At 35.4% G+C, this 70421-nt stretch overlaps 6 protein-coding genes and 1 long non-coding RNA gene across 13 annotated transcripts; 4 read left to right on the top strand and 3 right to left on the bottom strand.

Moving 5' to 3' along the window:
* Positions 1–14459: 14459 nt before the first annotated feature.
* LOC113782905 (autophagy-related protein 8C) lies at positions 14460–17656 on the top strand. Of its 6 annotated transcripts, none has more exons than XM_027328859.1 (7): positions 14460–14639; positions 14757–14839; positions 15036–15104; positions 15937–15992; positions 16096–16148; positions 17134–17252; positions 17333–17656. In XM_027328859.1, exons 3-7 carry the CDS (start codon positions 15068–15070, stop codon positions 17434–17436), a joined length of 369 nt encoding a protein of 122 aa, XP_027184660.1. In that variant the 5' UTR covers positions 14460–14639; positions 14757–14839; positions 15036–15067; the 3' UTR covers positions 17437–17656. The 6 variants fall into 6 exon arrangements, with proteins under 6 accessions (XP_027184660.1, XP_027184659.1, XP_027184662.1 ...); XM_027328858.1 differs by having other exon boundaries at positions 14460–14643; XM_027328861.1 differs by having other exon boundaries at positions 14460–14643; positions 14757–14864.
* Positions 17657–20091: 2435 nt separating this feature from the next.
* On the bottom strand, positions 20092–23016 carry LOC113783489 (ankyrin repeat domain-containing protein 13C). The gene is made up of 2 exons (XM_027329638.1): positions 21531–23016; positions 20092–20845 (listed from the first exon to the last, which is right to left on the bottom strand). Exons 1-2 carry the CDS (start codon positions 22953–22955, stop codon positions 20456–20458), a joined length of 1815 nt encoding a protein of 604 aa, XP_027185439.1. The 5' UTR covers positions 22956–23016; the 3' UTR covers positions 20092–20455.
* Positions 23017–37157: 14141 nt separating this feature from the next.
* Positions 37158–39118, top strand: LOC113781929. The gene is made up of 6 exons (XR_003469777.1): positions 37158–37242; positions 37332–37437; positions 38171–38251; positions 38412–38480; positions 38635–38721; positions 38824–39118. It is a non-coding gene; the product is annotated as an uncharacterized LOC113781929 (long non-coding RNA).
* Positions 39119–39938: 820 nt separating this feature from the next.
* On the bottom strand, positions 39939–40842 carry LOC113782006 (ras-related protein RABE1c-like). Its single transcript, XM_027327920.1, has 4 exons — positions 40729–40842; positions 40492–40554; positions 40323–40415; positions 39939–40244 (listed from the first exon to the last, which is right to left on the bottom strand). Exons 1-4 carry the CDS (start codon positions 40840–40842, stop codon positions 40161–40163), a joined length of 354 nt encoding a protein of 117 aa, XP_027183721.1. The 3' UTR covers positions 39939–40160.
* A 9495-nt stretch (positions 40843–50337) lies between these two features.
* Positions 50338–56958, top strand: LOC113783614 (arogenate dehydratase/prephenate dehydratase 1, chloroplastic). Of its 2 annotated transcripts, XM_027329800.1 has the most exons (12): positions 50338–51131; positions 52075–52142; positions 52215–52307; positions 52393–52406; positions 52491–52593; positions 53005–53085; positions 53153–53248; positions 54650–54727; positions 54803–54892; positions 54979–55046; positions 55868–55949; positions 56398–56958. In XM_027329800.1, the coding sequence occupies exons 1-12, from the start codon at positions 50837–50839 to the stop codon at positions 56452–56454; spliced, it is 1125 nt and encodes a 374-aa protein (XP_027185601.1). In that variant the 5' UTR covers positions 50338–50836; the 3' UTR covers positions 56455–56958. The 2 variants fall into 2 exon arrangements, with proteins under 2 accessions (XP_027185601.1, XP_027185599.1); XM_027329798.1 differs by having other exon boundaries at positions 50339–51131; positions 52393–52593.
* A 171-nt stretch (positions 56959–57129) lies between these two features.
* On the bottom strand, positions 57130–60436 carry LOC113783615 (lactoylglutathione lyase GLX1). Its single transcript, XM_027329801.1, has 9 exons — positions 60293–60436; positions 59528–59652; positions 59290–59414; positions 58801–58865; positions 58505–58717; positions 58314–58361; positions 58112–58219; positions 57870–58022; positions 57130–57435 (listed from the first exon to the last, which is right to left on the bottom strand). The coding sequence occupies exons 2-9, from the start codon at positions 59644–59646 to the stop codon at positions 57385–57387; spliced, it is 882 nt and encodes a 293-aa protein (XP_027185602.1). The 5' UTR covers positions 59647–59652; positions 60293–60436; the 3' UTR covers positions 57130–57384.
* Positions 60437–66453: 6017 nt separating this feature from the next.
* On the top strand, positions 66454–69256 carry LOC113783873 (5'-adenylylsulfate reductase 3, chloroplastic-like). The gene is made up of 5 exons (XM_027330115.1): positions 66454–66660; positions 66753–66917; positions 67029–67155; positions 67736–68540; positions 68638–69256. The coding sequence occupies exons 1-5, from the start codon at positions 66591–66593 to the stop codon at positions 68866–68868; spliced, it is 1398 nt and encodes a 465-aa protein (XP_027185916.1). The 5' UTR covers positions 66454–66590; the 3' UTR covers positions 68869–69256.
* The last annotated feature ends 1165 nt before the right edge of the window (positions 69257–70421 follow it).

The raw sequence follows: 70421 nt of genomic DNA, 5'->3' as shown, positions 1-70421 counted from the left end.
GAGGTTTTTGAAATTATTCTTTACTATAATACTATTCACTTTTTTCTACCTCGTGATTATTGATTTCCACATTTTGCACTTGAAATGCAAATGTAGAAAGCAAAATTCAAGGATGAAAAAAAAAAAAAACCGAGGCAATAAACATAGGAAAAAACTCTAATTTGATTAACGCTTAATTATTATAAAATGATTATAGCATTTTCATTTTTTATGAGTAACACTTTTTTTTAAAAAAAAAAGTTTGGTAGTGGAATGATGGGACTTAAGAAGCGACAAGAGTATAGGGAGATCAAAAGTCAGGATCTCTAATTCTTGGAAGTAACATGATAATATTATTTCCAAAAAACCCAATATCGAATCCTATTGGCTTAATATAAAGGAACTTGAATGGTTGAAGAGTTTAAAATATAAAATACTTCTTAATTATAATATCTTATCTGTTAATCAAATGTGGAATCTTATGTTTGTTGCCCTTTTTTTTGCTTTGGACTTGGTTTTTTGGCATTTGAATTTTGAGTACGAACTAAGTAAGATTACAGCAATGAGAATGTTCATTTAAGTGAGACCTTCCTGCATTTAAAATGGGAGCTTACGTGGCATAAAAAAGATAAAAATGGTAATAATTTACAAAAGAACATCATGCTGGGAATGTTTTTTCTAAAAAGGATTACTTCAGAAATAAACTCCCTATTTATAGACTAAAAAGTCATGGACTAAAAAGGATACAAAAACATAAGAAAAAACCTTAAATGAACTAAACTTGCGCCTAACCATCGTGGAAGCTCAAACAATGTCCAACTTAGGGCTGCAAACGAACCGAGCTGCTCGCGAGTGGTTTGAGTCGAGTTGATTAATATCGAGTTCGAACTGGCTCGAGTCAAATTCGAGTTCGAACTCGAGGTCAAAATATTAAACTCGTTAGCTCGCGAGTCGGCTCGCGAGTTCGAGTCAATATATATATATATTTTATTTTTTATTTTAATAGTAAAATTACATATATATCCTTAATATTTTATTATTTATTAAAAAAATATTATTTTATCTATTTTTAAAAAAAATAAAATAATTATTTTTTATTTTTTCGAGCTCGAACTTTAAATTGTCAGCTCATCAAGCTCGAGCTCGAGTTCGAGTCGAGTTCAATAAAAATAAGTTAAGACTCGACTCGATTAGACCAAAACTCGACTTGGATCGGCTCATTTGTAACCCTAGTCCAACTCAAAATTCGACTTGAAGTCCGGCACTGGACTTCATCGGAACCAACCTTAGGACCGGAGCCGCAGACAGATCCACGAGACCTCACTAAGGGATCCGTCTTAGTAAACAGCCATCGGAACATTTTTCCTTTGCCAGCACGTCAAGCGCTCCAATTACAACCAACAATAATAATAAAATTATCAATTAAAATAGACAAAACTACGTATAAAAATATAAAATTTACCCTACATAATTTCTCGAGATACAGACGTAGGATCCTTGAACTTAGGGGTTCTCGTTCTGTATCAGTTAAGGGTTTAAATCCTTGCACTCGTGACTCGTCCTTAAATTCAAAAGGTATGCAGTACTGCACTCGTTTAGTCTATAGGTGGGTTTCTTTCCCCCTGAAATCTTATGCTGGCATACACCTTGCCATTCACTTTAGCGTCTCTCCCACTATTAATTAATTGTTATCGAGTTTTTGAAGCCCAAAAAGTACGACCAGTCACACAGGTGTCTCGGTAAAATGTTAAAGACTGGGTTAGGATGATTGCCTCACAAAGGTCTAACACTTTCATGGGTTAGTTATTGTTTGGCACTTGGGCTTATAGGATAATCTTGAATCCTAGATAACTCAAATATCCTCCTGCAATAATTTAGTAGTTTACTCTTTTTTTTTTATTATTAAACCTCCCACCCTTCTCTACAACCTTTCCATCCCATTCAAACTTTCAATCTCATAGCAAGAAAAACTCTAATAGTGCATTTGGGAGGAGAGATTTGATCAGAAAAGAAAAGAAAGTAACCGAGGGAATTGATTTTCCACTCTTTGGGAGGTTTTTTATGTCAGAAAAGAAAAGAAACGGACTGATTTGATCAGATTCATTTTGAAGCTATAGTAGAGAAAAGCTTTCCGCCCATTTTGCCCCGATTTGGACAGAAATTGGAAAGTGGCTACAAATTTTTTTCAAAATGCCAATTATGTCCTTAAATGGTTATTGAATAAATTTTTAATGACATGTATATCCAAAATCTTTCCACTTCTTTCTTTAAACTCCCAAACAACATCAAAATCTTTTCTTTTCTTTTCTCATCCTTTCTTTTCTTTCATAACTTAAGGTTTCTTTTCTTTTCTTTTCTATCCTAAACTCCCAAACTAGCTATAAGTCTAGTAGTTTACTGCTTCTTACAGGAAACTAGGCGTATCTTATTCCTTTTTCTTTTAATGAAAGATATGGTTGTGTTATTTATCTCAGCAATTGATATTGGCATTCCTAAGTTCGTTAATAACATATCCTTTATTTTTTTTAAGCATGTTCTCACCATAAGCAAGTAGTAATTTTTGCCCCCCACTGCAATTAATACCGCTCCATATTCTTAATTAGCATGCAATTTCAATGAAGGATTACGGTATTTTTTACTTTTTACATCGAAACAAAAACTCGAGTATGATGTCGATAACAAATTTTCGGTGTGCCAACATGAATTTCAATCTCGTTCATATTTGCAATCATTCCATTTTTTTTTAAAGGGTAAAGTTGCTAACTGAAGTAAATGACAATGTAAAAAGAAGTTTACACGGTTTGATTGTGCATAGAAATGAAGATGCAGCGAAACGAAGTGTGGAGCTGAAAGATTAGGAAGCACACATATAAATTGTGGTTGAGATACAAAGAAATATGTTACTGGTACTTGTCTATGTTGCCTAATCTTAAACGAATGGATTCTCCTGAAGTTTTCCTTATCTCAAGTTTTCTGCAGAGAAATCTTAGAAACACTATCTAATAAGTACTAGTATTAGTTACAGGTATCAAACCTAAACCTGAGGACAGAAGAAGTGAAATGAGCTGTATACACTTTTCCATATCTAGCACTTCCTTAGCTGATTATTTCAGTGTTTCTGGTCTTGTGCCCATGGTTCAAAGTAGTGGTAGCGGTTGCGGTCGTGGTTTCGGCGAGACGCAAATTTTTGAAATATTAATATTCTAAAAATTATAAAAAAAATAATTAAAAAAATTAGCAAAAATAATAAAAATTTGAGCTGACTCGGGATGACTCGGCCGTTTCTATCCGTCTTGAAGACGTCTCAGCCTAGTTCTCGGCGATTCATTATCTCGGACTCATCTCGTCCCGATATCGGATCGAAAAGCCCCGTTCCAATGACGACTCGGCCGAATCTTTGAAGCATGCTTGTGATAGAGTGCTGCAACTTGATCCATTGGTCTCCTATCTTTCAAAGAAGAGATTATTTTACTGAAACAAGAAAATAGGATATGATCATGATGTCTAGGCTCTGTAGCTAATGGTGATAATGGACATATCACGGGAATTGATCTCTCTCTTACCATGATTTAAACTTTAAATTTGTAAAAGATTTCCCTATTGGCATCTACATGATCTTGTGAACTTGTACATTCCATACTTTGAATGTATATCATGTCTCCGACTCTCCTTAAAAAGATTCTTATGCAGGGTAATTCCATCTGCAACCAAGTGAATGTAGGATAGATTGTAAAGCTGACACAGGTACGCAGCGAACTCCAAGCTCCATGTTTCACGTTTTGTTCTGATTATAAGAAAACAAAATTCCTGTTTGCCATAGAAACGTATTACTAAACTACTTAACACGTAAAACCGGAAATGACTTTTCAACACCTGGTAGGATCTTAGCTTATAAGGGACAATATGAAAATTCTACTTAGAATAATGTCAATTGAGCTTTCATGATCACAGAAACTTAATTATTTGCTGTTGTAATAACACTCTTTCTTTATCACATAATGAAATCTTAGTTCTTTAAAAGGAAGTCAAATTTTGTATGGTAGACACATTTATTTTGTCCAACTGAGGCCATCAAATTACAATATATTGCACCAACATACAAAATGATGCATATGGCTATATCTAACAGAGCTGCAGCTTGAGGAGAAGTTCTGTGTCAAATTCAATGAAGAAACTAATTTGCTAGATTGTAATGGGGTGGAACTATCTGATGCACCACACCTGCAGCTACATTTGACTAGAGATGCGGTAGAATTTCCACGTCTCCTTGGAGAATCAGAGAGATTCAGAGGCACTGAAGAAAAAAAAAAAAATCACTCCATGGTATTAAATTTTAAGTAGGCAAGAACAATGTGCTGTTCTCTTCCAAGATAATAATACTAGTTTCTGGTATCGTTGAGGCTGTTCAAGCTGCCTGTAATATATAGCCCCTGCCGCCAAGACACAGAAAAACTATTTGTAGAAGACTTCAGTATTTGGAGGTCTGTAAACTATTACTAGTATAATTCTTTCTTAATGTGAAGATCAAGCTTAGGTCTAAATGACACTAATTTCTTGGGAATGCATGCTTTCAGAAAGCTGTAATTAATGGTTATGGATCTCTTCAAACACAAGCTATACTCATTCTGACTTCCATACTGGTTACCTTGTAGCATCTCTGAAAATCCTCTCTACCACAGGTAATCGTAATTTTTCTTTTGTATCTTCTAAGGTAGTAGATATGGTTTTTAATTGAAGTTGTTTTAAATGTTATTGTCTTTGCCCTTATTTTCCTTACATGCGGCTTAAACATATGATTGATATTCAAGCATGGTTGATACAAAGTCAAAAACGGATACAAGAAACAGATGACATGACCATGTTGGTGAAGATTCAAGATTTGAACAGAATATATAGTGTTGAAGAAAAATAAATAAATTTTTTTGAATTGCTAGACTTCTCAATGGGGATCAACCTGGCTTTTGCGTTATATCTGCTGTACATTTACATTAATGGTAGTAATATAAAAGGAAAATTTTAAGCTAGAAAAATGAAAAGATGAAAACTGAATCCCTTGCAGTGATTTAACTTCAAAATGAAATTTTATTGCTATATTGACTGACAAAATTTCAAGGAAATTTCAAGTCTAAAAATCACTTAAAGCTTAGATAAAGAATCAGTTGCAGTTTACGCCAAAGTTGAGGACCCCTATAGGGTACGAACAGCAAGAATTATGTTAAGATGGGCCATGGGACAGGCTAAATGGTAAAAATGGCAATAAGACCTAAAACTAGAGCATTTGAATTATTATTTTCTGGAGCTTTTGTAAAAAAAATGTGTTTGTAACGATTTAATATATGTGAGATAAAAAAGTGATTATGAAATTGTGTCCGCAAAGAATGTAAATATTTTTTGAGAAAAAATGGTAATCCAAACAAGGATAGAACTGTACTATTGTATCGGTGATCACCTCGTTTATTTATTTCCAAAATAAAATTGAAGATTATTGTCAATAAACTCACAAATATTTTAGATAACATCACTGAGAATGACAGAATTAGGCGCTGTTCCTTCATTCAGTGCAACTGTGCAAGTACATTGCAGAAACATATATAATGTTCCAAATTTCCATTGTCTCCTTTCGTCCATTGTGGGGTCAATGCTCAATATAAGTGCAGGCCCTAGTTTTGTTCAGGAATCACTCAGCAGTTTACCTTCTGAGAATTCGAGATGTCGTAAATTAGTTAACAGCATAATGGGGAGCTGTACCTTTTATAATTCTGTGTACCTTTTTCCTCCCACGTTTTTTCATGAAGAAGGTGTCCATCACTTCTTGACTGATTCCTGTGCTGTTTCAAGGGATGGAGCCCCAAATGCTTTATGCAACATGATGCTGTGTAGTAAAATTGCCCTTGCATTGTGGGTGCTGTGTTTTTTTCATTGTCTTTCTATTGTCAGCATCATAATTAGGCATCACGCATGCTTGAGAATACATTTCGAAACAAGCAAATGATCTCCATGATCACTAGTCATAATCGATGGATCACTGGCCTTTTCACACACACACACACATATATGTATACATATATCTATTTTTTGTTTGGTTTGAACTACACATCTGATTTACAGGCTTATAATATATGTCACCTTAATCATGACTTCTAAAATGTCATGGATATTCGCATTGAAGATGAGGACTGCCATGTTAGTGCTGAACAGTTGAGACTGAATCAATATGGGGAGAGTTTAATTCCCATCAAACTGCATGCACGCGTGCAGATGAATCTCACACAACATGCAACTGTGACTCCAATGTCGCTGCAATATTGTAAACGACAAAACTTGTGCTCAGAAGCTAAACACAGTGAATAGATAAAGATGGTCATTATTATCTTGGACTTGCATTATAGATATTGCATATGGTTCACTTTTGCAAACTTTTTCCCCTTAAGTTAGCTATAATAATGAGAATTAAAAAACAGAAACAAACAGAATCTTCCACCTGCCACACCACTTTCTAAGAAAAAAAAAAAAAAGTGGACAACCCTTATGGGGTAAGCAAATTAATGCAACGCCAAAGCATTGTCAATTCCAGCTTCAATTCCACCAACTACATGACAATACCCTTTCTCATAATGGGAAATCGTGGTTAACTCTCTTCACGGCTTGAATAAAGTCATGATCAATAATTCTTAATATTTTAGTAAAAGAAAGACCAGTAGAAACTAAAAGAAAGTTGAAAGATGGTACATGTTTCCATTGCCAAGAGCTACTTGTGGGTCAGATGCATACTCAATTGACAATTGCTGCTCAACTGCATAAGTAAGCAAGGAGCTTCTCTGATACGCTTCTAGGTTCTCTTGCATTCAACTGATGATTCCCAGTCCTGAGGAGTGACAAAATACATCATGGTTGATTGATTTAAAGTTTTTGCCATAAGATTACGCCTGATGTTCCAGCTTAAGCACCCCGAATATTGCCTGCTGCTCCCACTTTCTGCTATATTGCTACGAGATTATACTCCTCCTGTGTTCGTTGCCTGGAAGCAGATAGAGAAGGAAGAACAAAGAAACCTCTTTTGCAACTTGGTAAGTAAGTAAGCTGGTTGATGCAAGTTTTGAAGGCCTATATGGAGTAGTACTATGCTAGTATAGAGATACATTTGATGAATTCAATACCTGATGAGAGATTCCATGTACAGCTAGCTCAAGATTTTGTAACAAGCAGAGAAATGTTGTTGTGATAATTAGCAGTAGAAGCCATACGTGATATTGGCACGGCTCAATCAAATAACGGGGCTCTATGCACAAGAGAGCACGGTTTTCTAATTGAACCGCACCAATATCCCGTATTATTGATATGCTAACTATCACTAAACCCGCCTTCTGTTTTAGTTGGACGTTCCTGCAAACAACGCAAGTAACAACTGATTCAATTTCAATGTGAAGGAACATGACAGCCTTCTTCATATTATAACTGATGTAGGGGTGAACAAAGAGGGACTACACACAATCCTTGTGACCACAGATAAGCCAACATACGCTGAGAAGACCTGATCAAATTTTGTGATAGTAGTAAACAATATAATGGCTTGTGACCCTCTTCTAGGAACTTTGTGTCTGGGAAGGAATTAGTACATGTCCACGAAAAGTCAAGAGAAATACAGGAGGAGAAGGAGGAGGGGGACAATATGAGAAGAAAGGAGCAAATTATTTGGGATGAGATATAAGAGAAGCTGGGCATTGAATTTGCCAACAACCCAACAGCAAAAAGGAGGTTGGGGATATTTACTCAAAAGCTAAGAAACGATGAAAAAGCTCACTGAAACAAATCTGGAGCTTTCAATTATGCATTTATGAGGTCGGAAAAAGGCATATTGATTGCCATGACGCCTGCATTTGAATTTCAAACCCATCAAAGGTTCTTTGGTCGGTATATTTACTCACCTATACTGCTGCTCACTAAACTGTTTAATTCCTGGGACGGTTTCTATCAGCCTTCAATTGCATCCCAGCAATCTACGAATTGAAAACCAAGCTTGATAGCTACCGGGCTTCTTTCTTTAGCTTTGCTAACAAAACATAATAATAGTGTTCTTAGAAGTGATGTTAGAGTCCAAGGGATGATTTTTATCCAAATTGCTTGTCGCTAACAAAATGTCTACTGGTCCGCATACTACTGTCTTACTGTTGGAAGACTTGTTGCCTTTCCACACACAGCAACATTTCATTATAGTTTTCACTAGTTGCACGCATCATGAAGTGCAAGAACCCCATCCCACCCCCATAGACACAGATACAATAAATCAGCATCTTGATGTTACGAAAAGAGTTAGAAATATGTTAAGTGTTTATCACTCTATACCAGTGGCAGTAATAACGAATAAATACACTAGTCCTCTATAGTGCAACTATTTACCTTATAAAAATTAAGGATTGTATGGATGAATAATTTGTAAGTACCATGTAAGTGACCTAAGGTTCTTAAAACCTATTCTGAACTGTGGTGATAATCGAAGTCAAAATTATCTAAATTTTTTCCTTTAAATAAAAAACTACGTGTTCTTACCAGTGGCAGTAACTAATAAAAACAAAGTGGTTCTCCATCGAGTAACAATTTTTTGATTGAAATTAATATTTGTTAGAAACAAAATTCAGTGCTAAGAGTTGGAAAATCAAATGAGGAATGTTGTACCTTTTTTTTTTTCATTGTCTGAAGTACTACTGATCAGATTTGCGTGGGAGAAGTATTGAAGTGGTCAAACAAATAAGCTACGTACATTTTTATTACTTGTCTTGTATCTGAATTAGCTGCGAATTAATAATATGACAGGCGATGGCCCCCTTAAGAAGGTGGAATACTAGAAGAGACCCAAAAAAGAGCAAAAAGGAGTTTCTGAAACAGGCATAGTTATCGATGAGATGAATTAAATTCTACAGAGTACGGTATACTACTTTTGAAGAAGCTCCAAGGGTCTGGTATTTATTTCGATTAGGTCCTCCACAGAAAGCAAACAGATTAGATCCAGAATGGACCAGCGGCAGGAGCGGTTGCAGGTTATATACATCTTGCAATCGTTCCTCAAGGTTATATGCATTTTGCACACGACATAACTCTTTTTGTACATGGTGTAACTTACTTTCAACAACCTGTAATTTTAGAATAAAATTTTGTGAGTCCCACACGTATTGTTAAAAATAAAGTACAAAATAAGATCTGAACCGTACCATTTTTTTTGATCAAATCTTGACTGTAAACTACTCAGAGACGGTCTGCCTGATGACCGTACCTGCCACAAATCCATCCAGAATGCCGTAACAGTGAGCCATGATAGAAATAGAGAAAAATGCAGTTTTATTCCCTTATAAGGTTTTAGTCCTTAGAGTTTTGGCAAAAGTAAATCTAGTTGTTCGTGTTTAGCACATGTGCAGTTTTAGTCCCTAAGGTTTTCGCAAGAGTAAATTTGGTCTCCAATTTAAAGCAGATTTTGGACATTTAAAGAATTTTTTCCAATTTACAACAGAATTTAGTCACGTCTAGTCATGTGTCTGTTAAATTAAATTTCAAAATAAAGAAGCAAACTAGTAGCTAAATTTAAACAACAAAATTAAGAACTAATAACTCACGTGCTAACTAACAAATTAGTAAAAAACGAAGAAAATTTTTAAACTAAAAAACTAAAACTAGTCAGAATACCCTGTTCATCCATCAAGAACTCCTCTTCACTTTCTATCCCCACTGCCCCCAAGCAAAAAATCGCAAGACCTTGTTTGGATTGCTTGTTTCCGTCGGAAAATATTGTCGTTTTTCGTGATCACATTTTCCTATCACCTTTTTCCCTCACATATATCAAATCGTTATTCCATGAAAAATGACGGAAAATGCAATCCAAACACAATTTCTCATATAGATTAACAAATTTCTTTTTTTTTTGTTTCTTAATTAATTAACTACTTATGTGCCATCAAGTGAGTTATTCTTATTCTTATTGTTTAGATTACCTGCTATATTGCTTCTTCTTTAAGATGTTTAATTCAACAAACATGTGATAACACGTGATTGATTCCATTAACATTTGAGAAAATCAATCAATTGCCCTAAATCTACTTCAAATTGGTAACATTAGGAACCAAATTTATTTTTGCCGAAACTTTTAAGGACTCAAACTACACCAGATAACAAACATTAATGATTAGATTTATTTTTACCAAAACCTTAGCGACCAAAATTGCACAAGTGCTAAATATTGAAGATCAAAATTGCATTTCTCCTAATAGAAACATCCCAAACCAGCTAGAATCCTGCACAAGTTCACACATCTTCTTGTTTAATTCCTGGATCTATGAGAATGACAAAATGATAACCAAACCATAAATTGGGACTTTCTGAGTGTGAACACTGCCTTGACCAGCTTGAGAGACGTATTTAAGTCTTTCTGTGAACGAAATTTGACATGTGAAAATACAGAATTTGGGCTACATCATCATCAGCAGTTAACTTTTGTTGTCATGTTTGCATTGGAAATCCCTGGTGGAGTAAAATACTTTCGGTGCGGTATGTCTTGTTGTGACCTTAAACTCTTCAATTATTTCATTTGTCCTACAGCATTATTTCGCACAGCCAAAAAAGAAAAAGAAAATGATGATCTCAACAATCGTCAGTTTTAATTATCAGTTCCAAATGTGAAACCAGAGATGAGATGAGGTGAGAATCTTGACACATCTCCTTACCATTTTATGGAACTTTTGGATTATTATGTCCTTACCATCTACTGATAAGCTTTAAAGGAAAGTGTATAAACAATCAAATATCTGTCCCTTGAAAATTTTCCTTGTACTCTAATCCAAAATTATTTTTTTCTAATTTGCTTATGCGTATCAAACATCAGTACTACATCATTTGCTGAGTTGTGAGAGTAGAGCAATTAGATGGCATCCAAGTTAGAGATTAAAGCAATGGTTGTTTGTTAGTTTGTTTTTTTTTTTTTTTTTTTTTAAGGGCAAGTTACATCCACCATTGACAGGGAAATGGTCTTCCTCTTCCTTCATTGAACCAGTACAGTCCTATTATATCTCATCGTCATAAAAGTTTACAAAAAAAAATCAAAATCAAAATCAAAATCAGGATCAGGATCAAGATTAAAGAAACAAACACCAGCTGCTTATGCTCATGAGCAGTGACCTTATCCATCCAATAAAAGCCCCACAGAGTTGTCCCTCTCTTGATGTGGGTTCGTGTTGACATCTCCAAGTAGCATCTTTACACGGCACAACATCTAATGAATGATTATTTCCCCTTTAATACCATGAGACCATATCAAGTTCTTGCTGATATCTGGCATCCTTGGTGGTACTTAACTGCGGTTTTTGTAACTTAGAAAGTAAAACGAAATTTAGCCCCTGATCCCTCAAATCTTATTGTAAAAGAAGTGAATCAAGAAACCTGGAAAGAAATAGGTATAGAAAACAAAGAGAAGTACTGTTATTATATATTTGTTACAGATCTTGGACAAGTAATCAATCAAAATACATCATACTTATCCCAACGCACTAACATGGTGATGCATTTCCTAATTATGTAAAACTTTGTTCTCTGCTCCTTTGCAAAAGCAAGGCACCTTTTTCTCAAGCTTGACGATTCTTCCACCTGAGGCTGTTGTCTCCCGTCTTCTTCTGATGGTCTAGAAGACCAATGGCCCATTCTTCTAGTAAACTATTTTTTCACACTGAAACTTTACTGTCCCAAGCTTACATGTTGAGAAGTAATCAAAGTATATGATACTTAAAGGAGGCCACGGAGGAGGTTCAGGAACGGCCATTAATAACGCATATAAATTTTACAGTTGAAACTAGTACCATAAATAGTTTGAAATTGTGATTTGGATTATGGTAATCTGCAGGGAGTTTTATTAAAAGTGGGTGCTTAGCTGGATTTCCTAAGTAATTTGAACCGCTTCAATATCCATCACTGAGGTACAGGCATGAGAGTACCAAGAATTTTTGTTTTGGGCAGATAAACGTGTGGATGGGTTCAATTCCAATTACTACTACAGGTCATGGGATGCTTCCGGTATCATTAGGTCACTTATGGGGTTATCACGGATCGTCAACCAACACAGCACTAGTAAGTAGTAACGGTAATGAGATTCGAACATACGAACAAACTTTCGAGAGGAAGTGGTACGTTTTTACCAATTTAACCAATTTTTTTTTTTTGAGAAAGTGACGCGTTCTTACCAATTAAACAAATTTGTGTTGTCACCAAGAATTCTTTATTACGAGGGATACAAAGTATAAGCTGATTAATTTACACAAATGTATCCTAATCTCATTTTATGACCGTGGACTGTCAGTTACGTTTGTTTTCCTCCTAATCCCATTTTGACTTGACACATTTGTCTTTGACAAAAAAAATTATTAACGAAGAATACGCAGATCATACTTGTACTATGTTTGAACAATTTCTTGCTCCTCACCGTGAGTGAAATGGTTGAGCTTTTGATCTGTGGTCCAACCGTTTGGTTCATTTCATATTTCAATTATTTTATTCATTTTAGTAGTAAATATTTTGGATGCCACTGAATACAAAAAAAAAAAAAAGAAGAAACTAATTGAGAAAAGCAAAAACAGTTCGTTGGTTTAATTTTTACCGGTTTAACCAGTTTTTGACCGAATTTGCCAAATTCTTTTATTTTACAGGTTAATATGGAACTGAATTGATGCCATTGCCACTTCGCGATTGACCAGTTGGTCTGGTCCGATTTTTCAAAACTTTGAATTATTTGTATAAATCTCGTAAATTCAAATACTACTACTTTCTCATGTTCAACTTTTCTTGGGGAACGAGAATACCTGCAATACTACTACGAGAGTTCTACTAAAACAATGAAAACAAGCACACTCTTTAAGGAAAAATTTTTTACGTTTTTTATGAATATAATTTTTAATTATTTTTTATTTACATATATAAAATTGCTACAATATATTTTTCTACAAAAGCTCTAAAAATAGCAATTCAAACAGCCCTTGTACGTTTAATAACAACTTAAATGAAATTAAATATAAACGGGGAGAATAAATTATTGGTATTAATAGAAAGCAACATATATTTCATTGGGAGGGGCTTGTTTAATGTGCTTTGCTAAAAATACTAATGTTAAATTTATGACTTCGCCTGAAAAAATCATTTTCGTCTTTGTCGATGCAAACTTTTAAATCATAACAGGCTCAACAAATTTGTGATAATCCTTCAACAATTTTTAACTGAAGACTTGTAATTATCGGGTAGATATATTTAAGAATGTGATTTTTGAAGGTCTGTTATTTCCTCTCTTCCACAATATATTTTTTCTTCTTGAATTAATTATTTCATGGTCATCTAATAAAAACATTCTTTTTGAAACTATGGGCAAAATTTTATTAACCTAATTTCTGAAAACACAAATGGTTGGATGGTTTCTTATTTCGAAGGAACCTGGCTTCTCCCTTAGACCTTCGCTTCGTCTTGCATTCTGTTTTTTCTCATGTTTTTTTATTAGCTTAAGAAAAAAGAACAAGATTCATAGAACCAAAGAGTTTAGAGAAAAAATAACAATAAATACTTTTGGACAGAAGATTAATTTTTTTAAAAAAATTACTATAATATCATAATTCTTTTTGTGGTTTGATTTATATGAGTTAAAACAATGATTGAGAAGATAAAATAATAATCGAAAAACATGTTTTCAATATAAATAAAGGCCTTCTTGTTAACTAATTTATGAAACATGATTTTACCTTTTGATTTTCAAAAAATTATTTTATTGTGTTCCAATCCCTGTTTGGATTGTCATTTTCTGTTGGAAAATTGCATCGTTTTCCGTGATCACATTTCCCTATTGTCTTTTTCCCTCACATACATCAAATCGCTATAGTAATTTTTCCATGAAAAATCATGGAAAATGCAATCCAAACTGGAGATTTTTTGGTGCAAAAAAAATTGAAAATGAGAAGCAGTTCGCTTTTAGATTCTAATTGTAACTTATATTTTCATGCGGACAATCAAATTTGAACATAAGCACTAAACTACAAAAGGTTATATAAGCTTTCATGGTCTCCCTACATTTTTCCTAATTTTATCCCATTTCCAGATTCATCTGTGTGCCTCTTTTCTTCTTTTTTTTTTTTTCTTCTCATCCAAAATTCAATCTTTACAAGAAAAGAAAATAATTATATAAAAATTATTTAAATAGCACAAAAATTCATTTATGTAACATATAACGGTAACTTGGTCATCTTTTGTCAAAATTAACTTTTTAAACTTTTTTGAGAATACTTAAGCATTTATTAAAATAACTTAAATGTCTAATTTTCAAGAATCAATTTGCAAAGTCAACTTTTATGAAATCAGAATTAGTTGGGAACAAGTCCAAAATTTTTCCCACCCAAGTTATCACCTATCGCCTTGGCCCACCATATATATATAAGTTTCTTGAATCCGAGACTATTGAATTGACAATTCGCAGCACGCAAAAGCAAAATGGTACTCAATCTGGGGACAAAGCACCGACGTCGTCTGACCGTCTAACTCTCCATAAACGACAGCGTATCATCTTCTTCCAAATTCCAATCCAAGTTGTACACAGGAAAATCTTCCGGAGTCTGTCAGTTTCCTTCTAAAACGAAACTTCTAGTCGGTTTCGTGTGAGTAAGTTCAGTAATCCCAAATCCCAATTTTTCCCTTTTTTCTTTTTTATTTATTTTGAACTAATTCTCCCTTCCTGTATTTAGCTGAAATTTCTGATTTTCCTATTTTATTAGATTATCTTTCTGGATTTTGACAGCAGCCCTCCCAATTACTTAATAGTTTCATCAATCAAAAGCCCTTTTGTCTCTCTTCTTCGGTAAGTGAGAAAGAAACCCTTTTGCGTAAGTAGCCTGTTTTCTCCGTTTTCGTGAGAATAAAAATCATAGAGATTGGATTTTTCTTAGTTTATTTGTTTGATGTATTTAAAGCTATACTCGGCTTATTTTTATGCGGGTATTCGAAAAGTTTTGTGGATTTTTTTGTGATGTTGTTTAAGTGTTTGAGATTTGCAGAAAGAAATCATCAAAGTTTGAGTCTTGCTACCATGGCCAAGAGCTCCTTCAAGCTTGAACACCCCTTGGGTAAATATTCTTGTCTTTGTTCGAAGAGTACTTTTATTTTTAATTATTAATTTCTTTGGAAGCCGACGAATTTGTTTGTAGTTGATTTTAGTGATAATGGGTTTGTGCTACGTTGATGATTTTTTTTTTTTTTTTTTAAGTTTGGCTGTGATTCATCTATCCTACTAATTTGACATTCAGTCGCTTTCGTGGATATTGTGAAGATTATTCTAGGTGTATATCACTGGCCTAGTTTGTGGCAAGAGTGGTATTTGACATAGGGTTTTGTTTCCATATAACTGAAGTTTCTCGCTTATGAACATAATTCAGAGCTATAAATTTTGGTTCTATCTTTTTTAAGTTAACTACCTGAAGTTTATTGTTTTCCTTAATTGGAGAATGGGGATTGAGAACTCTTCATTCCCCTTCCTTCTGTTTACTTGTCCATTTTGGAAAAAATGTATGTCGCAGGGTTGTTGTGGTATAACAGCTGAAATATGAATAAAGTTAATCCATGAAGGTTTTTAGCTGGTAGTATAGTTAATACATATAGTTCAGAAAGCATGGAAAAGGAAACTTTTTTGTTTTCCTCAACTTACTTTTAACCTTCTGTTTTTTCTTTTAATTTTTTGGCTATTGCATGCCTCACAAGCAAGAGATATGCATCTGCTATGTAATCATTGTTCATTGTTGTTTTGTAAACTTGTTCTCATATCATTTTCAAGGAAATTATTGCAACTTTATTGAAGTTCAAATTCCCTGGGTTATCTGATTCTCTGTGTGCCTTCTCTTTAAATTGGAGGATTGAACTCTGCCTTTGTTGTTAACTAAATCTTTTTCTTCTGTATGTCAGAAAGGAGGCAGGCAGAGTCTTCTCGCATCAGACAGAAGTACCCTGATAGGATTCCGGTAAGATCTTTTGTCTGGTCAATACAGGATATTGGTGATTTGTGGCTTTATAGCAATAAGTAATGTATAGTTTCGAGCCTTTCTGACGTTGTTTCTGATATAGGTGATTGTTGAGAAGGCTGAAAGAAGTGATATTCCTGACATTGACAAGAAGAAGTATGTTATCCTTTGTTCCCTTCATTGCATGTGCCTGTTTTCCCAGTTTAAGCATTGAAGTGTCTTCATTCAGAATTGATGACTAGGTCATTAAATGTAATCTATCACAAAAATGGGCAATCTTCATTCAGCATTGATGACTAGGCCATTTAAGTCTTAGGTTAGGAAATTTCTTGAACCACCTATGTGAGATCTTTGCTGATGCTTCTTCAACAATAATTTTTCAATAACCGAATTTAAGACACAATTTTGATGCTGTTTGTTTTCACTTTATATGGTCCATGATGAGCAGTGTACTTTCGTTGCTTCGAATGTAGCTTAAGCTGTGGTTAACAGTAATATGTTCACCATTGGGACGCTTGTTTGTATTCATCTCAAACTTTAAAAGGAGATCATGATTATATCATTTGAGAACGGCAAGGTCTGTAGTTCTTCCTGATAAGTTGTTGAAAAACATATAGTCCCTCCTAGAAAACATCAATGCTCTTGGCATTTTTTCTGGATTTGCTGATTGCCTGAAAATACGTGTTGGGCAGTTTTTGTAAGTTTGGCAGCTTAATAATTGTTTAATATGGCCAAACTGAATGTTTCATTGTTCTTTCTGCTTTATATTCTCTAGTCCTTAGTGTAATGGATAAAGTAGAAGATGTTTTTGAAGCCCCACTCAGTTGCATTTTCCATGCTGCCTGCTGAATTTGGGCCATTTGATTCCTACAGCTGTAATTAGGGAAAAAAATTATGGGAAGTTGAGAAATCATTGCACGCTTGTGGAGTTTGAAATCTATACTTTGTATTTCCTGAGTGAACAGTTGGACATGGTAAATAATCCTGTATTGACATGAGTGAAGAGTCTTAAGGTTGTTTTTGGAAATCACTTGGATTTATCACATTCAAAGATCAGTCCTCGTTGTTGTAGTGAATATTACATAACTTTGGTCTTATGCATCGATTATCCACTCATGTCCATCCTACCTTTTGCATGCAGATACCTTGTCCCTGCTGACTTGACTGTTGGCCAGTTTGTTTACGTTGTCCGGAAAAGGATCAAGCTCAGTGCTGAGAAGGCTATATTTGTTTTTGTCAAGAACACACTCCCTCCCACTGGTTAGCTCTACCCTTTTGCATGTTTGATACTACTAGCGTTTGTCTTGAGCTGTTCAGTGAGTAACGTCTGTTTCTTACAGCTGCTCTGATGTCTGCAATTTATGAGGAAAACAAGGATGAAGATGGTTTTCTTTACATGACTTACAGCGGCGAGAACACATTCGGATTCCCTGAAGTGCAGTGACATCCAAGTTCTGTAAATAGAGTCCGGAAGTGTAAATTTCCGCTATCCCCTACATATGGCAAATGTCTTGCATGCTTTACGTTGTTATCTACGGTCTGATTCTGCCTAAATTGGATCAGTTGCATCATTTCTTTCCTTTCGAAATGTTTGATTACACTTTGTCTTAATGAATTTACCTAATATATATATATATAAGGGATAGCATTGAATTTAATATCAATTTGTCTTGATGTCTCCTGCTTTGTCTGTTCTGCATTGCAAAGAAAGTATAAAAACGTATACGGACCGCCAGAGAGAGTTGGTGTTTTATGTATATGAACAAAAGCGTGACGCAGTAACTGCCTTTTGGATAAGCAGCAGCCCTTTTCAGTCTGTTGGGAGGACAAAACTATAATGGTTTAGCAGTGCAAATCACCAGTACGTCAAAAGGGCAGCTTACCTTCATATTTCATTGAAGCTCCTCCAACCACCCCAGTTGGTTTTGGGCGCGGTAGGTGAAGTTGGTGTTAATTTACTTTCTCGTTTCCTGCAACTGTGTTAGGCATCTGGCCCAGCCTTTCACAAAAAAACATTGATCAAATTCTGCCTCGGAAGTAAAGGAATATCGCAAGAATAAAGTGAAAGGGGGCTGCTGATTACATTTAACATGACGATGATAAAGTTGCCTACAAGATTACAAGAGATTGATTGGCCTCCAGGTCGAGAATTAAAGCAAGTTTACGGGCAGAAGAACGAGCCAATTGGCTTTCGATCATGTGGAAGAGTTTTTCTTTTGGCATTTGTTCTTGACCCACCTAAAACTCAGTGAGGTGCCGCTCTTAAGCTTTTGCGCGCCAGCAGCGGCTATGGATTTGGCTCTACTGAATCCTGAGGCCGGTTTCTTGTTATTTCCAGCGTCCTTGGTTGCAGCGGAGGTGTCACCTTCGTCCATGGCACCAATTCCTCCAGCACCCCATTGATCTGCCCAGCTCGGTCCGTCAGTAGCCATTTTTTTCTTTTCTGGATCTAAAAACACAGAATTCAAGTGAGTCCACGCAAAAATCAGGTCATCAAGTCTTTAGCATCCGGACACCAGGCTTGTTATTGAGGAAAGAAGAGATGGTATATGATAAACCTAAACCTCTGCTTTCCTGAATGGAATATATATATATATACTGAAGCCAATAACGAATTGCAAGATACATACATAATAATAGTAATGAAAGTTGAAGAGGAAGGCCCTAAAATGATCCAAAGATCTCGAGAAGAATTGGAAAGATATACAGAAAGAAACTCTAAAGGGAATTAATTACCTTGCTTGGACTTTAATCTGGAGGGCTGCTGATTCCTCCTATCCTATGAAGAAGAAGAAAGCGAGAAGAGTTGATGATGAAAAGCTTTACGGGAAGATGGAGAGATTTAGGCCTTAAATCGTAGGTTGCTTAGTGGGGAGGTTGTACCTTTGCATGTGGATAGGCTGGCTCGTAATTTGTCCGATATTTATTTATTTATTTATATATATATATATATAAAAAAAAGACATGCCAACTCACGAATTACCACCTCTTGAAGCAAAGTTTGTACGGCATTGTTTTCCCCCCCTTTTTTTTTTATCTTTATATTACTTTATTAGTAGCAATAGGACCAACCGTATCCACCATTTCGACATAATGGCCCTGTTTTGTATTTGAAAACAGTGGGGGATGCCTCTTTCTTCTTCTGATTTGTTGCTTTCATTTCATATATTATTATTGTTTTCCCCAACATAGGATAAATTGGGTTAGTACAAATGGTCAATTTAGTGAGTACCAAAATACTATATTATACGATACTAATGTTTACTAGATGACTAATGTTTACGTCTCAAAATTTAATATGAATATATCACTATTTGCCTACTTAACAAAAAAAAAAATTTTTGTTGTGGTATATATAGTGCTTTGAAAAAAAAAAAACCTCGATTGCTAATTTTGTTAAGTAAACATTGAACTTGTTCTCGTAAACATGAACGGGAAGCCTAGTTTCACAGAGATTATAGGCTGGCTATCTTCAGTTCACCCACCAGCCCTCATCAGCTTACAAAGACAAGTTGACTTATAATTGGCAAGTCGTTGATCTACTCTCAGCATTGATGATACGTTTTTTTCCTTTTTTGGTCAAACATTGATGATACGTTGCTAGGTTCAACTTGCCATCAATCGTCATTCTATGTGATTTGTTCAAATCCAAGGGATGTCCTTCCAATCGGTGACCTTTTTGGTTCAAAGGTGGTTTAGTTCTCTCCTGTTCCCAATGAACGAGTTGGGTTGTTCCCTTTTCCGTGATATAACAGTAAGAGTACGTGTAGATCATTGATGATTAACAGGAAAAAAAAAAAATTGTCATCCCTGTCCTGTAAGTTTTCGCCATACAAAAACAGCTGCAATCTCTATCTGAAGATAAACCAGTATAGGCTGGTAGCAGATCACAACCTTAATTTAAAAAAAAAAACTTTTCATTTTTTGTTTTGCGTTTTGTTGAGCTTTCTATTAGTGTTTTTTTTTTTTTTGGGTGCTAATCATGCTTTTGAAAGTACTTTGATATTGAACATAGTTTAGAGTTCATTCATACCTGGGGCTTGAATTATCACAGCAGTGAGTGGTACCTCCTCCAAGTTCCAATGGTCAGAAAAGCATGTAAGACATACAACAGCATACTCTATCATTGTAATCAAAAGTAGAAAGATCATTAGGAACAAGAATTCAAAGTCAAGTAAAGTAGTGTTCTGTGATATGAGGTTGCTGCATTGAAAAGCATGCCTGCCATTCCTTTCCTTTTTATCATTCAGCAAAGTTGTTGGTCACATTAGTGCATGGAACTGCTAGTAGTATCTTGTTCCTCGTCCAACAACTTGACTGCCCTTATGATTTAATAATCCATCTACAACAATAAGTCTATATGGTCTTCTTCTTCTTTTTTTCTCCCTCAAATCAAGAACCATAAAACCATATTCAGGTGTTTCCATCAACTTCGTGAGTATCTTCTTCAGATGCATATTCTATCATTTAGCTCTTCTAGTAGACTTGGACTTTTTCATTTTCCTACTTTTCTCCTCAACCCTACTCCAACTATATCCATTTGGTATAGCAAATGGATCTGATTGCTGCCCACCATTACACAAACTGCCATTCTGCTGCTGCTTATTCCCCGTAGAACTTGACCGACCACTGCTCCTCGATAGCCATGAAAAGGATGACGATGATGATGAGGATGATGATGATGAAAATGAGTAGTAATTACCCTCTGTACCATCGTCCTCAGAGCTTCTTCCACCATTAACAAAATGTCTAGGACTCGAGAATGGGGTGTAGAACTGTTCAATTGGTTGCAGCTCAACGAACTTGGTAAATGTTATTACCACCCTCACTGTTGGAACCACCGGAATTGCAACCTGCAGTCCCCACCAATGACACACCAACCAACCACCGTTGGATCAGTACAATCATCAATCGAAACAGTCAGCTAAACGAATCACATAGGTCTATATTTATTGAACCGATTTTGTAAGACCAAAATTGAACAGAAACCATTGGACCAAACCAATCAATTTTCAGTTAAAAGAATCGCATAGGTCTGTATTGAACCGATTTTGTAAAACCAAAATTGAACATAAACCATCGGACCGGACCAAACCAATCAATTTGCTAAATTGGACGAGCTGCGTTAAAGCGACAATACTATGGACTATGGAGTAATCTCTTCCACCAGATTGGGAAAGTCGGCCCCACACAAAATCCTTAAGACTGTCGGGGAACTAGGACCCACAAGATAGATGATACCCCATAGAATGAGTACACGTCATCATGCAAGTGGGTCCGACAAAAGCTTCAATTGTCTCCAGGGTTCAAGTATGTTAAAGGTGTTTTACTTGTGCATCAAAAGAAGAAATAAAGCAAATTCAGCAGCTCCATCAAAATTCAAAAACCGATGATTAACGCTTTCAAGGAAAATTAAAAAAAATTTTGGTAAGATTCAAGGAAAATTAATTAATAAGCAAAATTAAAGCCTCCAAAACAACAGATCATGTGGGTCCGTTAAAGATGTGGCTGACAGATTTGCCCTTTAGCAGCATTTACCTTCACGGGGAACGTGCCGGGAGGAAACGTCGTCGTTAGGAGCTCCCTCATCCGCCTAACGGCTTTCACTTTGTTAGCTAGGATGTCGAGTAACGGCAGCAGCTCCTCCGTCTTCAACGGGAACTGTTCCGTTAACCAAATTAACGGCCGTAAATTCTTCACGTACTCCTTCTCCTTCGTCTGTGGAGGCGGCGCTAATGATATTGAAGCGGCCGCGGACGGCGGCAACCTCCTCCTAGTCTCTGGAATGATATCCACACTCTTCCTTGACACCATCACTCGCTCCCGCTCATCCCTCACGAAGCTACTGTGCCTTCTCGCTTGCCAATCATCGCCGGAAACACTAAACCGCGGATTCTCTGCTACCAGAAATCCTTCTTCCGAATCCTCGTCGAGCTCTAAGTCTAGCGGTAGAATTTGCTCGCTTCCATCGACTGCGGTGATTTTTCGTGACCGAAAACTGAAAATCACGTTGTGCACTTCGTAAACCCTAGCTTTCCATTCTCCTACATTCTCTGTCTTCTCTTGCCGTCTCCAATTAGTACGGCTAACGAGCTCTGCCTTGGTCACATCCATTCCAGGCCTATACACGCTCGTTTGATTGCAGAAGCTGGCAATGTCGGCATCGCTCAACGGAGTCCCACCATTTTCGAAGGCGTCGAAAATTTTCTTCTCGTCGTGGTTCAAGACGAGCAGTGAACCAGAAGGAATGTCGAGGCTTTGATCGCCGTCTCCGATGAAGAGAAAGCTTTGATTAGCGCGCTGGATTTTCAATCCGTCGTAGCCGGCGAGCGAAGTATCTGCTCGGAGATTCCCGTCGCGTTTCCAGATCTTATAGGTGTCGGAAGGGGCGACTTTTCCAATGAACGGAACGATAGAGCTCTCGAAGTGGAAGGAGATTTCCATGTAGAAGTCACGCATTCGGCGGAGAGCAGCTACTAGGCGGGGAAGGCGGCGGCGCCACTTGGACCAGGAGGACATGTGATGGTGCTGAAGGAGAGTTATCACGATCTCCGAGCAACGGCGGAGGAGAGCTTCGTGAAGCGGATTCCATCCGGCGGCATTCTGGAGTGAAATGTCAGCTCCAGCCACAGCGAGGGTGCGGACGGCGAAGACGTCATTGAGGCGGACGGCGAGATGGAGGGGAGTTTCTCGGTGGCGGTTGTCGCGGCGGTCAAGGACGGCGGAGATTTGGTCAGCGAGTTTCTCTTGAGAGAGCGAGTCGGACTCGGTAAGAACACGAGTTGGGTCGGTGAGTCGCGGTAAAGAAGAAACGATTTTCGAGAGACTAGAATGGTCGCCAGTTGCTACGGCATAGTGGACTGGACTGTGAATGTAGTCTTCGGGCTTCAACGTCGTCGTTGACGAAGATGACGAAGAAGAAGTCGAAGACGACGCCGTAGAATTGCCTGAAGATTTCGACATTTTGGGACATCAACAGTTTTTCTTCGGCGGGATATGAATGCAAGAAATGGTGGAGTGTGTATTCGGTATAGAATGTTTTTGAAGATGGAAAGGCTAGGGATAGGGATAAATAAGTCTTTTCCTGTTCTCCTCGGGGACACCGGGTTTAGAAGTCCAATTAACTTCTTGAATTCCCATAAGCAAAACAAATATTTACGATAGTTTCAAAAAATAAATAAATAAATATTTACGATAATTTCTCATATACATGTATATTATATATATATATATACACACGTGTATATGTGTATATGTGTGAGTGTGTGTGTCTTCACCTCCAATTTCGGGTATAAGATTCGATTCGGAACTTGATAAACATAAAAGGCTCTGACGACTCTAACAAGTAATTATCAATATAATATTAAATAGCTTGTCTTCTTGTTTTACCACTTTTGAATTGGTGTATTTTCACGTCAAAGCTTAATTTTAATTAAACTAATCTTGTTTTATAGAGACTGTGAGAGGGTTTTACTAACATAAAACAACAAAGTAAAAGAATGTGAGAAAAAAGCTTGTTATAATGCAAAGTTTGAGTGTGTTTGCATAGAAGATTATTTGGAAAACTTTTACAGTGTGATGTGTGCAAAATTAAAAAGTGTTGAAAAATTAGAAAAAAAATCTATTGAAAAAGTGTATTTTATAATGTAATCAAAAATTTTTTCTTAATAATAACGAATCCAAAAAAAGTTATTCTGAACTCTTTTTTTTTTTTGTAATGACATTCAAGTTTTAATAGTAAAATGACAATAATTACTTTTTTGAAAAAAAAAAAAAAGAAATTTTGAGAGTAAACAAAGATAGTTATAGTGCAACATTTTTTTGGAGAATTATAAACTTCTTAATAAACATAAGTTTTGTAATATAGACATTTTTTCATGAACTCAATTACCGAGTGTCCAACTTCTAATCAATTGGCCATGTATAAATTTTTTTTTTTTTAAAAGAAATAGCATGTGTGTTTGGATAGGAGATTTTTTGAAATTTTATTTGGAATAATTATTATTATACTATTTTTTATGATATGACAATGTGAGACAAAAAAAATGATCAAGAAGATAAAATGGTTGACACCAAAATGTATTTATGATGCAAAGAAATAATAGTTTTTTGCAATTAACTTTTCTTGTCTAACATAATAATTACTAGATTAGTGATTAGTGCACCGAGAGGTCTGAGAGCTTTTGTTAAATGCAAAGGGACAAAAAGAGGGCAAACTCGACCTCGTAAGTAGAGGGGAGCACAGGCCTACAGTAGAGTCGGCCAATGAGGTGGACTTTTATGGGTGTAGGAAATGTCAGATTGGGTACTCATCCTCCTCAACTCAGGCATGGACAGTTGTACCAGTTCCACAGTACTTTTTCAGCGTCCTCTGCAATTCTATTTTGTCGTTTTTGTTGCTTTTAAACTTTTCCACATTAACGTTCTCTTCAGTCTTCCCACCTATTTTTTAAAATTTTTACTTGCAGGTTTTAAAAATTGTATAGGTTCTCTTTTTGTTTCCCTGAATTGCACCGAAATGCGAAACATTATTGGAAGATTGTGTCCGGTGATGTGATTTAAGGTAAGCCAACAATCACGTGCTTCTTGGACAGCTCCAAGTCTGTTCTTTCTTACACGTGGAGCAGTACTAAACTTTCTTCACATTAAATTATTGAGCAATCGAGTTTCTCAAAGGGAAAAGGACTGGAGTTTTGGATTGCAATTTTCTAGTTTTTTTTTTTTGTATAAAATTATATTATAGCAATTTGATATATATATATATATATATATGAGATAAAAAAATGATAAAAAATATTTTTACAGAAGATGTAGAGATTTTTTTGATAGAAAATCCCTTTCCAAAGAAGGCTTGTTTTGTAGGGTTTCGTCCAATCCAATCGCTCTATATTTTTAAATTTTTTTTATACAAATACATCATAATATTATATGAAATATATGTTAAATAATTTATTCATATATATATATATAAATCACTTTAACTCAAATACAATAATGTAATGTAATTATATATCAAATAAGAAAAAAAGTACAACAATCAGATCGAATCATACCAAACTTCAACTGCACTGGCCTTGTACCCAAACGGTTAAAAACATGATTTTAAACAAAACATTTTTAACAAATTTTTTTATATTTTTAATTTTTTAATTTTATATATGTCATGTGCAGAAAAAAGTGTTATAGTAAATATTTTAAATACCTATTTGGCAAACAAGTTTTTGCTCAAGTTTGTTTTCTATAAGTTTTTTTAACAACTCTATCTATAGTAATCTCAAAAAACTCCTCAAAATTTTTAAATTATACATTTCAAAATATCCAAAAACTTTTACACACTTCAAAAATTTTTCCTACAACTTCTACCGTAAGTTTTAGATATACACCCAAAAAACTCATTTGCCAAACGAGACCAATATTCTTTCAAAATACATGCTTGATTTTTATGACATGAAAGCCAATTCAGTTCTAGCTTCAGCCTTTTATGCTCAGACTTTCGAAATTGAATCCTAACTACTTTTTTACTTTATTGGTTTATTGATTTTTTTTTTTGAGTTTATTGGTTTATTGACCATATTTTTCTAAAATAAGAATATCCTTCAAAAAATGTAGTTGTTCAACCACTATTCCTCGTTAATTTATGAGTCTGACTTAGGGATTAAAGAACAAAAAATGGCTTATAATGTTCATATATATTTTATACACCTAAAATTTAAGACTTGGGATTGTAGTACACCTTAATTGACAGTAGTATCATTAATTGTATGCGCAGTCAAGTTTCCAATATCAGAACTATCTTCATTAGGTTCAACCAAAGCCTAAATAATTCTCGGCGCATCCCTTTCAAATATGATTGATTTACTCTAAAACCCCATTATGAATGCCTTCTATTGCAGCAAAGGCTTAAGCATTCTCTGGTCTTTGAATCACTAGAAATTTTTGAGAGTTTCCAAGAATAAATTCATCCTTGGGGTTAAGGACAGCTGCTGGAACACCCGATGCTCCTATATATACAATGTAGCTCCTTCAGAAATGATTTCAAGTGTGTCAAGAGAGAAGCAAGTAGTAGGGTAGCATGTTGATCACAGTTCCATGTTGCAACTTGCAGAGATATGTCCCAGTTGAAGTAATATCAAAAGGAGGGGGACATGAAACTTTAGACTAGAGATTGTACCAAGTTCTTGCTACCTGCTTAACAAAATAATAATCTTATTATACACTAGGAAAAAGTATAGAAATCCGGCAGCAAATCTAGGACACAAGTTCCTCAAAAATGTACGTATTTCATCCTTTTCTGCCTGCATTTGACCAGAGCAATCAAGTGTTGATTTGGGGGTAGACCAGTGTGGCTGTAAAGAGAGATTTGGATGCCACAAGAGAGGATTATGTTGGAATGAAGAGGGGAAAAGAAACTGATTTTGGAAAGAATGGTGGGTCAAGTGGGGATGGCTTTGGTTGTGGGAACAGATGAGAAGAGAGGGGAATCTGCAATCTGCATTGGTCAGCACAGCAGGCTGCTTGGTGAGAGTGTATGGTAGGTAACCATTGGGCAGCTAAAGACAAGGGACGTGTCTGGGTCAATGCAGACCAAATCCAAACGGATTTCACACATTACAAGACAACAATGTCGAGACACCGGACTCCCATTGTATTGTAGTTGTATTTTAAGGATGTGTGTGTGTTAAGAAAGGTACGGAGTGATTGGAAGCAGGCAGCTTGGTTTCTGTGCAAAGGAATTCCTGGGTTTGAGAGCTAATTGCCTTCTGGATATGTTGACAACAGAATTAGAGCATTTCCAGCAGACAATTCTTTTTTGGTTCAGGAAATACTACACTGTGTATGCATTGACCGGAGGAGAAAGGCTCAGGGGATTTGCTTTAAATTCAAGGGAAGATTCTAAATCTTGTAGGGAAAGAGAAGACGGGAGAGTTTGAGGGTTAGACTAACAATTTTATGCTCGTCTAAACAACAATAACGTCCATCCTAGTTAGATTGGATTTTAGAAACTGATGAGAGAATTTTATAAACTCGTAGAAAAATGATAGTGAAGGTTTTAGTGCTAATATGGGTGTGTTCAGATTGAAGATTATTTGAAAAAAGTATTGTAGCATTTTTTATGATAATAAAATGTACGTGAGATTAAAAGGTGGTTCAGAAGAAATCAAGATTGATTGAAAAATGTGCTTACGACTGACACTTACGAGAGAATTCTTGCCCCAACTAATGAACCACATAATACTTTTCCGCAATTTTGGCTTTTAGGCTAACTTTTTGATGTCACCAATGATATTTTTTTTCTTAATCTTAATTTCTTTTTATATATGAGGTCCATACATCTAATGTGATGCTATTTTTCATGCCATCCAATCCAACCCAATCAAACCCTCCTAGATATTGGTTAAGTAACAATGAAGATGAGATAAGGCCCTACATGTGGCATTTATTTTTAATCAAATTGAGTTTATGTTTCCAATTTAGTTAGTGCACCATGAGATTTAAATGTCATGTTAATTGCTAAATTTCTTGATCCTAAGTATACACATACACACACACATATGTATGCCCTACAATATCATGCCATACCATATACTAGATGGTTAATTGCTAACAAAAATAATCTAATATAGAAAACTAGTAAAATTTCTGCTCCTGCACCTCAACTCAATAATATTATTATTGCAATATGTTTTTGAAAACACATCATGAGTAAAGTGTATATGGATAGGATTACTAATTGTAAGCCTAGTATGGAAACAAATTTAAATAAAAAATTTCTTACTAATTTTAGCATGTTTCACAATTATTAATTCAATCCTAATTCTTCTATATCATTTTATTTAATTTGATTTCGTAATATGCCTTTAAGTTGATCTTCTATTAATCACTACTCATACGTAACCAGGAAAATACTTGGACAAGCTTGGTCCACAGGATCACTTATAGAGCATGTAATATAATAAAAAACCACAAAATATATAATAATGTTACATGTGTAACAATTTGATTAAGATGATTCTGCGTAATATATGATGATACAAGAAAATACGTGTGGATAACTTTTTGAAAAAAAAAAATATTATAACACTTTTTTAATGTGATATTTGTGAAATAAAAAGTTGGCTGGAAAAATATGTTGATGATACAAGTAAATAAAAATTTTGGTAAATAATAGACTATAATAGCACCAAAAAGAAGGAAAGAAAATAACTCTTCAAATCTTTCGTTCACTATAAACCAGAACTGCTCTCCGTCATGCTTGGCCTGCAAAGTTTCAAGAAATTAATTAAGACTGTAAAAACAATAGCTGAATCTTTAGAATGGATGGTTGATGGGCATCATGCCTTTGGATTTGATTGCAAGCCCAGTCAAGGCCGATATTAACTGTCCTGGCCCTGAACAGCAATTATCATCCAGATCCAGGGGGCATTTTCCTTTTACAAATAGTTTTCGGTATATCTCAGAAACTCATCCAATCTGTCACAGGAACCAAATCTAGAACTTATCATCCATAGAAAGCAAGGATATTGGCCTGATGGTCAGAGGTTTCTCAAACAATTTCTAATGCATGGAGGTATTCTCAAGATTGAAAAAGAGAACTAAGACGATTCGAGCAGTCAAAAGTAAGCAAAATTGCGGGAAATTCAGTTCCAGCATCAAGCTCTCCAATTGATGCCAACATTAGCCTAAATCAGAAAGCAAAGATGAAATAACTTCATTCAGCTGATTAGAGATGGATGTCAGAAATAATCATCATTCCATGATATCCAGAGTACAGGGTGGGAAACCGATCACCAGTCTTGTGATGGAGACGAAAAAAAAGAATGAGATAATTAGAAAGATCTGGCTGCCTATAGCCACAAGGACACTTCAATAATTTGCAGGCACAGAAACTGGTCTTGATTGGAAAAGTATATATTATGGATAAGAACCTTGAGCAAGCATTATTCGATCCAAAAAAAAAAAAAAAATTTTTTTTGTATCATCTTAATTTGATTAAGCTTGTTATTATATAGTACAAGTCTCAACTTAAATCATCTATGATTTCATCTTCTATGTTGGTTTCATAAAATTTGTAGTCATAGAATTACTCTTTCTGTTTCATTATCCAGGCTAATGTCTGCAAGTAATTGGGCTTAAACCTTGCAAATTAATAGCATATATGCGCAGAGAACTTGGGCTAAAAGTTTTCCAGCTTAGCTACCTATGACTAGAATTTGTGCAATTGAATTAAGCTCAAGATATACAGCTTGACTGGACACAATGCCAAAGGCTACACGGCATGATTACAAGAAATCAAGATTGATCTATACCTGATGGCATATGCATTAAGGCGGACCTACTAAACAGATCAGAAAAATGAAACACCAGATACAGTATAGGATGTTTTCTCGTTGGATATGGAGATCACAACAATGTTTTCCTACTCAAAGTTTTTTTGGGACCTTAAAAAGACGATTCTCCTTCTCAATTGCCAGCAATAAGCTACACCCTCAAAAACTTTTGCCATGTAAAGTCCTTTGTCATGCATATTTGTTACGACATCATACACATTTCCTATGTACCATTACTTTTGTCAAGGCATCAATTGGGTAGATAACAACATCCACTTCAATATTAATGGTGTCAGAACTTTAATCCCGAAATAACCATATAAGTGAAATAAAAAAAAGACTTGCTTAGATTCAAAGGCATTCTAGCTCATGATCAACTTCGGAATATGCTATATTTGGTTGACAGCAACTATTTCAACATATTTACAAAATAAATATTGAAGTGTCCTCATCCATTAACTACTTGATACAATTCTCGATACTCCAAAACGAATCAAGAACGTGAACCACAAGCCTGGACTTAGATTAGGATCAACATTTGGAGATGGATGTTTTTAATCTTATATTAGACCACTCAAGAAGGATCAAAATGGATAGGACGACGCCACAATCAAATTAAATACTTGATTGATAAGTCGACGAAACACCTTAGACCAACTCTAAAATATTCAAGAACAACTTTCACAAGCTAAAAGAACTGTTTCTCACAAAAAAGAGTTCTGAAAATTTCTCAACGAAATTCTTATTCCATATCTTGTCTTCCTTACCAAGGTATAACTAAGGCTTTTATAACTTTTACAAGACTTAAAAACCTAACATGACTATGACTCACCTAACTTTTAAGGCTTAACTATGGTCAACATGACCTAGTCTTTTACCGTCAAGCTAACGACTCAAATAACTCCTTAACTAACACGAGTTAACCAACTAACAATCAACTAATATTGCTAGAATTTAACTAAAACAAACCACACTAAACTAAATAACAATTAAAACTTAAATAAACACTCTAAAACTAAGGAAGGGACGTTGGATTGTTGGACTTTCATTAATCAACTACTTGTATGACTTGAACATAAACCATCGGGTCCTATGCTCGCATCACTACTCAACAAATAAATTTCCATCAAACGACATTATTATTTGTTTAAGTCCAGCTTAACTTTTTTTTTTTCTTTTGACATTCATAACCACTATTGCTGTGTGACAGTACACCAAATTGCCATTTTCTTGAAAATGCTAGCTGAGCAGATAAACATGTCTTCAATATATACTTAATCCAAGATACTTCCCGGAAAACATTTGGCAATCGGGAAGCCGAATTTGACCAATTCTTCATAATCAGGACAATATACGTGATATCCAAGAAATTAATCATTGATAATCTATTTTATTTCAGAGGATAGTTTTTCATCCATCTTGGAACCTACGTGCATAACCTGCCACATAGAGCATACTTTATGGTTAGGTCCCTTCCAGAAAAGTTCAAGTATACTCCAGTTGACTCTTGCGATTATAAATAGGCCAAATAGCATTTCTAACTCGAAACCAAGCCTTGAAGAGCGACTTAACTTGTTACAGACTAGAGAGCTTAGTCTTATAATAGAGCTTCCAAGTACGTTACTTTAATCATGGCTTTCTTGCTCAGTTTCTTTGCTTGCTTTTTGGATTCAAGAAGGGTTGCTTGTGAAGTAGATGGAATGGACAGTAACAAAAGCAAGCCAAGCATCGAGGTCGAAGCAAGTGGTACACTAAAATTGGAGAATATATCCAAAGAAGCCCCTATTCCTGGATCATTCTTCCCCATAGGATCGGGATTATCTCGATTGTGACCTGAATATTGTACGTAGAGCTACGTCCAAGGTTTAGCTCATCTGGAAGTAAGCATCTTGCATGTCAGGACGACCAGTTTATGGCAATCTTGGGGGTTCCGAACATATTACTAGTAACTTTTTCGAACAACTGTGCACAGCCGGTGTGTTTATTTATTGATCTGTGGTTAATATGCCGCAGTTTGGATCTCATGTTTAACAGTTTAAGCTTAGCCAACAGACCAAATTGCTTAAGAATGTCAATTTTCGGAGGGACTTGTGATTTGTATTATGGAAACATTGCCTTCAGATCCCTTATTTGGTTTGATTTATCTCGATCATTATCCTATTTCTCCATACTTGCCGAATCAGATCGATATGTTTTGTCATTCTTCCCTCTCCTCTTACTTTCTTTAACTCGCTTACCTGGTCTCTACCGTCGGACCGTGGGAGCCTTACCTCTGGTTCTGAGACGTAAACATCTGAATGAAAACCAAATAGAAGTTAATTTTCTTTATTACTTTGCTATCACACAGAAATTGCACTGCCACCCTTCTTTTCATTCAACCAAGATTTTTTATTTTTATTTTTAGGCAAATAACCAGCTTTTTGGAAAATGGTTATACGAGGCATACGTCCAAGTGTCAACGTAGATTATGGGGACAAAATGGTATTCTTTTTTTTTATGTATATAAATGTAAGAATTAATTACAACTGTTCTCGATGAATCCCTGCAAATAATTTTGATAAGCTTTATCACCTATGTACAGTTATCAACCAAAACAGAGTGAATGAAAAGAATGGTTATTGCTGATGATTAACTAATAATGATTTACATAGATGTGATGTATGCAATTTTTCCTAATCCAACATAGATTATGAGCATGATATCCCTCATTCAAAACCCTCATCATTCTAAAGTTGGATTAAGGATTGAATTTTATGCCGACTTATTTTTAGACCAACTAGTCCTAATGGTTTCATCGCTAATGATTGCTGGTGAGAGTTTTTTTTTTTTTTTAGATTTGGTTATCAGTTTCACAATGTAATTCATTTATCAAATTTTCTAATTTGTAGCATTCATTCTTTCAAATCTATTATATTCTTAGCTTTATCTTGTCAAAGCTTACCATAATATGGAAACTTGAAACTATTTACCATAATATCGGAACTCGAAACTATTAATTAGCACATCTGGTGTTGGCATGTTCTTGATGTTGTAGTATTTACTTTTTGAGTTATACTTGCAGTTTCACAATGTAATTTATTTATCAAAATTTCAAATTTGTAGCATTTATTCTTTCAAATCTATTATACCTGTATACATCTGATGTAATTTATGCCAATAGTGAAGAATTAAATAAATTATGATTTTTATCATGGAAAAAAAGGTATAGGCAAAATTTACGTAATGAACAAAAAGAGTAAAAAATTGGTAATTTTGATGTGGCCTTTTTTTTTTTCTTTTGCTATTAGCATTAACTGTCTTATTTAACTTAAGATTGTCACATCTTTTTTTAAGATCACCAATTCGGTGACCCCTCAAATATCTATTTTCTTTTTATAAAAGAAAAGCCAATATTATTAATAAACTAGATGGAAATCATTCAACACAATATACTTGACAAAGAAAACTGCAATATAGTAGAAAATACATAGAATATGTCATAGATATATATGATTCGAAAAATCTATACATTTAATAGAGTTACCAAATTAAAAAAATTACACTATGTATCATAAACTAATCCGATCAATTGCACAAACCGGTCAATAAATATATGGGAAAATGATCGGTTTCATCCTTCACATTTCACAAAAATATTCTTTTCGTCCCTCACTTTTAAAATGAAGCAATTTCGTCCTTGAAATTTAAAAACTAAAATTATTACATCCCTGAACCCATATTTCAATCTGAATCAAACCACCAATCAACCTGATTACAAATTTTGGGGATGTAATTGGTAGATCACTTGGTTAACTCAACTTGATATTCATGTAAAATTTAATGAACGTAAAAAGAAAAAAGAAAAAATTATAATATAAAAAAGAAAGATTAATCTTTTCTACATTATCATTGTATACACTGACGGTTTTATGTACCACCATATCATTTTAATTTAAATTTAAACACCAAATTTTATATTTATGATACACATCTAGATTCGCAAGCGGATATACTAACACTGCATGAAAAGATTTATCAAAAAAAAATTTTACTATTCCAAGACAAAGAATGGCCTTTTATGTTATAATTTTTATTTTTTTGGTTTAATAAATGTCATGTGAATACGATGAAATTGACCGGATGATCTATCAATTCTATTTTCGAAATTTATTACTGGGTTATTGGATGCTTTGATTCAAATTGAAAATTAGATTCATGAATGTAATAGCTTTAATTTTTAAATGTCAGGGAAGAATTTGCTTCATTTTAAAAGTGAGGGACGAAAAAAATATTTTTGCGAAATGTGAGGGATGAAACATGTCATTTTCCCTATATATATATATATATCTATATATGTATGCATGTCTATTATCTCAGATCTTCTATCCAACTGATTCAAACTCAAAGTTGATGCTGAGATTTGATGAGAAGATCCAAAAAATTTCAGATCTAATACATAAATTTGAAAAAAACTTTTAAATACGAGAAATATAACAAAAAATTAAATAAAATTCCCACTATGATAGTTTAGGAAAGAAGAAAGCTCCCATTAGTAAAACACTAAAAAAGACAAAACTGTCACTAAAATATCCTAAAAGTGGCTTTATTAAACATAAAATAAAAACAGAGAAGAAGAGGCCAAGGTCTCCCTCATACGAAGAAAGAACCGCTGGAAATTGAAATTTGAAAGTAGAAAAAAGACAGAGACAACGGATAGGTACCTCTTAACTTGGTAGCGAAGGTAATTGCATACGAAATGAGTCACCAACGATATTTCTATCATCCGGGAAATAAAGGAAAATATCTCTTGATTGATTGATTGAGAGTGCGTTGTAACGTACTTCGAAATCATTGAACAACGTGTGGTCTAGTCCAAGAAGAATTTGGAATTCTCTCAGGAAATTGTTTGAGCAAGCGGGACTCGGGGCACGGCCAGACGGTTTTGGTCATTATCAACTGCGCGTAACTTTCTTTGTACATCGTGTAATTTTTTTTGTACATCGCTCTAACTTTAGAGCAAATTTTTGTGAGACCCACACATAACGTGGAAATCGAGTTACAACTTGTAATCTCAGCCGCATAAATTTTTGAGGCCAAATCATGGCCATTAACCGATCAGGACGGTTGCGTTGCCCCTGCCCCATTTCCGAGCAAGCGACCTTCCTCAGCAGTGCCCAATGATTATTCACCAATAAGTACGTGAGGACCAAGAAATGTTGAATATTCAACTTGTTCCCCTTCCTTTGGGGATACCCAGCTTGCCGCGTCAGATGCTTAGTCAATGTTGAATTTTTTTACTATAAATAGAGAAACAACATTCGACCTCGTCACATCAGTTTGAAGAAATTAAGCAGCACTGTACTGCTACTACTAAAAATTCATCAATTTCATCTTTGAGCTTGAGCGAAAAAACGATTACCATGGCTTTCTTGTCCTCCTTTGTTGCTTGCTTTTCGTATTCTAGAAGGGTTGGGTGCGAAGGAGAAGATGGGAGCAGTCAAAACAAGTCCAGCAAGGTGCAAAAAAGTGGTTCAGAGAAAATGAAGAAAAAGTCCGATGCCGCCCCAATTCCGTTGTCGTACTTTCCCGTTGGAAGCCGATCATCTCTATTATAGATCCATAATTAAGTCAAGAAATTTGCTGAATCTGCGCCATTACTTACTTCTTCGATTGTTCTTGCGAGGGACTCTGTCCATATCTTGATGAGGGGTTGATGACTATCCTCTTGGGTCGAGACTGATTAATTTTGTTCATTCTTGGGGATTATGGAGATTGACTGCAAATTGATTTCAAGTTATGGTGTTTTTCTAGCCTACTTTAGGTGCCTCGCCAAAAGACTTAATATGTTATTTGGGATTAATTTACCATAATTAATATCCCATCAGGGCAAAAAATTGAGGTGAAATTATACTCTCCTTTCGCCTTGAACCAGCACATATGGCAACAGAGGGACAGTTAAGGGTATCCTATTCCAGTTTCTCAATTTGTCACATGAAGTTGTGATTTTGTCGAATCCAGATTTTATGTGTAAAAGTCGGATTTGATTTTCCATCTCAGTACAAATATGTTACCTAAGCATTTTGACTATCAACTGATTTTAGATTACCTTGTCTTAGGCTTAGATATCGTGCATTGAGTTTCTATTTAAGTTGACGTTAATTACTATTGTCATCCAATAGTTGTAATATGGTTTAAACGAAAATGTTATGCAAATTCTAAAAAGGTAATCATTAATTTATCCCTTAAATGATTTGGTTGAGTTTGTAAAATATGAACGTCCATGGGAAATTTTATCAGATTGTCATTTTCTATCAAAAATTTTTTACGTTTTTCATGAATAGATTTTTCAATCGCATTTTTATCTTACATGTATTGAATCGCTACAATACATTTTTCTACAAAAACTCCCAAAAATAACAATCCAAGTGGGCTGACCCCAAAAGAAGTTTTGAATTGCCAAAAATCAATTAGTATTAGGTCATGTAGCCTTTTGCGTTCGTCAAGATACGAAAAAGAAGTTGTTCTTGGCACGGTTTCATTGAAGATGGGCGGCAGCAAGACTCATCATGGCTTGCTTCTGAATGTTATATTATTTCATGTTGACATTTAGGATTGTGGGGAGGGATAAATCTAAATTAAATGTGTTTACGAATTAATTACTCAGCATTAAACCACATCATGTTTGAAATTCCAAACCAAGCACAAATTAAACGGCAGCTGCCTAGCTAAGTCCACAAATTGCATATTTTTCAAACTGTCGCTATTAACTCTGCACTGTTTCTGCTTATGATCTCTGAAAATAGAGCCGAAAATTTGACCAATTCTCCATGATCAGGACAAATACGTAATGGCCAAGAAATTAATCATCGATAAGATATTTGATTCAATTAATAAGTCGTGCTCTCCAATTAAGCTGCCAAATTTAAGTAATTTATCCCCATTTTCATTGCTTCCTGAAAAAGGCAAACGAACCTTAATGGAATGGAGTATAAAATTGACAGGTTTTTCTCTCTTTGACCAACATATATGATGTATCACTTCATGATAACGACCGGGGTAGAAGTTATCCTTAATTTCATTGTATTGTTTAAGCTCTTAAATAAGTTAATGTGTAATTATTTAGTCATTCTGTCAATTTCTACTGTATCATCTAAACTGAATGGAAGTACAAAATTATGCGCCAACAAAAAAAAAAAAACAAAGGACGAGAAAACGAGTAAAAGGATCAAATCACCATATTTCTTGTCATTCTGTTAGTTCAAACAGCAAAAATTGACCCAAAAGCTTGTACATTAACTTGTTGAGGGACCTAAACAATACATAGTATAGTTTTGGGGATAAAAGTGTGTAAAGTCGCCAAATATTCTTTTTTTTTTACTAAACTAACACATTATTGTCCTTTTGATCACATTGTTGTTGAATACCTGTTAGACAAACTGTAGTGTGAAAAATAGTTTTTTCATAGATGAGAAAAATGATGTGTAAATTTTTTGAGCAAACAAATCAGTCAAAACAATCACGATTACTTAATAGCAAAGGATGTTGAGGGACCCTCAGAAGCTTTCAGTTAGTTGCGGTAATTGCGGACTAAATCAGTAGTGATAACGACTTCTATTCCGCAACGGATCTTCTGTACCACATCCTATCTCACATTCTGTCCCACTCCTTAGAATCTCGCCAAGTGTCCCTTAATAAATCAAACCCTCAAACAACCCAACTCAGACCATATTAAATTAATTAATCGATTAACCGGACAATGAAACTTAATCTTTTTAATCAATATAACCAAAACCAAGAAAAATAAAAACTCTTTAACCAAAATCACAATTTATCAACCAAAAAAACCCTAAATCCCAAGCAACCTCTGTCCTCTTCATCATCTCTTCCCATGAGAAACAACTTTTTTACGAGGATGAGATAAAGCTTCGAAGCTCTTCCCAAAGGTGAGGAACAACTTATTTTAGAAAAACCTTGGTGGGTTTCTTCGAAGCTCTTTCTTACGGTAGGAATATATTTTTCTTCTAATTTGCAGCTTCCAGTCCAAATTGGCACTGAATGGTTTGAAAATTCGGTGGGACAGGACGCAACTCACGACCTGTTCGATCAAATGCCTAAGAGGAAGATGAATCAAACTGAAGGTAAAAATCTGACTTGGTTGCTCCCATATTTATTAGGAGGGTGTTTTGCGTTTTATACGTTTGATTTTGTTTATTAGGACTGCCTGCAGGCTTGTCATTAGTAGTTAGAAAATATGTTAAAGTTTCCTGGTATCGTAAGCGAGTCAACTAAAGTTCACAAACTGAAATTTCCAAGTGCAGGATAACCTTTTTCTTCCCGTGTTTGCTGAATACCCATCATTCTTTAACAACGGATAATTACATAGTTTGGGTTACTCTTTTTCGAAGACAAACTTGAATGTTAGAGTCGATAATGTTGGGATTTAGAGCATAATGTTAGACAAACTTGTTGGGATTTAGAGCATAAACTAAAGAATAACACTAAGAGTTAGTGCTGCGAAAAATGGCTTATTATAAGATCTTGTACTGCACGATTGAAAGGGACCTTAAATTCTTTGTTTGAAAGCTCTCTATTTGTAGGGCATACAATAAACACTTTTAACATAATATTTGCTAACAAATCTCAACCAAGAAGTGCACTAGAAATGACTACTAAGAAACGCAAGTACAAGGTGAAAGATAAGTCTTCATCAAAAAAATTACAGGTTTTACAATTTATTTAGTTTATGTGAACAATGCTAGTTTATTGTTTGACTATTAATTTTTTTTTTTGGTTCCTTAGTTCTGCGATGAATGATAAGCATGGAAATGGTATTGGGATCCTTATTTATAATTTGGATAAAAATGATTGTAGGAATCTGGAAATAATGTTGTTCATTCAAGTATGGATTCTATTACAATTCAGGGCTTTGTTCGAGAATTACCACCACAACAGGTTAGTTATTCGTCATTTTTCTCTTGTATAGTATAGTAGATATGTAATTCAATCTAAATTTTTATTTAAATATTTTATTCTTAAATGACTAAACTACATTAAAGGTATATTTTGCCAATGATATTTTTAATTTGTGGTTGTCTCTCTTTAATTATATCAGGAATTTGGAATTCCAATAGAAGACATCTGCAATAGGCAAAATACTAAGAACATGATACAATTATTACAAGTAAGTGAATATTATGCTTTTTGTAGATATTATGTCAACCATTAGTTGCATGTGGTTTCTTTTTTATCTTAATTTTTTTCCAAGTATTATAGTTTTGCAAGTTTACAGCTGTTTGTTTGTATGTGTGGTCTTTTATTTCTTATTTTTCTGGCAGATGTTGGACCCTAACTTCTACCAAGACTATGATTTGATGTCTTCAAATTCAATAGCACAATAACATGCATCAATAAGTTTTGTCCAAGTAAGGAAAAACCTTAATTAATTATTTAATCTTATATATATTAGTTTGATAATTTACAATTATAATTCAATATATTTGCTAACTTTGGGTCTGTTTTTGTAGGCACAAGAACTTGAAAATAATGATGATTCTGATCAACAAGTTGTTGAAAATGGAAAAATTGAATGAAGATGCTTATGAAGAAATGGAGGACAAGACTGTGGGATTGCGCTCATAGATTAATTAGACCTTTAAGTGGAATAATACTTTGTGCTTATACTTCAATTGATTTTGATATTTTTGTTCCAATTTCTGTTAATAAACGTTCTTTTGACTAAACTGTAGAAGATGAGATATATTAGTTGAGCTGCTCTGGATTCTTGATGCATACAAGAAATCGTCTTAATTTCCAATACTAGTGGATGTTGGCTGGAACTTGTGTCGGTAACTAAAAGTACTAAACGTTTCTTGTTTGAGGACTCTTAGAGTGGAAAGTTCAAGGTCCATACGAACTCAATATTCTTTACTCTCTGGCCTTTTCAGTCGTGCAGAATTAAGAGTTTTGTGTTGGTACCAATCATTTGTTCGTGGACTTTCTGGGTAGAAGGAATCAATTTCAAGGTTTCCAAATTCTGTGTGTGGCTAGAGAATTCACAATTTGGTTTACCGCATATATTCATGTTACCGTACCTTCATTGTTTTCCTAGGGCATCCGCTTGGAAAAATTTGTTCGGCATAACTTCCACCGTTCCATGGTCATTTTCATTTTATTTGCTGACATTATTTTGCCCTAAACAAAATAGTTTAAGGTAACTGGCTTCTTTTATTGTTGGATAGCCTCGTTGCTGAGTCTCAAATAATTGTAGAAGATGCATTTTTCTTTCATTTTCATACCATCTTTTAGAGATCTGACAAGAGCATAGAAAAGAACGTCTCCACTGTTGATCCTTTTAAGAAAAGAAAACCGCCAAAACCTCCCCTTAACTCAGAGAATTAGATCGCACCATTTTGTATGGGATTGGCCAGAATTGTTTTGACAATTAGTTGACCTTCTACAAGTACCAGTCATCAAACTTATGCCTTATCCAACACATTCACTAGTGCAAAAAAGGTAACGGCCAGCCATCTTTTTACTGCTAATTTCTGAAGCTTACTGCATTAACTACGAAGGAATATGCAATCCACATCTGCACAATTCTATTTCACAATTAAAGAATAAACAACACTGAAAGGACAAATTGAGAAGGGATTACTGATGAAACCATTAGCGTCTGGCCACAATAAGTGCAAGTTTCTCGATCAGTAAGAGCCTATCTTACACAAACTAAAATAAGTCCTTTTAAAGCATGACAATCAATTACATTACATCCACCGATAATGTTTCGTCACAATTAGTTTTTGTTTTTGTTCTCTCCTGCCATTGAGCACCTGATGTAAGTGCTCATTAGTATTCTTCCAGTTCAAGAACCGCAGCAAGCAGATTTTTGAGCAAGTTGACCAGCGCCAGCTGCCTGATCCGGTTGATTAATTTTGATTGTTGAAGCCTGCACAGGCAAGCAAACTTAGATCGCATACTTTGTATCATCTATCAGAGCCAGTTCAACAATACCAGGTTGACTTACCTCCGCCTTAGAGTCCGTGTCTGCAAGCCTTTGCTTAATGTCCCTTGCTATTGGAAAGAAAACTTCTTCCACATTAAGATTTGTTTTTGCACTCTGCAGTGTAGTATAGTCATATTAAGAGAAGCAACAGAAGGAGCTATGTCACATAATACATTCAAAAGCAACTTACAGTCTCAAAAAATTTGATACCGTAGTTATCAGCAAGTGCTTGACCCTTTGAGGTAGGGACAGCCTACAAATTGTCCAATTGCTTTAGACAACATATTGAGTGACATAATGATAACCAAATGGGATTTGAAAGGATTCCTAAACATTGTATAACATAATCTACAAATCCTGCTATCTTGTCTTTCTCTAAACAAAATTATTTCATATGCCAGTTTGTCTAATTAATAAGAAAGCTTACCCTTTTGCTTTCATCCATGTCAGCCTTGTTCCCTACCAGAATCTTGTTGACATTGTCAGATGCATGCTGTTCAATGTTACGAATCCAGTTCCTAATATCTGAGAAAATGGTCATAAAATTCAGGTTCTATCCTCAACAAATCTGTGTACCAACAAAATTCGTTAAATCAAGTATTATAGTATCTAGAGGCACATCAGATTCAGCAAAGCTCAAAACATCCAGGTGTCCCAAGATGACAAATTATATGTTTTTTCTTTATCTCTTTTTTTCGATTTCGTTGGGGGTTCGAATGACATAAACAGGTGCTACTTATTAACAAACTTAACAGGTGAAAACAAATCAGATTCTGAACAATATGTACCCTTAGAATATCGTGAGCCAGGTACCCAGTGACCCTTACAATATATAACTTGTTACCTAGAAGACTCTTTTCAGAAGAGGTGGAAATTCCTGGCTATTGATTCATCTTCCTCTTAGGCATTTGATCGAACAGGTCGTGAGTTGCGTCCTGTCCCACCGAATTTTCAAACCATTCAGTGCCAATTTGGACTGGAAGCTGCAAATTAGAAGAAAAATATATTCCTACCGTAAGAAAGAGCTTCGAAGAAACCCACCAAGGTTTTTAAAAAATAAGTTGTTCCTCACCTTTGGGAAGAGCTTCGAAGCTTTATCTCATCCTCGTAAAAAAGTTGTTTCTCATGGGAAGAGATGATGAAGAGGACAGAGGTTGTTTGGGCTTTAGGGTTTTTTTCGTTGATAAATTGCGATTTTGGTTAAAGAGTTTTTATTTTTCTTAGTTTTGGTTATATTGATTAAAAAGATTAAGTTTCATTGTCCGGTTAATCGATTAATTAATTTAATATGATCCGAGTTGGGTTGTTTGAGGGTTTGGTTTATTAAGGGACACTTGGCGAGATTCTAAGGAGTGGGACAGGATGTGAGACAGGGTGTGGTACAGAAGATCCGTTGCGCTTCTATTCTTCCTCAATCAAAACGCTGGACTAATTAAATACTAATTACTTTATTAAACGTTCTTTAGAAATTCTAATCATTGCATGGCCAGGCCAACAAATTAAAGTATTGCCACAGTTAATGCCTGGCCACTGATTAGTGGCCGAATGTCGTGAGTGTGTTTAGATTGTAAATTATTTAAGATAATTTTGTGAAAAAGTACTGTAGCACTTTTTTGATATGATGTATGTGAGATAAAAAGGTGATTGGAAAATGTATTGACGATGCAAGTAAATCAGTGTGTGTAAATACACTATATATATCTTCGGAAGAAGAAATAAGTCATATGAGCTTTAAACTGACTGTTATAAGTCTTTGAAACTGATGGTTGAATCATCCATCTAAGTTTTAAATTTTAACTGAACGGACAGTGACCTGAATCCTACTGCTCAGTTTAATAACCAAGAAAGGATGGATGAGTGTGTTTGAATAGGAGATTATTTGGAATAATTTTTGTTTTTCAAGTTATACAATTTTGACCGAGGTTAGGTTTGTTCTTTAATTGCCTTATTTTCTTTCTTGTGTTTTTGTTTTCTAAAATCTTTTAAAAACCCATTATTATTTTTTTTGCTGATCGTTCAACTAGGTTTAGCGACAGTATCTAACGTCTGACATCTCTATTCTCTATCAAGAGGTCCTCTCAATCCAATGACTTGAGAACACGCGACACGTCTAGGTTTGGGACAAGTAGGATTAAGGTTTATGTTCGATTATCTGATTATTGTATATTTTACATGATTTAATAAAATTAATTTGTTTTACATGTAAATTTTGTTTATACACATCAACTCAATATACCAATATGACATTGACTTTAAACGTATACTAACTTCTAAAAAAAAAAATACAACAACATAAATAGTTGCCAGTCAAACTACACATTTAAAAAACGTAAAATTAAACTCTAAATTCTAGAATTTTTTTTTTAATTTGAAATTTCAAAACAATGCGTGGCCTGGTCCACAATTTCGATTATTACTCCTAGAAAGAGTCACCAGTGAAGCTATACCTTAAGGATTAAGTACCTGACTAAGGTACCAAAAATGTCTGGATTCAGTTGATCTAGGAATTCCCAGGAAGCTGCAAGAAGAAACTATTGTACATGCGATTGCACCAGTTCTTGGAAGTGTAACGGCCAAGAAGTCTTGGATGTGATCCATCATGTCTTTTCAGGCATTGGGGATGTTTCCCAGATGCCACGTTCACAAAATACAACCAGCTCGGTCTGGAGCTGTGACTATAAATAGAGGAAACAACACCAGAGTAAAGCATCAGCGGAAACAAGAACCATTTTTTGCTGCAAGCAGTACTAAATTACGACTCAGTTTCTCGTATACTCACTACTCTCCATTAGCTAGAGTATACTACTAGGGATTTCATATATAAAAAGCTTCTTTGACAAACATGGCTTTCTTGTCCAGCTTCTTCGCTTGCTTCTCTGATTCCCACAAGGTTGCTTGTGAAGGTGATGGTCATATGACTAGCAGCAGCCACCCCAAGCCAGGCAAGACGCAAAAAGGTAGTGAAGACAAATCGAAGAACAAATCTGAAGGTGCCCCAATTCCCATGTCATACTTCCCCATTGGAAGTGGACTATCTCGACTATAAATTCATCCAGATAGCTCGGTCTTTACTTAGAAGCATGGATTTGCTATCCAGTCCGATTTGCTTAGTGGGATTGATTCATTCATTCTTTTATGTGTCAGAATTGTATCTTGATGTTGATGTATTGTTTTGAGGGGTGAATATAAAAATTGGAGTTATTTGCAGTTATGGAATATACAGGGTTCATTTAGTTTCAGATTGCATTTTATTATTGTCATCTGTTATTTTGGCTTTTCTTTCGGCACACAGTTGAGAGGCTCAGCCAAAAACAATTATGAAACCCCTTTTAATCAGCACATGATCAGCCAATGAGGCCTTGGTCTTGTGTTCATGACAATCAAGGAGGTGTACGGATGAGAATGAACAAATGGAGTGACGTTCTGAGGCAGCTATAAATACGGTAATATCTGTTCTGGGACCTTCTTGGCTCTCTGAAGTTTCTTGTAGTTAAGCTATTGATGATAAGGCTAAGGATTGGATTGTTGCACTATCAATATATCCTAACTCTCCACCTGAATTTGCTGCCAAGCGGGATATTCTCGGATACAAAGGAAGGATCTATATTGTGGATCATTTGGTGAGCTGAGAAGTCAAAAATTTCTCCTGAGACAATCTTGCTAGGAGAGAAATCATAAGGAAAATGCAGAAGGTGGGACAGGTAATGGCTTGAGTATTGAAGATGCTACATAGGAAGTTGTTGCAGTCATCCATTCCCAGTTGAAGAATTCCAGATTAATCCTGCTGATTAGGATAATTTTGTGGGGCGAACATTGCTATGATCATAACGATAGAATTCGCTGACATGGCATTGCAGCTAGTTAGAATTAGACATATTGTATATGGTATTGAGTGGAAGCAAAGTCAGTTAGAACTCTTCTGAATTCTTGCCCCAATTCTTTCTTCCTATTCTTCTTTACTCTTTTTCTGTTTGATTCATTTCCAAGTCTCAATCATTACACTATCAATTAATACACATGGCCGTTAACTATCTTTTTAGTTCACATACATTACATTCCAAAAAAATGTTACAATAATTTTTCTCCAAAAAATACGATTCAATGGGGCTGTTAGTTTTCTGATCAGCATTTGTCAGGAAGAAGAAATAAGTGAATGTGCTTTAAATGACTGAACAAGTCTTTAAAACTGATAATTGGTTGAATGATCCCTCCTCCAAGACTGAAGTTTTTAACTAAACTGACTAAAACCTGAATCGCATACTACGCATGAAATGACAATCAAAGAAAGGGCACTATTCAGTTTGCGCGGAGATTGGTGAATACATGGCACATCCTAGTCAAAGTCAAACCACGCAGTTAATTGGCTATCTTAATTTCTTTGACATTTCTTACTTATGCGCGTAGCTTTTTAATCCACAATGCACAATTTGAAATTAGTAATTCCTAAATGTCACTGTTAAATACAAAAGACAACTCAAAATGATGTCAACATATACAACTACTTTTTTCTTAATTGGACCAAGTTTTGAGCCTTACAATTTTGACCCAGGTTATAGGTTTCTTTTTCTTGACTTGTTCCTTCCTTTTTCCTTTTCATTGGTTGAATAGACCATCTGAGATCAGCTAAAATGTCAAACCTTTGGCGTCTCCTCAATCCTATGACTTTGACAACATAAGACACGTATCTATATAGTAGCCAGTCAAACCACAGTCACAATTGAACGTGGTGAATCGTGGAGTTCCCTGAAATTTCATAAGCAATCCGTGGCCTAGTCCAGAATTGGAGTGTTACTCCGAGTTGTAGAATGAGTCATCGTTAAAGCTATTACTTGAAAGGTACCTGAGGCAACATAACTGTCCGGAATCAGTTGATCGAGAGGTTACCTACCAGGAAGTTGCGAGAAGAAACCACTGTTCTGGCAATAATTAGGTACGTAATGGCCAAGAAATCTTGGATAAGTCATTTCTGGCATTCGGGGATGTTTCGTAGCTGCCACATTCACAAAATACATATGAGCTGTGACTATAAATAGAGGAAACAACACGAGAGTAAAGCATCAGCGGAAAGAGCAACAATTTTTTGCAGCAAGCAGTACTAAATTACGACTCAGTTTCTCGTATATTCACCCCATTAGCTAGAGTATACTGCTAGGGATTTCATATATAAAAAGCTTCTTTGATAAACATGGCTCTCTTGTCCAGCTTCTTCGCTTGCTTCTCAGATTCCCATAAGGTTGCTTGCGAAGGTGATGATCATATGATAAGCTGCAGCCACCACAAGGCAAGCAAGGAGCTGCAAAAGGGTAGTGATCAAGAAAAATTGAAGAGCAAGTCCAAAGGTGCCCCAATTCCCATGTCATACTTCCCCATCGGGAGTGGATTATCTCGATTATAGATCCGCCTGTTTCAGCCTGATCAGAGCCAGGTCTTGCCAAGTTAGCTAGTTGGATGCATTGATTTGTTATCCAGTATGATTTGTTTAGTGGGATTGATTCACTCATTCGTTTATGTGTCGGAAATGTAGGTTGGTGTAGAACTAATTAACAAAGCCTTTGTTATTCATGTAATGTTTTAACTGGTGAATATGAAGACTGAAATTGTTTGCAGTTAATACACAAGGTTCATTAAGTTTGCGACTTTTTTTCTTTCTTTGTTTTCTTTTTGTTAGGGTTAGTCCCAAGCAAATAAATCCTATAGAGAAATAAAGCAAAAGCAAACAAATCAAACAGAGAAATAAGCAAATAAATCAAATAGAGAAATACAAAAATTTTACTTGGTTCGATCCAATTGACCTACGTCCACTTGTGATACATGGTTCGGTTCAATTGACCTATATCTACATGCGATACATCCATGTGTGAAGTGTGATTCGGTTTTCGTGATTCGGTCCAATTGACTTAACCTACATCCACGTACATCGTGCGATACGTGGTTCGGTTTCAATCCAATTGACCTACGTCCACATGCGATACATCCACGTTTGAAACATTAGCAAATTTACTATAACAGAAAGAGAGTACGAAAGAGAAAGTACAAAACTTAGAAAATAATTCTAAGATTCAAAAGGTACCTAAAATTGAAAACACAAAAGAATCTAAATAGTATAAATTGCTTAACAGTCCAAATGTTCATAACCTACTCTTTTGATTTGATACCTAACCAAAACTTCTTTTAAACCGAGATTTGATACCTAACCAAAATTTCTTTTAGACCGAGACATGAGCCCTACCCGCTCTGTTTTTAAACTTGGACCGGACCAGTTGGCCGGTCCGAGTTAATCCTAAAAACTGGAAAATCAAAAACTCGGTCAAACCAGGTCAAAACCCGAGTTTGACCGGGTTTTGACTCGATTTGACCGGAAAAATGAACCCGATATCTCTTCTTTTTTCTTTTTTTTTTTTTACTTTTTTTGAAAGGAATATTTTTAATATGATGTTTTGATCCTTAAGTTGTTAAAAATTATTAACATATCTCAAATATTTCATACTTTATAAATGTTATCTTAAAGTTTGGTATTATTTTTCAATTAAGTCCATAATTTTAATTCTAAACTTGTTAATGCTTATTATATAATATAAATTGCTACTTGAGTGCTCTAATTTATTTGTATTTTCTTAGTAAATATATTTGAAACATCAAATATATATGAATATATCTTTATTAATATTAACATGTTATTAAGTATTTTATATATAATATTTTAATTTTTAAATAAATTTTATTTATGACGTCATCCGGTTCAACCCCTATCGAATTCGGTTGAACCCATTGATCCCTGAACTCGACCGAGTCGATATCCGGTCTGGTTCTGAAAACATTGCCTACTCGCAAAGCTCTCTTCAAATAGTGTCTATGGCCCTTGAACTAGTGCTTTTAGCACATTTAAATTCAGTTAAACTCACTATATTTATAATCACTAAAAGGAGATACTCTCTATAAAACTTTTGATGTGAAATACAAAGACAAACTAAATATTTTTTTTCCTAACACATAGTTGAGGGCTCAGCCAAAGACAATGAACCAAAAAACAGCTTTAATAATGCGTGCTCGAATTTGAATTTTTCATCAAATCTTTCAATTCAATTCAAATGCAGTCTAAACTAATTTCTCTCGTATCAAATGTCATGGGACCAAGGCAACAAGAACAGTGATCTATCCGCCGCTCAATCTTCATTGGAGACGTGTACTATCTTTCTTCTTTACTTACTTTTGTCGCACTCAAACACATCAGCTGACAGCTAGTCACAGCCAGAACCATGAACCAAAGAACAAAGAACAAGTGAATCACGCCTTTTTCCTCAGTATCTTCCATGCCTCGCTCCTCGTCATTATTTACCGTACATCAGGACCACAGCAACCCTCCATTTGTTTCAATTGTTTTATTATCTTAGCCTCTGTTTGGATTCAAGGGTTTTTCAAAAATTAATTTTTTAAATATTATTAAAATTTTTTAAAAATACTTTAAAAAGTAGTCTAAATTTTTTTAATGTTTAAAAAATATCTTAAAATATATTCTAAAAACTATTTTACTGTTAAATATCCCAAAATATTTTCTGAAATATATTATAAAAAATCTACTACAGTGAAATTTTTCAAAAATACCCTAAAAAATAGCTAATCCAAATGGAATTTTTAATCTGTTCACCTAGCAAAAAAAAAAATATTCAAGTTGAATTATTTTAAGCATGCACTTTAAATGTCAATATTGTCTTGTTGCACGTTGTGCAACAATTGGAATTGTTTTCGATTAACACGTCTTCCTGGCTAAATTGAAAATGACTTAGGCCATGCTTGGATTGCTTGTTTCCGTCGGAAAATATTGTCGTTTTCCGTGATCACATTTCCCTATCACCTTTTTCCCTCACATATATCAAATCGCTACAGTAATTTTTTCTTGAAAAATGACGGAAAATGCAATCCAAACACAACCTATTGGCGCTGGAGAACAAAAGAAAGTAGTAGTAGTGTCATCGTGGCAAAGGACCACAATTCCAGGATTTTTGGATCATTCTTTCAGTTTGATTTATACAAAATTGAAGGTGAATTTTGCAGGCTTAATCGTGAAGGGATAGATTCTTACCCGGACACAACAGTCAAATAGAGAGAATAGTTTTCTGTAGAAAAAATTTTATGTTTTTTATAAATATATTTTTTAATCACTATTTTGTTTTATATATGTCAAATCACTACCGTACATTTTCCTATAACAGCGGCCGAAAGAACGGGCTTAATTAGCCAACCCGACGACTATTTTGTTCATCTTCCTGCAATGTCTCTTTTTTTTAACTTTAAGAAAGCCTTCGTTCAATACACAAACACAAGGGATGCAAACTCGAAACTGATCATCAATCTTTTCTCACTAGACAACTTGAAAGCAATCAGGCCATAACGGAGGAAGGAAGTCTTAAATAGGAAGCTGATCATAGCTCCTAGGAAATTTTTATCCAAGATCCAACTTATCACTCTCTTTTTGGAAGACTTGCAGCAGTCCAAGAAAATCAACATTGAAGTTGCTGGTAACAGTAGTAATCTGCAGTTGCCTTCTTCCCACCACAATCCAAATTTAATACTATCTGCTAGCAAAGATTCAAGAATTGGAACTTCATTTCGTGAGCGAACAGGAGACACTTGAATCAACTCTTTGTTGAATCATATGAAGTAGCTAGTTGACCAAGACCTAGTCCGCAAAGTACTATGAATAAAGAACTTGAAAGATTTCTTTTTGGACCTAGTCCGCCAGCAGATAGTGATGCAGTTTGTCTAATCATTCATTATTAATCAGATAGTAGTAGTATTACAGATTGACGTATTGATAACTGAAGAATTACATTTACATTTATAAGAGTTTAGTTGAAATGTCACAGAGCTAACATTGGCTGAATGTCTCCTCTACCAAACTTTCCAAATTCGCGCAGTGTTGAAATGCAAAAGAAAACACAGATCTTTCTTTTTCTTCCACTTCGAATCTGTCAGCTCAATGTGAATAGTGTAATTTGAACACAACCCAAAAAGTTTCCTTCTCTCCCCATGAATTCTTTTTGTTTGCCCCATGAATGCTTATGTTGTACGATTCTGCTGCATCAGATTTGGACTCCTGGATGTTGAGGGTAAACCACAGCATAACACATAGACAAAGCAGAGCCATACGCCAACCTCTCAATGGCCCCCCATTCATTTATTATTGAATGACTAGCAAAAGGGTGTAAACTAAGCTAATCAAATCCAATGCCCTAGTGTTAGTGTTCAAACTTATGTGATTGCGTTAACGAATTTAAAATTGTGTTCAAATGTAACTTATTTATTTGATGAATAAAACTCAAAAGAGAGAGTTTTTTTTATCGACTTTGAATATTATCGAGTGTAAAACACCGTTCAAATTTAGTTTGATTGATCGAGAAATCAAATTTGATTGGGCTTTTATCAAGTTGAACTCGATTCGAATACCGAGTAGGTTGATTCATCTTTCATCTTAGACTCGAAACATATTACTCCTCTGTTCCGGTAAAATTATACTCTACTTACCTTTCATCGTTACACATATTAATTATGAAAAGTAAAATAGATTTAAGAGAGGATAGACAAGATCAAATAGAAAAAATATATAAATACAAAAATAAATAATAATTATATATAATAGGTTCGACCAAAATTTTTTTTGAATTTGGTTAGACGCAGACTAGGTGTGTTAATTTCCTCAACACTTTTAATAATAATATATCACATGGATAAGGTTGCCAAACTTAGACTAAAAGTATGATTCTTCCAGATAGGAAAGAAGAATACTTAAAAGTCTAAACCATGCAAAAACTGGACTGCATATTAATTTTGTTGCCTTGTCTAAAAGATAGGGTATAGAGAGAATCTTACGTAGATTTAGGATTTTAACTTTTTTTTCCCAAGCAGAAAAAAATTATATTAAAAAAATTAATCTTGAATACACTTGACTGCAGCTGCATTTTTTTTCGCATAAAGATCCAAATCCAATCCCATCTTTTCTTTTCAGCCTCTCTCCCCAATTTCCACTTGAGAACCATTCCGACTGCTGCTGCATTTTTTTTTTTTTTAAACTCTTCTTTTCTTCTCTACTCTTTGGAAACGTGTTACCAACATTCTGCTCACCGACTCCCTCTCCCTGTTCCTCTCTAATTACTCATAGTCAGCAGTCTCAGGTCTTCTCTACAGCAAATTCTGTGCAATTAAAAGTTTCTTCCATATTCGATACGTCTCTTGCCCACATTACCGCTATAATTCGGGCCGCCACTCCTCTGCATTTACTCAACAACCATTTCTCCTAGGTCCTTTCTTCCTCTTCTTATGTTGTCAACAATGTCCTTTTCTCTCCAATGGGTTTTTCTTAGAAACGTGATCACTTTTGATTGAACTCAACCCCACCAGAAAAAGAGAGGGCCTTTTGCTGAATAAAACAAATAAAAAGTGTGTCTTTTTGCCTCTCTCATGAATCTCTGCTTTGGGATTGATACTGTAGCTAGTAATACCAGAATAAAGAATTTGAATAGGGATTGGTACAGAAACTAATGATGGCTAGTATAAAGGGTGTACCAATCTGCAAGGCTTGTTGTGCGACCAATAATAATCACCGTCATTGCTACTATTACTCCAAACAAATTGGTCTTTCAGAATCTGGGTCTAGGAATTTGTTGAATCTGAGAGTGCAGAACAAATGGGAATGTAGATTGGGGGGTGTATTGACAAAGACCCAGACGGCAACTACACCAGTAGAGGAAAATGACAAGCCTTCTGTTGATGGAAATGGAGAGACTCAGATCACAGAGACAAGGGGATTTCACAGAGATTTACAATCTCTCCCAAGTGAGTAACTTAATTAAGAAAATATCAGCCCTTTTATGTTTTGGCATTTAGGTGAAACAATTCTTTAGTTTTCTGGGGGCAATTTTGATTTGTGAGTTTAAAGTGCAGCTGACCGTGTTTAATTCTTAAAAAAGATTGGAACTTTCTGTTGTAGATTGTAGAATAAGCTTGATAGTTGTATTTAGATTAGAATCTGAATGTTTGCCTTAGTGGAAACGTGTGTTGATTAGTTTTCTGCATAATTCTGTAAAGCTTATTGGATTCCGGCAGGTCTCTTGGTCATCCAAGTAATTCATGTCATGTCTCATGCCAGGTGAGGATTTTACACTTGTTGTGGTGTTTCCTTTGTGGCCCACCTTCCATTTGTTTGGTACCGTGCTTCTTGCTGCTGAGAAAGAATTGTACTAATATCCTGGAGTCCCCTTCTCTACCAATTTTAAAAATAGTAAAGAATTTCATTTTAGCAATGTTAGGTGGAAAAAAAAAGTTGTCTATTTATAATTTTTGGCATGCACATGACAGATAGCATAATGTGTAAGGAGTAAGAATTGATTATTTGCAGCCACGATGAGCTATGAGGAGCAAAATAACTATGTTTGGGGCACCCGTTCCAATGCTCTGGTTCCAATGCTTGATATGGGAACTTAAAATTTCTAAGCAATATTCTATCCACATTTATAACTAGCGATGAGTTCGATATTCTGTTATATCCTACTTGTGAAGTTTTTTTTTTTTTGTCAAAATACTTGTGAAGTTTGTTAGGTATATGTTTGATAGTATAGTTTCAGTAGCAAGAATGCAGGACTATAAAAATCTCATCAGTTAGTGCATCTGATGCAGGACTATAAAAATCTCATCAGTTAGTGCATCTGATTACTTGCATTTATGGTTCACATTTTCCATTTAAGCTTATGTGCTTTAGTTAAGAAAGCTTCAATTGCAGGACCATTGTCTGCAATTGATCTTTCTTCTTCTCTAAGTGATGGTTCCAAGGTGCGGGTTGCTTATCAGGTAGGCTTGGCACATTTCATCACCTCTTCAGAATGTTATACTTGCATGACTGATCTTTCTTGCCTCGTGTAGGGGCTTCCAGGTGCATATAGTGAGGCTGCTGCGCTTAAAGCATACCCCAAATGTGAGACTGTACCATGTGATGAATTTGAGGCTGTCTTCAAGGTTTTGCTGTTTGCAATCTCTGTTTAAATATTGTTTGTCAGTTGATGTTTAAAACGTAATTCTTGTATCAATTTTCCTCTTTCAGGCAGTTGAATTGTGGTTAGTGGACAAAGCTGTACTACCCATCGAAAATTCTGTTGGTGGGAGTATCCACCGTAATTATGACTTACTCCTTTTTCACAGGCTGCACATAGTTGGGGAAGTGCAGTTGGTCGTAAACCACTGCCTCCTTGGATTGCCTGGCGTTAGAAAAGAGGAGCTAAAGCGTGTTTTAAGCCATCCTCAGGTAAGTATTTCATTCTCATGAGCAATATTCTTCCCCCTTCTTCTCCATGCTGGTTGAGAAAAAAGCCAGTGATGCACCATATAGTAAGGTTTAGGCCTCATCAATGTGAATGAAGTTAATTAGTAAATATACCCAAGTTCATATTTCTGAATTATTCATCTAGACGCCAAGGTAGTTGCTTTTAAGATACCAGAAAATCATAGTCTAATTAAGGTCTACCAGTATTGATGACTATTATTGACTCTCTGAAAGGGATGAATTTTCATAGAAAAAGAAAAAGTGTTTGAAAAAATAATGTACAAAATATTTTACTTTATAGCTGCAAATTGGATCTGTTGATAGTTAGTTTCAGCACTTTGACTCGGATACACCACGAAAATGAGAAACAAAAACTATTCGTTGTGTTTTCAGGCCCTTGATCAATGCGAGATGACACTAAACAAGTTAGGTGTTACAAAAGTCAGCACCAACGATTCTGCTGGCGCTGCTCAGGTATTCTGTTCAAGGCTTCTTACGTGTTTGAGCTTTTGACAATAAATCAGATTAATGCCTGGGACAGATTACAGCAGCTGAACGTGTGAGGGATACCGGAGCTATTGCAAGTGTGCGAGCTGCAGAAATTTATGGGCTTGATGTTCTAGCTGAAAGAATTCAGGTGACCACAGTATCTGATCTTTGTATCCATTACTTTGCAGTACCCACATTTTATCTTTTTATGCTGCTCATTGCTGGTGAACTATATGATGGCATCATGGCCCTTGCTTTAAAGTTTTCTGCTTCTAAATTTGCCACCATGGTTGCTTGATATAAAGTGACGTTCTTTAGGCTTTGACCAGTTGTTCTATGTACCAAAGCCAATGACCTTGGGCTTTTTTTAGGCACTATATAGAGATGTTCTGGTCTTTGAGTTTTAGAAAGATGACAATGCTTCACATATAATTTGAGGATCATTCTGACTGCAAAAGCATCTGGATTTCATGCATATTAGATTGGACTGATGATCCGATGTAATGCATAACTCATCCATTAAGTGGATAAGTCATTTTTTTTAAGTTTTGTCATGTATTAAGCTGTACAGAATTTGAAAATTTTGAATATGTATAGGAACAAGGCAAGTAGAAGGACTTGGTTAGTTGTAGGTTTGCAAAGGAAGAAATAGAGGGTGGGATCAACGCTTTATGTATCTTTATGTTTTACTTTTGCACTTTGAGAGTTTTTTTTTTTTTTTTTTTGGAATTATGGTAGACTATACCACCCCAAAATAATGTAACTCAAATAGAAATCTTTAGAATTTTTTGTTTGGGGGAGGGGGGGGTGGGTATTCCTCCAAATTGAGATTTGATACTTATCTTTTTAAAGAGTAATTGGTTCTTGACAAAAAGGGGTTTAAACATGTAAAGTGGAATGTGGTCCGTTAATATTGCATAAAATAGGCCAACTGCTCTTGCTTTTGTTCTACTCAAATATCTGTGAGTATGAAAACTCTAATAAGTTAGATAAGTTATTAGTTCCATTTCTTTATTTACTTTTTCAGCCCTCTGAAATTGGGAGTATGGAAAAATGTAGGTTCCAAGGCTCGCATTCCTGTTCTATTGTGGTTTTTTTTTTTTGGCTTTATTGCCTTTTCCTTTTTATTCGTCTCCTTTTTTTCCACGGTTTACCTTGTTTTTGCACAATAGCTGTTGATGTCACGTGAAATTTTGGGTCATGAATTTCACACGTATGTCATCAACATAGTAATCACATTTACAGTCAGAGTTTGTGGTTTAGAACATCCAAATAGACATTAATTCACATATAGGTGAAACTAACGAGGGCATGTGTATTTCTTCTAGAAGCACCTGATGCATGCGAACTAATCCTATGTTTACAATATCCAGAAATATTTAGATGTCAGGATATTGCAAATTTAACTGGCATTTAATAATTGACAAGAGTAGATATTAGTATATCAGTGAACGGAACTTTTTGAGTCTGCCATGCATGAAATTCCTTTTCGTCAATCGATTACATTTATTGGTTGATCATTAATATTTGATTGCAATGCACTGACCAGGATGACACTGATAATATTACCCGTTTTCTGATACTTGCGAGAGAACCTATAATCCCAGGCAGTGATAGGCCCCATAAGGTATAATCATACCAATGATGTTAATATATGTTTGTAGTTGCATGGATTGAAGATATTCATTCGTTTTACTTCCAGACTAGCATTGTCTTCAGCCTAGAAGAAGGGCCTGGGGTACTATTTAAAGCATTAGCAGTTTTTGCTTTGAGGAACATTAATTTGTCCAAGGTAACCTTAAAGTCATGGTATATTAAGAGTCATTTTTTTTAATACCAAATTTTTGACATTGATTTCAATGGAAAATGCAAATGCAGATTGAGAGCCGACCACAAAGATATAGGCCGCTAAGGATTGTTGATGACTCTAACAAGGGTAGTGCCAAGTGAGTTTTTCCAACTGAGTTTAGAGACCTCCGTGGAGCTATGTGGCATTTACAGTTCTATGAGTAAATTTGATGCTGTATATATATTGGTCATAGTTTCATGATCTGACTTAGAGAAGTAAGGTGGATGAACAACTTGTAATGGTTAGGGAGGCTAAAATTAAGACTTTTGCATCTTAATGTAACAATCATCTTGACAGTTGACAACAATGTTTTAGTGAAGATGTTTCTTTATGACATATAAAAATTATTCAAAATTATGAAATGTTAATAATTTCTTAAAGTGCAATAGTTTCGTTGAAACTTTTGATAATTTCTCCTCATCTTTTTGCCTTGACGCTATCATGAGATGCATTTATTACCATTTTCTTAAAATTTTCCAATATCAGGGTTCACATTGCAGCCTCCTTTTTCTAGGGTTACTCCAGTTTGGAAAGCCTTAATAGCCTCTAAAATTGTGTCTCTGGTCCATGTGACGCATGAAAGCATGTCAAGTTTCTTTCCCACAAAGCTTGTTAGCAAAGTGATGTATTCCTGACAAATACTTTTCTGCTTACACTCAAAACTTGAGTTGCTTCTTCTATTTGCCTTAAATCCTGTATTTATCAACTTAAAAAATGAGAGAGAGAGAGAGAGAGAGAGATTAGCTGCAAACTCGGAGTGACTCGTAACTTCAAACAGCCTTTTCTTGCAATGGCCGGCATAAATGGACGATATGATGCAGTGAAACAAATTCCAAAAAATGGCCTGTTTTGCTTCGCTTTGTATACCCAAAAGATTCATCCATTCTTATGTGGTTCGATTGTCCAATCTGATGGCAGGTATTTTGATTACCTCTTTTATGTCGATTTTGAAGCATCTATGGCAGAGCCTCGAGCCCAGTATGCTCTGGCACATCTCCAGGTTGGTATTATGCCTTCCTAATGACTTGTTGCTTTCTCTGTCTATCATATTCATATTCCTTAAGTGGATGGGCAAATACCATGAGATAGTCATCTGTGTTCCAAGATCTGATGTATGTGTGTTTTGCTGCTTGAAGAGCAGTCAGAAGATTGTTTTCTCTTTTGATTTCTGAAAATGAATGTTATAATTATGAAGGCTTATGGACTGTTTTCCATTTGTTCCCTTCTGACTCTGAAAGGCCGAGCTGCCGCCGATAACTGCTGAAAGGCTTGGGGGTGGGTGATGAAAATAAAGATCATTTATACTGCCATTTGTTTAAATGTTTGCTTTAGCCAAATACCTGGAAATTTCTTTCTACACCATCTCTCGTGTTTTTTTTTTTTTCATATGTTTTTTGAGGCCTCATGTAACCATGGTTCTAAGTGCTTTCTTTCACTTCTTCCTGCAGGAAATTGCAAAATTCCTTCGTGTCCTTGGTTGCTATCCAATTGACACAACTCTATAAATGAATGCCCCTACAAAATTTGATCAGACTATTACTTTGATTTCCATGGTACAAAGGAAGGTTTCAGCTTCATATCTGTGCGTATACAGTCTTTCAAGTATTCTGGGAAGACTTTTCCCTACATATGATAAGAGCAAACAAGATTGGATGCCAAGCTTACCCTGACAATATATCTATCGTATTTAATTCTTTTCATCTTCCTAGGAAAGTTTCAGTCTCAATGTGTAAGCAACAGAATGCTCATACTCTGCAGAACAGGATTTTCTTATGTTGTAACTCGAGGCAATTCATTGAACTTTGTGCTCCTAAAGAAGCCCCAAAATTGAGGAAATTTGGCCCTTCTTCTTTGAAGCAGCTGGACTCTGATGTCTTTCCTGTTCTAGAGCCAGATAACTCATGCATCTTCCAATGGTAGGGGCTGGGGAATTCCTTGACACATGGAAGTATCCAAGGAATGAAAGTAGACAACTGGTTGATAATTAAACGTGTAATTTTTGGTGCTGACGAGCCATCGCATGTCCATATTCTTAGTTCGTCTGTTAAATGTTAGCAACAATACAACTATTTCCTCCACTGCTTGCAGACTAAAACAACTAAATCAGTCATAAGAATCAAGAAAGATGGTCATGGGCATGCACCAGTTTTCAGTTGTAGAGATGGTGATAGAACATTCACTTAAATTTTAAATGAAGTTACTGCAAATCATCGGCACTATTTTACCATCACAAGAACAGCAAACTAATATCAATATCAACAGAGACTGAAGTAACTGTTCCAAAATCATATCTTTTAAATACAGGGCCAGTTGACATAGCATCAAAACACAAGCATTGCACTGCAGTTACACAATAGCTAAAGCTGCAGGCATTATTTATCTCCTAGTTCAAAGCAAGTCTATCTGATCCATCCAGAAACATTTTCATAACATAGTCAGTCTTTCTTTTCAAGCTCCTTCAGAAAATCTTGATTGTCAACCAGAACCTGTTAAAAGAAAACAACGAATTTGATGAGCTTTCAATATGATGATGGTAGCGCATTTTAAAGCAAAACTAGACAAAGAACATAGACCATACAAAGATTATTTATACAGGATCTTCAATCATTAAACTATAAAACACATTTGACAAAGAACGTGTGCACTGTGCATCCTATGTGTTTCATACAATAAACCTTCAAAATTTAGCCATCTCAATTGTTTTCGCTTGTTTTCTTTTTAGGCTTTCAGAATCAAAAAGATGTATTAGCTCCAAAGAACCACTTATTTTCGCCAATTTAGGAGGAAACTCAAACAAAAGATGATACATTATAATCTGATAAGGTAAGACTTGTAACTCAAATGTGCATGGCAACATTCAAACCGTTCAACCTCCAAATTTTGGTTGCAACTTGGTTCATTTAATGTCTAAATCACTTACTGTTTTCCAACCATCTGGGTCAACAAAAGACACAATCTTGGTATTGATTCCAGGAATTGGTCCCGGTTGCCTGGTAATCTTCCCTCCAAGCTCTTGAGTTACAACATTTACAACCTCACCACTTTTATAAACATCATCAGTGCTTATTGCAAGCTGGTGCAAACATAACAGCTCTCAATAAGGTAGAAAACAATATGCCTCCCGACAAAGAATTACTCGAGTTTCAGAAGGCAAATAAAAACCTGTGCGTATGCATTGCCTTTTGTGTATTCTGTCACACCATAATTATATGTCAATTCCAGCACTGTTGTCTCTTGCTCCTCAGCATATCCTAGCATTGCTATGGTGTACTGCATGGAGGTTTAGTTTGGTAGGTAAGATCCATATCCTAGGTGAAAAAATAAATAAATAAAAAATAAAAATCTACATTTAAACAAATACAACCTTCTGTTCCGGTCTATCAGTCTTCTTCACCACCTTCATCCCCAATGCCTATGCAAAACCATACACGTCATTACATTGGACAGTGTAATATTGAAGAACCATTGAATATGGAAGATGCAATCCAAGTGAAACAGTAAATTGAGAAGCAGCTTCAATAAGGAGTTGTAATAGGCACTTTAACTTCAAGATACCTTTTCATAGAACTTGATAGAGCGTTCAAGATCACCCACTCGAAGCATTACTTGACAGAGTGGTTCAGGAGTAGGCCCTCTTTCAATGAGCTCAAAGAGGTAACCGTCTGGATCTTTGGCAAACGCAATGACACTTTTACCACCTTTCACAGGTCCAGGCTCCCTTGTGATGGTTCCGCCCTTAGACTTTATATCTTCAGCAAGTTTGTATACCTTCAAACAAATGCATCAAAAGAAGTCAAGCTAACAAAAAACTAGAATGCAGAAAGTAAATCAACCAATAGAGAGGCACTTACATCTGGGGTTGCAATGGCAAAGTGGCCAAAGCCACTACCAATATCATACTTGTCGACCCCATAATCTGCAGGTAAGCACCAGAAAGAACAACCCAGAGATGACATCAGATCCTTTACATAAAAGGTTTTGTTCCCAATGTGCAATGACGACACACTTCTAATTGACGCTTGATCTCATAACCCTTTTCTCTTATATTAAAAGCACCATCTGCAATTATTCACTCACCATAGGCTGAAGAAATGCATAAAGAAACCAATTCCCCTCACATACAGAAGACATGCAAGTAAATACCAAAGCTACTTTCCCCTAAAAGTTCAATTTTTGCATACCACTTGTTGTATTGATCAATAAGATTCAGCATACCCCGCTACAAAAAGTAGGAGCAACAATAAGCACAATATACCGCAATCAAGTGCATAATGTATACTATACCCATCCTCATGGCAGTAAGCACCAAATTACCAAAAACATTAGGATCCTAAACTTACTGTATGTCAACTCAACCACAAAGTGAGAGTCTTCAGGGCCAAAACCAAGGAAAGCATTGGCATACTTCTCCTCAGGAACATCTCTCTTCCTCAGCAGCTTCATCCCAAAGCATTCCGTATAAAACCTACGACGCCAGAGTCACCATTCAACACATTAAGAACAGAATAAAACTACAAAATCCCATATTCAACAATGGTCAGCTACTTTTCTTTTCCCATAAGCAGTAAAACTTCATACTTGATTGTCCTATCAAGATCACCAACGCGGTACACAGCATGTAAAAATCGACGCTTATCCTTCTTTGGCCATTCCAACAACTCGTCACTTGGAACTGCTGGTGCTGCAGACTCGGCCATATCCACCTATACTTCTCAGCAGCAGATTAGTACCGATTAACGAAGTATTCACAGAAAATAGGACAAAGAGAAAACTTAAGTTTAATTTCATCAGTTTATGCTTTACATTGACCTTTATTTTTATTTTATTTTTATTCACCAGGAGATTCAGGCTTATATGTTGAAAGAAAAAGTAAATGCAACCCACTTTTCATGATCACTATAAGAAAAAGAAATTCCTCATCATATTTTCCCTTGATTATCAGTCTTTTTTCATCATGACAATTATAACGTACAAGTTATTTCCTTTTCTTCATCATGACCATTTTATCACCTAAAATCCAAACAAAGGATTTTGAGAAAAACAAAAAAAAAATGTAAAAGCAGTAAGCCAACTCCCCAGAAAACTCTAGCAAGATCACAACTTTGTATCACCAGTAAAAAAAAAAACTCCTAAAAAAAGCAGAAAATTACTTTTTTTTTCAAAATATAACAACTTTAAAAAGAAAGAAAAAAAAAAGAGGCAGACAAAGTTAATACTTAATCACCAATAAACAAAAATTTACTGAAGCATGGCACAAAATCATAAGGAGAAAAAAAAAAACAAAGAAACCATATAAATGTAGAAGCACGAAGATTGGATTATAATTGGAGTGAGAGAGCTTACCAGAGAAAGCGTGAAATAATAAATCCGAGAAATGGAAAATCTATGGATGAACTTCGACAGAGTAACCGGCTGAACTACAGTCTTCCTTTTATTTGCTGTGAAGCGTGAACCTCCTCCTCGTACATAGCCTAGAATGTACTACAGATGCGTTAAAGTTACGGGCTGTCCATGACGGCCCATTTATACTGGACCGCGGTTGTGGGATGTACTCCTTTTATTTTATGAGATAGCAGCTAAAATGTCAAATAAACACCGAAACATCAATCCATGAAAAAAAAAAAAAAAAAAAGAAGAGCCAGAATTGCATTCTTATCCAGGCTCCTTCCTGTAACATTTTGTTACAAAGTGCATAATGCACTTCAATGACAATAAAATCCCCTCCAGATCTTTATGAATTCCTTTGGTATATCCCTTTCCTTTAATGTAAAGTAGGAGCAAAGTAAATTATGAATTATCGTATCGGATGAAATAAGAGCACCAAAACATTAAGATAGGGCATGGGATTAAAACAAATCAGGTTCATACTTAAGAAAGTATCAATTATTAGACCATCTAGAAGAAGTATGAGTAAAATATGAACTATTGTATCGATTAAAAAGAAAAAAAAAAACACGAAACATCAAGTTGGGCATGAGGTTAAAACAAATCAAATTCATAGTTAAAAAAGTATCAACTATTAGATCATTTAGGAGTAAGAGTAAAATATGAATTATCGTGTCGATAACAAAAAAGTATGAACTATTAGCCCATCTGTGGTCTATCCTTGATGAATGCTTGTGTTATGTTAGTTTAATATTTGAATTTTACTAAAATGGAGTTCTTTACGGGATTTTGGAATTTATTTAAAGGCAAAGTTCCAATCTTTCAACTTGATCTTGATGGACCGAGCAAAGAGAAAAAAAAAAAAAAGCAAAATTGTGGTTGATATGATAGACACACTTTCATCAATGATTATTGTTTTGTGCAATTTGGACACACACATGGATACCTTTCATTCCTTTAGATTGTGATGCCATTGCTATGAAGTTGTCACGCCATCAATCGCTAATGAATAAGGACTAGATTTGTTTGGATATCACGTTATTTATAAAAAGGAAAGAAAAATTATTTGTTTGCATCACAAACACATTTTTCAATAAATTATTTTATCTTTTTTATTATCTCTAAATCTCACATATATTATATTATAAAAAAATACTGCAGTAAATATTTCAAATAATCTCCTGTCCAAACCCACTTTATTAGTTTGAAGAACTTCCTTTGACCACTTGTACACACAAAAAAAAAAAAAAAAAAATACCTACCTAACATTTAGGACAAGGAATAGAATGCACAAAATTGATATGTATTTTCCCCTTAGAATCAGTGGATTACAACTTTAGATTTGTTCTAATATCAATTACGAGCTTAAGGATCCCTCGTTCGATCGTTAACGATTAAAAGATTGATTTGGGCCTGGAGTTGAAACTTGGTGTCACACAAAGAAGAGTTTTAGAATCAGAACCTTGTTATTGTTTTAGAAGAAACCCAGAGTAGTAGAAATCTAGCTCCCTAAACTTATTTGAGAAAATAATGGGCTGATTCTGTAGGCCCCAGTTTAAGGGACTGACCCAATTTATAGCACGTTGGGGCATTGGGATCACTTAGCCTTGGATCAACGAAACTGAGGCCCTAAATTTAACTAATCAAGATTGCCATTCGCATAATCAGAATTAATTGTGCAGCGAATTGTTTTATGACTGTGTTGGAATTGAAAGACGAATTAAACTATTAGATACTAGAATCAAATCCGGGCTCTATTTGGCACTTGAGTTTTTTGTCAAATTTGTCTGTTACAAGTTTTTTAAAAACTTTAGCTACAGTAACCTTAAAAAATTTCTCAAAGTTTTTAAATTATATATTTCAAAATATTCAAAAATTTACACACTTCAAAAATTTTTTAGAAAAATTCTACAGTAAGCTACAGTAAAGTTTTAGACAAACACCAAAAAAACTCACTTGCCAAAGGGGCCCCAGTTTTGTAAGAGTTTGTCGAGTTTGGTTTGCTAACTAGTCAAGTCAAGTTTGAACAACTTTTTGTGTTCAATAACTTTCAAAACAAGCCAAATTTGAATAAAATTTCAAATTCGTTAAAATAATCAAACAATTCTGAACACTATTGTTCGACTTGATTAGACTCATTTACATCCCTAATGACTGCAATACTAGTTAAAAATTAGATGATCAATTTCAAACATTGAAAACATTTTAAAGGGGAAATGCAATAAGTAAGACTACACACACATATATGTATGTATGTACGCGTGTATGTATGTTAGGCTATCTCATTGAAAAATAGTTGGTAGCTTGAAGGCTTATTTCATTGTTATTTTTGGCACAACCGTGAACATGAAGAGCAGCATTTGAAAATCATTGATCTTTCAACCCTTTTGTTTGAGAAAAGTTACATGGGGTTTTGTTTATTCATACACCTTCAAGAACAAACAAATTCTGGTAAATCAATGCCACGGTCCACATTTGCACCTTCCAGGATGATCACGCATCGGAGGCATTTCGCAGCGTGGAGCTTTCAGAAACGGACACCACAATACATCGCACTCCGCCTGCACTACGCAGGGCCTGTCAATCCCCAAAATCCAGTCCTTAAATGCATGCCAAAGCACTGCTTCAGTTCCTGATGATAGACCTGCCATAATTTCTTTTTATTTAGTTTTTTGCAAGCAAAAAAAAAAAACAAAAAACAAAAGAGAGTAAAGAGAATTGCTGATATACGTGAGAACTAATCATGGTACTGTTATACATTTGGTCTGAGATTTGTCTGTATCATACGGTATCTTATGCAAACAAACACTAATTTAGTCTGAAAAGAAAAGAAAAAAAATAAACACAAGATGAGTGGTGTGGTTTTGGCAAACTACTATATATAGCATTTTCCTGGAAAGAAAGAGATACTTACAAGATGCCATAATGCAAAGCACCAAAAGAAAAGAAACCATAGATTTTGAAGCCATTTTTATCCTCTTTTTTACTTCTTTAGGTAACAAGACAAGATGCAAACACGAATAAAGGCCATACTTAGGTCACCCTTGCTATTTATATCTAAAAGCAGAAGTAGAATCGGGGACTAAAAGCCTGAAACTTGGGTTTTTGTTTTTGTTTTTGTTTTAGTAATAGACTAGGTTAAATGGTGTGCGGATTTAGCCTCGTAACTACAAAGTAAGATAACTAGATAAGCAATAACACCCGTTAAAACTAGTTAAAGCTTCTACATTAATTTACTTCCATGACTTTAAGCAGTTAGATATTTCTATTTAAGAGTCTATATCTACGTTACTTTGTCTTGAAAAAATGTTATCTACTATTGTAAAATCGGCCCGAATTTGACCTTGTTTGGAAAGTCATTTTTTTAAAAAGAAAATTTACTTTTTTTGTGAACACATTTTTAATTATCTTTTTACCTCACGTATCAAATCCCTACAATGCATTTTCTACAAAAAAAAATCTAAAAAATTATAATCCAAACAGGTCACGCAACTAGATTGCAGCCAGAGGGAGGGGAAAGGTGGCAGGGGAGGGGGAAGTGAAGGAGAGGGGAGAGAAAAAGCAAAAAAAAAAAATCTCGTTTTTCTTGTTCCAATTTTCGACGGAGAGAGGGAGGAGTGGTGGGGGAGAGGAGAGGGAGGAGAGGTGGAGAGGAAAAAAAATCCCATTTCTGGTGTTGCAACTTCTGGCAAAGGGAGGGAGGGGTGGCGGGGGAGAGAGAGGGGGAGGGGGAAGGTAAGGAGAAGGGAGGAAAGAGGGAGAGGGAGGGAGAGGTGGCGGGGGAGGGAGAAGGGAAGGAGAAGGGAGGAAAGGGGGAGAGGGAGAGGGAGAGAGAAAAGGGAGAAGAAGAAGAGAGAAAATAAAAGAAAAAGAAAGAGAAAGAGAAAAAGAAAAAAGAAAAGGAAAAAAAAGCTTTTCATATTAAAAATATTTCCTACAACTTTTATAATAAACTATAATAAAGTTTTAAATAAATACTCAAAAAATTCATTTGGCAAATGGGACCTAAAAATCTTTAAATTTTTTGCTAATTTAGAATTTTTAAATGGTTATTTTTTAATCCTTCCTCCTCTCTCTATACCCTTTCTACTTTTAATTGCTAGTTTTAGAACCTTGAACCTAACAATAATGAATGGAAACAACTCTAAAAGTTTTCTCTTGGCCAATGCACCATTCTTGTTAGCTTTAAAATCTTTGAACTAAATTCTCATATCAAGAAGTTCTCTTTTGGGGTCGTAAAAGGTCCTAAGGCTATGTTTAACTTACGAAATAATACTGCACTAGTGCCCTCCCAATTCCCATGCATGCTGAAGTTCAATGGATGTATGATGGAATACTCATTGTACGGATTTTCATTGTAAAAATCCACCCTCTCCGGCCATTATAAATATACACATTTTTATACATTATATTTGTACTAAAAGTTTTGATAGCTGTTCATCATTTGAATCTTATGATTGAGGGTTGTCCCTTCGTCAAATTCAAAGGACCATTCCTCCATGTGTGATGATGCAAGGAAACACGAGGCAACTTGGGCTGAAACTGAGAGAGATGGACTTGCTGTTTTGAATATGGAAGAAAAGACCGATCCAAAAACAACAGACAAAAATTAAAGGGTTAATTCCACTTTGCCCCCCCAAACTTTAAACGATTACCCACTTTAGTTCCTAAACTTCAAAATGGGACACTTAAATCCTTAAACTTATAAATACCTCCCAATTAAAGAAAATTGTTAACAGAATCCTGAATGCCGTGGAGGTCGAAGTGTCCCATTTTATACATGTTTAGGGATTTAAGTGTCCCATTTTATAAGTTTAGGGACTAAAGTGGGTAATCATCTAAAGTTTGGAGGGACAAAGTGGAATTAACCCAAAATTAAACAATAGTAAAACAGCATAATTAGAGTATTTTCCAAAAGATTAAGTGTTTTGGGACATTTATTAATAGGATTGCATGGATAGATCAGTCTTTTGATAACTTAAAGAGAATATATTCATACTATCTTCTCAATCTTTTGATAAAAGCTTGGCATTTTAATTCCATGATTTTATATGCAATTAGATATTTTTTTTTTCTTTTTTATGTTAATCGGGTTTTTTGGCCAGTTGTCTATCTACGTTACTTTTCCCCAGAAAAGGGAGAAAGGTTCCCACTCGACTATATTTGGATCCCCTCCATTTAGCTTCATTCATTTCTAAAAATTTCGAGAAGAATTTTATCGTGCAAAGGCAAGTGGACTGCAATTTATTCATTCTTTTCATAAAAACTTTGAGAAGAATTTTATCATGGCAAGGAGAGTAGACTGAAATTTAAGGGAAAAAAAAATTCACATCAAGACAAAAGAATTAAATAGTTTCTTTTAAATAAGAGGTTTTGAATTCAGAACTATTGTGCCATCTAATCTAATCCAACCCTGCCTCGAATTAAATAGACTCCACCGTCGTTTCTATATACAAAAAAAAAAGACTCTATTCAACACGATGTGAAAATCCAAATCGCCACTCCTCCGTGTTGCAACAACTCTAAATTGAATAGGAAATCAAAACAGACAACAAAATTACCTCTTAATCTATTATTTTACTAATTCTTTTACCAAATTAGGGGAATAACGCTCAATCAACTTGTCAAAGAATGCCTAAAAAAAAGCCATCATATATATTAAAAATTTTGAAATTAAATCTTCGAATATGAGGATTGAAAAAATTGAGAGGATACAATCATACAACGAGTCAATTATCCAAGAGATTAGATGCAAATGATGAATTGTTAGAATCATGAGGCCCTCAATAACCAATAATAAGTCAGAAAAAGTGTTCCACAAAAAGTAAAGAATATTTAAAATAGGAAGAAAAAGAGATCCAAGTTTGGAATCTAAGGAGATGTGCCTTTGACTGGTGCGAAATCCGCAGCCTCTCAGTGCACCACGACTCCCCTCATCTTCTGTCAAATGACGAAAGTGCTGACCCAAACATAATTAAAATCGTTAGCCAATCATCATTTGCCATGTCAGAATTTAACAGGACTCAAAATCACGTCCAGGTTCAATGAACCTGGAGAGCCACCTCCTCCCTCGCTCCCTTCTTATAGCTTCTCATGTTTTTCCTCTCCCATAACTGCCTGTGACTCTCATTTCTCTCTGATCCTTAGCCGCTCCGAAGAAAATCATACTAATTCTTTGCAAACCCAGAGATCAAAAACCTTAATTTTTACAGAATTTTACGTCGTTCCTCATTTTCTTGAAAGGAGAAATAGTAGAATGGCTTTGGCTTTTAGTTCTTCACCTGCCATTCATGGTTCTTTATCTTCTTCCCATGAGCAAAGTAAAGGTAAATTTTGGCTTTTTTTTCCTGTAAGAATTTATGTTGGTTTCTTGGGTTCTCTTTTAGTTTTTAATTTGTGGGCTGTTCTTTTGCACCAGTGGGCTCGCAGTTTGGTTCTTTTCAGCATTTGGATCGGCCGCATATTTTATCAGCTTCGCTGAATGTTTCCAGGAGGCGGTCGGCGGCGGTTAAGCCGTTGAATGCGGCTGAGCCGAAAAGAAATAAGTCCATTGTTCCATCCGCAGCAACCATTGTTGCGCCAGGTAATTCATGGAGTCTGGTTATGTTAAAAAATTTTGCCTTTGTTTCATTTTTCATTTTTAAAAAATTTATTTTTTGATCAGTTTGGGCTTAATAATGTGGTGCAATTACAGAGGTCGGGGACAAAGTTGAGGAAGAGGATTACGAGAAATTGGCCAAGGAGCTTGAAAATGCATCACCACTTGAGATTATGGACAAAGCCCTGGCTAAGTTTGGAAATGATATTGCTATAGCTTTCAGGTGAAGTTGTGTGTTACTTTTATCTTACTGGCTTGTTTTCTGTTAGTTGCATAGTGATTTTAGTCCTTTCATATTCAGTCTTAGGGTCCGATTGTATTACTACTTTGTGATACATGTATAGTTTTAAATGGAGGAAAATCATGGTGTTTGTGAGTATGTATACTTGCTACTACATGCTAATGTTGAACAGACGATTCCCCGGTTTTACTATTAGATATCAATATATGGCGAGGTCTGCCTGATACATGGTAATTCACTTTAATATGGTTCTTGAAGCTCAAGGTGATTTATGTTCTTGTATGATCATTTTCGAACAGAATTCTTGTGACATGCTTGCATGATCCTGTGGAAAGATTACAAAAATTTGATCATATCAGTAATGTGAAAGGATTATAAACACTAGATTTAGAGGGCCTTGCAGTCTGGCTTGATGTATTTAACTTAGTGCCTTGATTTATGGTTATGGCAGTTTGATGATTACTTGCTTTGGTATTTTAGACCACTGGGTTTTGATGAATTGTAACTTAGACACATGTGGATTTTTATTATCTTCTGAATGAATGCGGATGTTTTTGTGCAGTGGTGCAGAAGACGTGGCTTTGATTGAGTATGCACGATTGACTGGTAGACCATTCAGAGTATTTAGTTTGGACACTGGGAGGTTGAATCCCGAGACATATAAATTTTTTGATACGGTTGAGAGGCACTATGGGATTCACATTGAGTACATGTTTCCTGATGCTGTTGAAGTTCAGGCTTTAGTTAGGAGCAAGGGGCTTTTCTCTTTCTATGAAGATGGTCACCAAGAGTGCTGCCGCGTGAGAAAGGTCAGGCCCCTGAGGAGAGCCCTCAAGGGATTGCGTGCCTGGATCACTGGTCAGCGTAAAGATCAGTCCCCGGGTACTCGATCTGAGGTCCCTGTTGTTCAGGTGGATCCTGCTTTTGAGGGCCTGGATGGTGGATTAGGCAGTTTAGTTAAGTGGAACCCTGTGGCAAATGTTGATGGCAAGGATATTTGGAATTTCCTGCGGGCCATGAATGTGCCTGTCAACCTTTTGCACTCACAAGGTTACGTCTCAATTGGATGTGAGCCGTGCACAAGGCCTGTCCTGCCTGGGCAACACGAGAGAGAAGGAAGGTGGTGGTGGGAAGATGCCAAGGCTAAAGAATGCGGTCTACACAAGGGCAACCTGAAGCAGGATACTCTGAATGGCAATGGAAATGGGGCTGTCCATGCAAATGGAAGCACAACTGTTGCTGATATTTTTGATACGAAGAATATTGTGAGCTTGAGCAGGCCTGGGATTGAGAATTTGCTAAAGTTGGACGATAGAAGAGAGCCTTGGCTTGTTGTGCTTTATGCACCTTGGTGCCAGTTTTGCCAGGTGATTAATCTCACCATACCTTTGAAACATTTTATTTGCCTACATTTTGACCTAATTAGATCGTCATTCTCACTATAATTTATATAATGTCAAGCAGGCAATGGAAGGATCATATGTCGAGTTGGCCGAGAAGTTGGCCGGTTCTGGTGTGAAGGTTGCAAAGTTCAGAGCAGATGGTGACCAAAAAACATTTGCACAGAAAGAATTGCAACTTGGCAGCTTCCCAACTATTCTCTTTTTCCCCAAGAACTCCACTCGGCCCATAAAGTATCCAACCGAGAATAGAGATGTTGATTCTCTGATGGCCTTCGTGAATGCACTCCGGTAATGGCATTTAGAATGTCAAACTGATTGAGAAGCTTATTAGGTTTACATTCCTCATCTCCTAGCTCAACCAATTCAAGTTGGAAGAAAGGAATAGGACTCTGGTGTTGCTTGAGGGTGGTACACGTTGGATGATGGCAGACTAGAAGTTTTGGAGAAGTTCACGTTCGCAGTTGCCTTTAGTTTTTGTCTGAGTGTCTTATTGTATATTGTTCATACGTAGATTTTAGTCCCTTCTGTTTTTGGACTTTCCATGTTCCTTTTAAGGCCTGTTGGAGCTATTATGGACAATATGTTCCATACGTGGTTCATTGCAGCTGGCCTTATGGATATGGAATTATTATGTCTGAATCCTGAGTTTCTCCATTTCTCTGCTCGCTTGATTTTCGATAGTGAATCGTTTCATCTTACGATGAGGGGACTGAGGAGAGGCCTTATAAAACATGATATCTACATTCATTATCAATGAGATGGACGCTGAAGCCGTCTAGCAAATACTAGGAATTTGGATCAAGAACTTAGGTGGCACCTGGATTGGTTTATTAATATGTTGGCACAAAGGTTTGCAACTCTTCTGTCCGGATAAATGCTCGCTGCCATGGTGGAGCATTAACAATAAACTAAGAGGATCAAGTGACAGTAACAAAATTGGAGTGTTACTTGGAATCATCTGCCCTATAGGAGAAATTTTAAAGAACTCTTTCTTTTACTCTCTTGAAAATAGTAGGATGATCTACTGATAATTTCAAAAATTGGAGGGTCACTTAACTTTGTGTATCATCTGCACTAAAGAATAAATTTTAAAGAATAAAAGCAAAAAGCAAAGAGGTTGTGGAAACTAACGAGGAATTCGATCATACCGCCAACGCGAAAGTAGCTTTAGGGGTTTAGTCCATTTTCAGATTCTCAGGGACAGAATACAAGTGTGATAGAACTTAGGAGGGAATCGACTTTGAAGGTGGCCGTTACGTTTTCTTAAGAGGCATAATCTTGAGAGGCTTCGTGGAGTCGCCAAGTCATGTTCCAATAGAGTTGAGTGGAACTTTAGTCTAATCGAGTCCAATTGCAACTTAGTTTTATCACGCTCGAATTTGACGAATTCTCAATGTAACAACTCGAGCTTAAAAAAATATAAAATAATTATTTTTTTAAAAAATGAATAAAATAATAATTTTTTAAACAAATAATAAAATATTAGGAATATATATATATGTAATTTTACTATTAAAATAAAAAATAAAAATATATATAATCGAGCCGATTCATGAACTAACGGACTGAATATCTTGAACTCGAATTCAACTTGATCAGTTTGAATTCAACTCAAATTCAATGTTGATCGAGTTCAAATCGAGATTTGATTCTAACTATTCACGAGCGGTTCGATTTGTTTGCAACCCTAAAGTAGACATAGCTATAGTTCTAAAATCCTCGGTTCCAATTTAAAAACTGATAATTTTGATTCTTTTGAACGATGAAATTTGAATCGACCCTTATAGGGGATAGTTACGGTTACAGTTCTTGAATCTCCAGTTACGGTTTCGATTCCTTTTGATT

This window comes from Coffea eugenioides, chromosome 9 (assembly GCF_003713205.1).
Source record: "Coffea eugenioides isolate CCC68of chromosome 9, Ceug_1.0, whole genome shotgun sequence".
Classification (NCBI taxonomy): Eukaryota; Viridiplantae; Streptophyta; class Magnoliopsida; order Gentianales; family Rubiaceae; genus Coffea; species Coffea eugenioides.
The sequence above is the reverse complement of the archived record's forward strand: the minus strand, read 5'-3'. Positions and strand labels throughout refer to the sequence as shown.

What these genes read in the sequence shown, in the direction of transcription:
- LOC113782905 (XM_027328863.1), top strand. Translation starts at nt 15,068, where the DNA reads ATGGCCAAGAGCTCCTTCAAGCTTGAACACCCCTTGG. An exon ending in CAAGCTTGAACACCCCTTGG is followed by an intron (nt 15,105 to 15,936) that starts GTAAATATTCTT and finishes TCTGTATGTCAG; the next exon opens with AAAGGAGGCAGGCAGAGTCT. An exon ending in GAACACACTCCCTCCCACTG is followed by an intron (nt 17,253 to 17,332) that starts GTTAGCTCTACC and finishes TGTTTCTTACAG; the next exon opens with CTGCTCTGATGTCTGCAATT.
- LOC113783614 (XM_027329798.1), top strand. Translation starts at nt 50,837, where the DNA reads ATGATGGCTAGTATAAAGGGTGTACCAATCTGCAAGGCTTGTTGTGCG. An exon ending in AGATTTACAATCTCTCCCAA is followed by an intron (nt 51,132 to 52,074) that starts GTGAGTAACTTA and finishes CTTCAATTGCAG; the next exon opens with GACCATTGTCTGCAATTGAT. An exon ending in AGGTGCGGGTTGCTTATCAG is followed by an intron (nt 52,143 to 52,214) that starts GTAGGCTTGGCA and finishes TGCCTCGTGTAG; the next exon opens with GGGCTTCCAGGTGCATATAG.
- LOC113783873 (XM_027330115.1), top strand. Translation starts at nt 66,591, where the DNA reads ATGGCTTTGGCTTTTAGTTCTTCACCTGCCATTCATGGTTCTTTATCT. An exon ending in TTCCCATGAGCAAAGTAAAG is followed by an intron (nt 66,661 to 66,752) that starts GTAAATTTTGGC and finishes CTTTTGCACCAG; the next exon opens with TGGGCTCGCAGTTTGGTTCT. An exon ending in CTTGGTGCCAGTTTTGCCAG is followed by an intron (nt 68,541 to 68,637) that starts GTGATTAATCTC and finishes AATGTCAAGCAG; the next exon opens with GCAATGGAAGGATCATATGT.
- LOC113782006 (XM_027327920.1), bottom strand. Translation starts at nt 40,842, where the DNA reads ATGACCATTTTCTCAGATATTAGGAACTGGATTCGTAACATTGAACAG. An exon ending in GTATCAAATTTTTTGAGACT is followed by an intron (nt 40,416 to 40,491) that starts GTAAGTTGCTTT and finishes ACTACACTGCAG; the next exon opens with AGTGCAAAAACAAATCTTAA. An exon ending in ACACGGACTCTAAGGCGGAG is followed by an intron (nt 40,245 to 40,322) that starts GTAAGTCAACCT and finishes TTGCCTGTGCAG; the next exon opens with GCTTCAACAATCAAAATTAA.
- LOC113783615 (XM_027329801.1), bottom strand. Translation starts at nt 59,646, where the DNA reads ATGGCCGAGTCTGCAGCACCAGCAGTTCCAAGTGACGAGTTGTTGGAA. An exon ending in CTATCAAGTTCTATGAAAAG is followed by an intron (nt 58,362 to 58,504) that starts GTATCTTGAAGT and finishes GGTTTTGCATAG; the next exon opens with GCATTGGGGATGAAGGTGGT. An exon ending in AAGGCAATGCATACGCACAG is followed by an intron (nt 58,023 to 58,111) that starts GTTTTTATTTGC and finishes TGTTTGCACCAG; the next exon opens with CTTGCAATAAGCACTGATGA.
- LOC113783489 (XM_027329638.1), bottom strand. Translation starts at nt 22,955, where the DNA reads ATGTCGAAATCTTCAGGCAATTCTACGGCGTCGTCTTCGACTTCTTCT. An exon ending in CCGGCACGTTCCCCGTGAAG is followed by an intron (nt 20,846 to 21,530) that starts GTAAATGCTGCT and finishes TGGGGACTGCAG; the next exon opens with GTTGCAATTCCGGTGGTTCC.